The 72,089-nt window shown below is 37.5% G+C and overlaps 2 pseudogenes; both read right to left on the bottom strand.

Moving 5' to 3' along the window:
* Positions 1-3,928: 3,928 nt before the first annotated feature.
* Positions 3,929-5,605, bottom strand: LOC123815638 (annotated as a pseudogene).
* Positions 5,606-11,029: 5,424 nt separating this feature from the next.
* LOC123815721 lies at positions 11,030-44,739 on the bottom strand (annotated as a pseudogene).
* Between the last annotated feature and the right edge of the window lie 27,350 nt (positions 44,740-72,089).

The raw sequence follows: 72,089 nt of genomic DNA on the forward strand, positions 1-72,089 counted from the left end.
TATTTATTTATTTTTGGAGAGGAGAAGGGAAGGACAAAGAGAGGGAAACATCAATGTGTAGTTGCCTCTTGAACGCCCTCTAATGGGGACCAGGCCTGCAACCCAGGCATGTGCCCTGAGAGGGAATGGATCTAGCAACCCTTTGATTTGCAGGAATATAACTCATTCCACTGAACTATACCAGCCAGGGCATGTTGTCATATCTTTAATGTCTAGTTTTACAAACTAAGCATTACAACTCTCGCAACAAACTACTATTTCTTGGCCATTCCACTCTGGTCCCTGTACAATTCAATCCAGTGACTGCATCTTGAGAGCTTTTTTAAAAAAGGAAATCTGATTACATATCTGCCTTTTGTTCTGTCTTCTCCTTTTCTTTGGCTTATAAATGCTTTCATTAGATGCTTTAAAATCTTTATAATTACTTATCTTTAAGGTTTCCAGCATCATCTGCCTCCTTTTTGAGCTTCTTTCTCATACACTAAACTGGGACTTCTTGGAAATTGTCAGTGCTATTTTTCCTGCTTTACCTTTTGTGTCTTCCTCTCTCCCCATTCCTTCCTCCTGTTACTTCAGGTCTCACTTACTTGTCAATGACACAAGACACTTTCTATGATCCCTGCTGGATGTTTTCTAGCTTGGTGGTCTTTACTTATTATACTACTCTTCACACAAATTTTCTTACTTACAGTCTGTCTTTCTGAGTAGAATGACACGTATCTATAGGTAGAATTACATCTACACCATTTCTCTGTCTACCCACCACTTATCACTGAACTGTGCTAGTCATCTTAAGAATTTCCTTTTTATGAATGATTATCAACTTTATGTGCTGAGGAAGGAATGTTTTGGAAAGAGCAGTTTCCAAAGTCTCTGATACAATTATTTATTCTTTAATGTTAATATATTCAGACTCGGAATAACATGAAATATACATTTTTTTAAGTAGTTGATTTATTATTTAAAAACAGGGTCCTCCCCAGGGGTTACCTTTATTTATAACTCCATTTTTTAGCCACTCTTACCTGCAAGTTTGAGGCAAGCATTTTTTTAAGTTCATTTTTAATTTTATTTCAGTTAGTATTTATCTCCCTACACCCTCTTCAACTTACACAGCCCCCGTGCCCTGCAATCACCACACTGTTGTCCATGTCTATGAGTTCTTTATTTGTTTAGCTCAATCCCCCCAAACTCCAAGTCACTTCCCGCCACACAGAGCTGTCAGCCTCCTCTCTGTATGTGAGTCTGTGTCTATGTTGCTTGTTAGTTCAGTTTGTATATTAGAATCCATGTATGCATGAAAGTATATGGTACTTGTCCTACTGTGACTGGCTTATTTCCTTTATCATAATGTTCTCCAGGTACAACCATGCTGTCTCAAAGAGGAAAATTTGCTTCTTTTTTATAGCCAAGTACTAATCCATTTTGTCAATATACCATAACTCTGTTATCTACTCATCTACTGATAATCACTTGGGCTGCTGTTGTAAATAACACTGCAAACAATATAGTGGTGCATGTATTTTTTCAAATTAGTGTTTTGCATATCTTTAGATAAATCCCCAGTAGTGGAATCTCTGGGTCGTAAGGGAGCTTGATCTTTAATTTTGTGAGATACTCCACATTGCTTTCCACAGTGGATGCAATAATCTGCATTTCTACCAACAGTGCGCTGTGGTTCCCCTTTCTCCACATCTTCACCAGCACTTGTTTGCTGATATTGATGGTGGTCATTCTGACAGGTGTGAGGTGAGACCTCACTATGGCTTCGATTTTCATTTCTCTGAGGACTAGTGACGTTGAACATCTTTTCACATGTCTGTTGGCCATCTCTATTCCCTCTTTAGAAAAGTGTTTACTCAGGTCTCTTGCCCATATGTTAACAGGATTGTTTGTTGTTGTTTTTTTTATGTTGAATTTTGTACGTTCTTTATAAATCTTGGATATTAACCTCTCATTAGATGTATCAGCAATATGTTCTCCCATTCAGTAGGTTGTGTTATTATTTTGTTGATGGTTTCCTTGGCTCTGCAAACCTTTCAGTTTGATCTAGTACCATTTGTTTATTCTTTTGTTTTCCTTGCCTGAGGAGATAGAGCAGAAAAAATACTGCTACGAGTAATATCTGAGATTTAGCTGCCTGTGTTTTCTTCTAGGATTATGGCTTCAGGTCTAACATTTAAGTCTTTAACCCTTTCTGAATGTATTCTTGTGTGTGGCATAAAAATGTAGTCTAGTTTCATTTTCGTGCATGCATCTGCTCAAGTTTCCTACCACCATTTTATTGAATAAACTATCATTAGCCCATTATATGCACTTGCTTCCTCTGTCAAATATTAATTGACTAAGAAGGTGTGGGTTTATTTCTGGGCCCTCTGTTCTGTTACATTGATCTATGTGTCCATTTTTTTCTTGCCAGTAACTTGCTGTTTTGATGACTATGGCCTTATAGTACAGTTTGAGATTAAGCAGCATGATTCCTCCAACTTTGTTCTTCTCTCTCTAGATCACTGTTGCTATCTGAGGCCTGTGGTGGTTCCATATATTAAAAAAAAATTGGTCTAATTTTGTGAAATACATCATTGGTAATTTGATAGAAATTGCATTGAATCTATACATTGTTTTCATTAATATGGACATTTTAGTGATATTAATGCTTCCACTTGTATCTTCTTTCATTTTTGACTTCAATGTCTTATAATTTTCTGAGTACAGAATGTTTTAATTATCAGTTAAATTTATTCCTAGATATTTTATTATTTTTGAAGCAATTGTGGATGAAATTGTTTTTCTTTTTTGAATTTATTTATTTGGGTCCTCCTGCTTTTATTTTCTCACTGAGTCTGTTTAAATGGTTGTCAATCTTTATCTTTTCAAAGAAACAGCTTTTGGATTCACTGATCTTTTGTGTTGTCTTAGACTCTGTTTCATTTATTTTTATTTTAATCTTGATTCTTTCCCATGTTCCACTCAGTTTGGACTTTGTTGTTTTTTTCCTAGTTCCTTTAAGTGTATAATCAGGATGTTTACTTGAGCTCTTTCTTGTTTCTTGAGATAGGCCTTTATTGCTATGAATTTCCTTCTTAGGACTGCTTTTGTAGTCCCACAGATTTTGGGTTGTTGTATTCTTATTTTCATTTGTTTCATGGTATCTTTTGATTTTTCTTTTCTCTTATTAACCCATACATTGTTTAACATGTTGTTTAGCTTCTATGTCTCTGTATTTTTTTCAGTTTTCTTCTTGTGATTGATTTCAGTGTCTAGCATTGTTGTCAGAGAAGGCACTTGATGTGCTGTCAATGTTGTTAAATTTATTGAGACTTGTTTTGTGTCATAACATGTGGTCTATCTTAGAAAACTCCCCAAGTGAGCCTTAGAAGACTGTATATTCTGTGACTTTGAGATGAAATCCTCTGAAAATATCCATTAAATCCTTTAATCTAGTATGTCATTTAAATCCTCCATTTCCTTGTTGATTTTCTGCCTAGAAGATGTATTCTTTGACATCAGTGTGGTTTTTAAAGCCCTAGTATAAACGTATTTCTCTCAATTTCTTCTTTTATGCACATCAAGATTTGCTCTACTTATTTAGGAGCTCCTATGTTGGATGTTTGCTAAGGTTATATCCTCCTATTGCATTATTCTCTTATCATTAGGTAGTGTCCTTCTTCGTCTGTTACTATAACGTTGACTTTAAAGTGTATTTGTCAGATATAAGTATTACTAACCCTGCTTTTTTCCTTTCCTTTTCCATGAAATATTTTTTCACCCCTTTACTTGTAATCTGTGTGTATCTTTTCTTCTAAGGTGAGCTTCTTGAAGATGATGTGTACATGGGCCTTATTTTCTTTTCTAATCATCTGTCCTATATCTTTTGAATTGGGATGTTTAAACCATTTACATGAAGTGATTATTGATAGGTAAGTATTTATTGCCATTTTAGTTTTATACTATGTCCCTCTGTTGCTGTTATTATTGTCATTGTGCTTCTTCCTCTTCTCCTTCTTCTTCTCCTTTTCCTCCTCCTACTCACAAACATACCTCAGATGAGGAAAACAGCTTGCAGTAGAAGGTTGAAGAGCTTGTCAGAGTCATTTGGCTGATACCAGGGGAAGGATGAGGATTCCTCTCTGATATCTGAAAGGCCATATCAGGTACATGTTTGAAACCAAATGGTATTCACAAGTTTGCTAATCATTAATAGGCAGAGCACACAAAGAACACTGAAAGTTGACATGAAGAAACATTCCAGCCACAACTGAACATCTTTAGTAACTGTAGAATTGCTGATCAGTAGTAAGTGATCCCCAATAATTTGGGCACTTACTGAATGAAGTAACGAATAAATACTTCCTAAAGCAAGAAGAGACAGGCCCAGAATATTCTACCATTTCAAACACAGCACTGGAATATTCTAACCCTAGGTGGCTGGTTCTCCTGCTTCCTCTCTATGCTCTGGGCTCTCCTCTGCACCAGAACAGTGCTTGCCCCTTTTCAATATTGTTCCTCTCTTTTTAATGAATTTGAGCATTTAGCTTTGAGTGGTACAAATACCCAGATGGAGGGAAAGAGTGAGAGAGAAACAGAGACAGAATGTATTACCTATTCTATCAGAGTCTAGGAACTAATATCAGTTTCACTGAATGCTTTTTGTTGAGGCAACTGCAAGGCCTGCCACAGTTCAAGGGAAGAAGACAGGTTGGGAGATTGTCAAAGTATTTGTACTTATATCACTGAGTCACCACACAGGTAACCTTTCTATTTAAGTCAGTAAGTCAGTAAGAAGTCAGTAAGTTAATGTAAAATTCATAAATATTTACATTGAAAACAGTGAAGTTGTTAAGAATTGTGACTTTAGATTTTCAGGTGCATTGACATTTTAATAAACATTGTGTTAAATTATTTCTAGATATTAAAAAAATTAATTTAACCCCCATTGTCTCCCCCACCCTTGGCTGACAACCCTCCATGTGATCTTTATTTGTGTGAGTCTGTTTCTGTTCTAGTTGTTTCCTTAGTTTATTTTTGTTTTTGTGTTTTTACTTTTGGTTGTTGATAGTTTTGAGTTCATTTTCATTTTACAGTTTGTATTTTTGATCTTCTTCTTTTTCTTAGATAAGTCCTTTAATATTTCATGTAATAAGGGCTTGATGATGATGAACTCCTTTAGCTTGACCTCATCTGGAAAGCACTTTATCTGCCCTTCCATTTTAAATGATAGCTTTGTTGGATAGAGTAATCTTGAATGTAGGTCCTTGCCTTTCATGACTTTGAATACTTCTTTCCAACCCCTTTATTGCCTACAAGGTTTCTTCTGAGAAATCAGCTGATAGTCTAATGGTAATTCCTTTGTAGGTACTTGTCTCCTTTTCTCCTGCTGCTTTTAGGATTCCCTGCTTATCTTTAATCTTGGGTAATGTAATTATGATGTGCCTTGGATTGTGCTTCCTTGGATCCAACTTCTTTGGGAATCTCTGAGCTTCCTGGACTTCCTGGGGTCTATTTTCTTTGCCAGATTAAGGAAGTTCTGTTCCATTACGTTTTCAAATAAGGGTTCAATTTCTTACTCTTCCTCTTCTCTATCTGGTACTCCTATGATTTGCATGTTGTACTGGAGGTTCTTGAGTCTGTCGTGATTTTCTTGAGTTCTTGTTTCATCATTCTGTTCTGGTTCAATGTTTATTTCTTCCTTCTTCTCCAATCTGTTGATTTGAATCCTGGTTTCCTTCCTTCCCTGTTGGTTGCCTTTATTCCACTTTTCATGGCCTTCAGTTTTTCCTTTATTTTGTGACCATACACAATCCTTTCTGTGAGCTTCCTGATTACCAGAGTTTTGAACTCTGCATCTGCTAGGTTGGCTATCTCTTCATTGCTCAGTCATATTTTTTGTAGAGCTTTGACCTCCTAGATATTTTAAATGAAATAGTTTGTTTTAAATATGAAAAAAGAGCTTTAATCTGATGTAAAAGATGACATAATAGATTTTTCATCAACCCAAATATTCTGAGTAACACTAACAAACTGATAAGACAATATAAAAATCTTGGATCTTGTTATCTTGAATTAATGTATTCTCTTACTAATACATTTATTATTCCACATAATACATGTAAGGCAGGTTGTGAAATGCCAAACTATATATATGTGTGTGTGTGTATATATATGTATAAATTTCCATCTTTGGAAATTCTGTGTATTCTTTCAGAATATTTCTTCTGTGTTTACATGAATTTAAATATATATTTTTAAAGAATGGTATCATACTTACTTTGTCTCCTGGAACTTGTTTATTTACAATGTAATATGGATAACATGAAAAATATTGCTTGTAATCTCATATTCTCTGTAATTACTGTATACCTTATCTCTTTCATTGGAGGTAAGTGTGTTCATTGACTGATAGGTATTTAGGTACCTGAGGGAACACACTATATATAAATATGTGCTTATGTAAGTTTTTGTATGACAGATCACAAGTGTAGAATTACAGGGTTAAACAGTATATTTAATTTTATTTGAAAGTTTTATTGTATATTAAAGTTCCTAAAAATTGTTTCCTCGGGTTCTTTTTGGTTTAATAGAAGGAAATGTCTTTAAAACCTGAAGGGTATTTATGTGAAATAAGGCAATAATAAACAATATTGGTCCAATAGTCAAAATTTTGCACTTGAGATTGGGACTATAAGAATGTTCACTATTCTGTTTTAATCAGTATGGTCATGGATTTCTAGCCATACCATAAATCCAAAAATAAAATTAACATTGTTAATACAAAGAAAGTGCTGGAAGAGAGCAGAAGGTTGGACCTTGGACTTGATTGGGGTCCAAATCAAGCCAAACCATAGTGTAGAAAATGTATGTGTGCACATAAAGTAGAACCTAAAGCTGACATTAAGAAAAAATCAGAAATTTATTAGAGAAACTAACATACTACAAAGGTGGTTTGCCTTATCTTGCTGAACTGCAAATATCTCACTGTGATGTTACTTCAAAATATTTAACAGAATGACCACATCCCAGGAAATGAAACAAATTTACATGTTAAATACTTATTTCTGTAGAATATATGTGATCATTTGAGGTATAAATAATACCCAAAGAATGTCTTAGTATACAATAAAATGATCTCAAGTATATCATTTGTAATTAATTTGGAAGACTAAGTTTACTCTCTTTAATTCCAGACAGGATCGAACAAGTTAGAAAGCTTTAGATTGGGGGAGGTGAAAGAAAAGCTGTCACTAAATCCCGTGACTTATGTTACAGGATGCATGTTGAAGACACCCAAGTGCTGAAAACCCAAGGCCGTTCTCAGAAACACTACTTGAACCAAGTAATAGCTTCTGTCATCCACCAAATTACAAGAGAAAAGCCTCTTATAAAACAGAGTGCAGGTGTTCACAAGTATTGTAAAATCATTCTCAGGCTCTTCTCTATATTCTTGAAGAATTTTCAAAACTAATTTAGAATATGGCAATCCACATCATTTTCAGCTCAGACTTTACCAACCACCCAGTCCTTCAGAAATGTGTCATCGATTTTGCAGCCCAGGCCAGGAGGCCCCAACATGCCAGACTGTTAAAGAGTCTCACTCTTGACTGCTGGCAGGACAGCAGTACCTTCGTGCCCTTCTGGGATTGCCTGTCCTTAGAGTTTCAGGCTCCCTGCATGTCTTGGTTCCAAATGTTTTAAAGGGTTGTGAGAGTCATGTGGATGCAAAGGGCCACATGCTACACCTGAGAAGCTCAGTGGAGGCCTGTGTGGGGGCCTTACTAACTTAAAACCTGAAGTACCCACAAAAAATGGTCTGAAATGAAAAGTTATTAACTAAAATCATTTATGGCAAGTAGTCATATCTTAGGCCAGTCTCTTCCCTGGTAAATGTCAGTCGTTACCTTAATTAAGCCTGTGAATCATCTTTTTGCATCTATGATAATGTACTTTAGAATGTCAAAGTAAATTCTTTTTCCTTGATCCCTTCCAACACAGATACTGTACCACAGCACCAAAGAGGAGGCCACAAATCCCCTCATTGTTACTGAGTTAATTGTTGACTGTTAACTCCCCTGCACTCACATATGTAAAAGAAGTGCAGGTCTATCATTTTGCTTTTCATCCAGTTCCAGAGGTTTCCCAGCTTTGCTTTCTCCAGCCTCCCTAATGTATCACTGATGGATTTCATGGACCCACTACATCCTCTCTTTTGAATGTAGTGTATAAAGCGGGGTGGACTATTGATGTTTTGCTTCCCAGCAATTGTCATCAGTTTGGCTGAAATACACTCATGAAAATTCTTAAAAGGAATGAAAATAGCTCAATAAAAATTCTTACAATTTTGTATATTTCTTACATTGACAGGCATGAGGCAAACAACACACATCCACCTGCTGTTGAGGCTGATGCGGGGTGGGGTGACCCGGAATCCACAAATTGGTTATTGAGCTTTAGTTGGCGACAGGATCTCACACTTCTGGGCTCAGCCAGTGCAGGGGGTGATGACACTTATCCTTGGCTGAGGTGCCACAGAAGGCTTTGTTTGCAGATCTGCGAGTCAGTCACAGTGGATCACTCTCCCCAAGCTGCACAGTCGGGAAGGGGTTTCACACCTGAATACAGCAAAAATGTCCTCTGACAGCATCCAAGGGCAACAGGCTGCAGTTGTACCAGGGGTCCAGACCTGCAGTGATCTTCCACACTGTCAGCCCCTGCAGGCAGCCCAGGAACCCACTTGCAAATGATCACCCTGACATCCACACAGCTGGAGGCAGCTGAGGGAACACTCAGCAATGTCAAGTTGTCACAGTTGTCATAGTGGCAGATTCTGTTTTGGTTCTGGAAGCACCAAGTGCTGGTCACCAGGAGAGGCTGGTTGGACAGCACCTAGCTTTGTTAACCAGGTAGGAGTTTGCACGTTTTCAAAGCAATTAGCCAGCACATCAGGGCAGCAGCCTAGTTCTATAGCGATGGTTGATGTACGCGTTCGGTTACACTGCACGCAATCCAGGCAGAACCAAGCCATTACTGCTAGGTTAGGCAGTGATGACTCAGGCCTGTCGGACCAGTGGTCAAGGTTGCCAGTGCAGCGGTAGCTGCACACCCTGCTCAGGCATCACTAACTGCCATCTAAGCACAGAATCTCACCTTGGAATCTGGAGGCTTTAGGTCGCAGAGGTGACACAGGAACCAGCTGCCCTGGCTCCTGCTGTGCTGGAAGAGCCACTGCCAGCCTCTGCTTCCTGGAACTCAGGGGCTCCTCATGCTGGGCAGCTTGGCCCCTCCAGGTGAGTGCTTTCTGGCAGCCACTGGGTCTCTTCCCCCATAGATTCTTATGTTTGATAAATATCCTGTGAGTCACAATGTATTGACTCAATTTACATTTAACTAAAATCAGTAGCTTTGCCATCTTTTACATGTTACTGGCCAATTTTTACTTTTGTGACTTGTCTGTTCATATGCTCCATTTATTTTCATCTTGGAATGTTTGACTTTTTGTTTGTGATTTATCTGTTGTATGTGTGATAGGATAGAGTTGAGGAAAAGTAAGCCTGTATGCATGATGTAACATTAGGATCTACTATGGCACTAAGTTACTTCTGCTTTCCTTTAAAGTTGTTTTAAATCATTAGAAGAGTTATATGGAAATTTCAGTGATAACCTTGTTCAGTGATAATGCCCATCACTGAAGTTTTATTTTGTTTCTAAAATGAATGCATGCTTATCCTGGAGAATGTTTACCGGGAGATTTAGATGATGGTCTTTTTGACCAATAAAGACAGGAGTGGTGTTCTCCCTTGGACCACTTCAATCCTGTTGCTTTAGGAGGGCTTTGAAAAATCCTTGTGATTTGATTTTTCTACTTCAATAAAATTTACATGATTTTTGTATTTTTTTGCACTGGTATTGATTATGGTCTGTCATAGAGTGCCTAGGTTTAAAAGAAAGAGATGAATTTATTCTCTTTTTTTGTCATGTTAAAGGATTAAAATTTTAATATTAGGTTAATGGGAGGGATGGAATAGCAAGCTTCTGAGGAAAGAGAGAAGGAATGAGACATGCAGGTCTAGTGTGATTATGTGGAATAATAATCATTATTTCAAACTCCCTTCAACTGAAACCTTGAATTGCTCCCCATATCTGCATGTAGATGAGAGATGCTGCGCTTTGTTTTGCAGGAAGTGGGCATGTGGACACACACATTTGAGAGGACACAAATTCAGTAAGTCCCTTTAGAGTATGGGTTCTACATGATCAAATTGACAATTGGGAGTATGCACCCATTATTAAAAGTTGAAATGAGAGTGAAAGCAACCAGATGAATCTTTTTAAGAGGCTCTGAGGAAATGAGAATTAGTTACTGAAACCAGTTGGTCATAAATGGCTCTGTTTTATAACAGGAAATGGCTAGCTGTTATATTTCTAAATCCATGTACATTTTGATGGCAAATTAACTTAAACTAGTTGAAAACAAGCGTCATGCCAGTCTTGAAATCACAAGTGATGCTGAGTCTGGATATACAGCAAAACCAAAGAGCATTACAGGTCTCTCAAAATCAAATGGAAAGGTGAATCCTTGTACACAGTTCTAATTATTGAATAGTTTCTTTTTTTTAAGATTTTATTTATTTATTTTTAGAAAGGGAAGGGAGGGAGATAGAGAAAGAGAGAGAGAACCATCAATGTGCGGTTGCTGGGGGTTATGGCCTGCAACCCAGGCATGTACCCTGGCTGGGAATTGAACCTGTGAAATGGTTTCTTTAGTAAAAGATGAGACTACAGAATTTTGCAGCAAAATGTAGCTAAAATATTCTGAGTATTGTGAAATAATATTGGCATGTGGACAGAGTACTTACAGTTCTTGTGTCCTTGTGTAATGCTTGAGACAGTTAAAGTTTTCTTTCCTGCATATCTCTAAAATTGGAATAACACAGATATATATATATATATATATATATATACACACACACACACACACACACACACACATATATATATACATATATATGTTCATATATATATATATATATATATATATGGTTTTACTTGTTTTATTTTAATCAAATTTATCTTTGGCATGACAGATTTATAGACCTTAAAGAGGTAGAAATCCCTTGAAAACAAATTTTGATCTAAATCATGGGAAAACAGATTTTGAAATGAGAAGCTAATTTGTGAAAAGTCATTTTGTCCCAGGAGAAGCAACTACTCCTTACTGGAATAATAAACTGGGGGTGTCCCATCTATAAGATATGTCAGCTTCAGGCTTCAGAAACACTATTCCTTTTTCCCCTTCTTTTCTGTTTTGGCAAACTTCCGGCAACAAAACAGAACACATTTTATGACGACAAGTATAGCAGTTGCCACACAGGCCAGCAGGAACCCAATCACGTCCAAGGAGTGGTACTGGAACCAGTTGAGGTCATAGGAGGCTGGCCGCAGGTGTTTGGCTCCCTTGTGGCGCATGACAAACTCGATCCAGAAGACCGCTCGATCCAGGGGCTTTATAGGTTGATCATGGTGAATCCTTGACAATTTCATAGCATTCTCCTTATATCTGAAGGAGAAACACAAAGATACCAACATTGAAAGGAATTAATTTGCTTAAGTGAATTACTCCCATGAAAGGTTTCTGAAGTGTCATACATGTGCTTCAAATAAATGTCATAGAATTGCAGAAGAGGGATACTTTTATTTGGGTCTTCATAGATGGTTTTGCTTTAAAGTTGACATTTTCTGATGACAAATATTTTACAAAGTGAAGGTGGGAGATAAGGTGGGAGAGTCACCTTTTTGTAGCAGAGGAATCATAAGAGCCATTCTAATGGCTGTTCATAAAAGGGACTACACAGCAGGGTGGACAAGTTCAGTGACACAAGGTCACCATGCAGGATGATCTGATCATAAATTTTTCATTGGGTGGGTCCTGGTGAGTACTCTCATGCCAGGCCAATAGCTTCCTTGGTAAAAGTTTAATCTGTACTGTAAAATAGCCAGTCCTTTGTTCTTATGCATCAAGGATAAGATACCTTTGAAATGCCTGAGTAATTTCTCAAAGGCATGGCTTTGAGCAGCACAGCACAATGACCTCAAACATCTCTTACTGTCCACATACCAGCTGCATTTACTATAAATGTAAAATGTTACCTATTCTGGGCCCACCAATGTGAAAGAAGTATTCTGTAGCTACCAATTTAAAAGAAGTATGTATCTCTCCATTTCACTTTTTGTATTATCCTAGAGATTCCCCCTACCCCACCAAACCCCACTTTCTCCCACCTCCTTAATCTATCACAAATGGACTTCATATAACCTTTCTTAAATTCTCTCCTTTGACTCTAAATGCAAAAACAGAACTGCCATAATGCCATTCTCCAGAACATGTTCTCATCTGTGGAAATTGTTTGGGCCATTCCTCGCTTATTGGTTCAAATAAACTTAAAAAATGTTTTTGATAGTTTTTGATATTCTTTCCTATACATAAATCAGATGGTGAAATGCAGTGTAGGGCAATGCTGTCACATTTTTTGAAGAAAAATTGTATCATGGCAGGAGAAATATTTCATCATTAGCCCTTCAGCTTCTACTCTTCTCTTCAACCTATTGTGTGTTTCTCACCAAAAATTATATTGTTTTGAAATCCATAAAATTATGATACTCTCCTGTTCAAATTTCCACTTGGCTTCTCAATCCATTTAGAATAAATTCCAAATCTCTTTAGGACAACAAAACCCTACATGGTATTAACCAAACAAACAAAATGAAAAACAAACAAACAAATAAAACCACAGGCTGTAAATGGTGTTACTTTGCTAAATGAATATTATGCCAAACCTTGATTTAATAGCAGATTTAATTGAAATTTCAACTTCTTCCATAAATATAATGCTTATTTACCAGTCTGGAATTTTCTGCTCAGTCCAATGAGGTAATCTGTCACTTGGGTCCTGTACATCTTGCATAGGAAGAAGATGCAATCTGCATTATAAACCCTTCCTATTTAGACAGGAAGGTAAGACGCTAGGAAAATTCCTGGGCAAGTGGAATGAGGAAACTGAGACAAGGTGAAAGGTAAGATGGTGGCCTAGGTAAACAGGGCTTGCCTCCTCACATCACCACATCAAAATTACAGCTAAACTGCAGAACAACCAGTACTCAGAATTGCCAGAAATTGAGCTTAATGAAAGTCCTACATCTACGGAATTAAAGAAAAAAAACACTGAAACTCTTAGTAGGGGTGTTGATGCAGAACAGGTTGGTCTCACACCCACATGGGGCAGATAAAAATCAGGGGTGATATCTCAGAAGCAAGAGGTCCCAACCTCATACTGGATGTGCCCAGCCCACGTCTTGGTGCTATGAGTATCAGTCTGCATAACTTATGGCTTTAGAAACCAGTGGGAATTAGGGCTGTGGAAGACAGAAACTGCTAGCTTGCTATGCAGGTTCTCTCAAAGTGCCCACACACAGACCTCCACAGACTTACTGCCTCTGAGCTCTGGCTTGCGAGCAGCACATTGAAAGGCATCAGAGACATATGAGATGGAAGTGAATTGTCTCATATCAGGGTGAGGGCTGGGCATCAGTTTTCTTTTAGACAAAGGTGGTGAGAGAGCCATTGGTACTTTTCTGAACCCTTCCTTCACAGAGTTGTCTGACAGGTGTCATATATGAGACTCCATCAACCTGGCTTACACTACTTGCCCCACTCTTGTGATTTTTGAGGCTCTACCCCACCTAACTTTTGGACTCCCCCAAGCTGTTAACAGTGGCTTTTTCAACAAATGGCTTGTCTTGGCTCATGCCTCAGATTTTCCTAAATTCCCCCAAACAAGTCACATCAGGCCTCAGTGAGCTCTGTACCTCTTGCTAAGTGGCCAGAGGCCTGGCACCCACAATAACTTGTGCTTGTTCACAGCTTGGCCTTGTTTGGACACCTCCACACCAAGCACAAATGTCAGCCATCTTCAGGTTGTCTTGTAGCTTATACTGGGTGACCCTGGACAGAACATAAGTGCTGGCTGATCTTGGCCTGTACCTTCTAGGAGACCACAGAGCCAATGTACCTGGTGGACAGCTACCTAACATATTGAAGCACTACCACGCAACTGTCTACACAAGCAATACAAACAAGAGGTGGACTCAGCAGGTACCAGAGCTCTGCTGATGTAAGTGCTGCTCTGTGGAGTGGGTCTGGGCACAACTGATCTTGTACAGTGGTCAGCGGTTGGTCATCAGTGGTTACAGCCAATCTTTTCAGCTGGTTGACCTGGGTAAATCCCTCTCATTGACCTGCCTACAGCAATCAAGGCTCAACTACAAGAGGAGAGTATAAAGAGTCCATATGGTGGGTGCAACTCAGTTACCCAGCTTGGGTGATGGGGAGGCTGTGTCACTGGACCCTACAGGAAACCTACTACTTTAGGCCACTCTACCAAGCCAGGAAGTCATAGTAGCTCTACTCACTACATAAAACAAAACACAGGGAGGCTGCCAAAAGGAGGAGGCAAAGAAACATGGCCCAGATAAAACAACAAAACAAAACTCCAGAAGAACTAAACAAAATGCAAACAAGCAACCTACTAGATATAAAGTTCAAAACACTATTTGTAAACGATGCTGAATGAACTTAGGGGAAGAGCAGATGAACTCAGAGAGAACTTCAACAGTATTAAAAAGGACACAACCATAAAACGAACCAATCAGAAATGAATGGTACACTAACTGAAATGAAGAAAAAGTTATAGGGAATCAACAGTAGAGCTGATGAACCTGTGAAATAAATCAGTGATTTTGGATATAGAGAAGCAAAAACATTCAACCAGAACAGCAAAAAGAAAAAAAGAATACAAACAAATGTGGATAGTGTAAGTAGCCTCTGCTACAACTTCAAGCAAACCAATATTTGCATCATGGTGGTGCCAGAGGGAGAAGAGAGAAAGAAATTGAAAACCTGTTTGAAAAAATAATGACAGAAATCTTCCCTAAGTTGGTGAAGGAAATAAACATAAGTTCAGGAAGTGTCGGCAGTCCCAAACAAAATAAACCCAAAGAGGTCCAACCTAAGTCACATCATAATTAAAATGCCAAAGTTTAAAGGCAAGGAGAGAATCTTAAAAGCACCAAGCAAAAAAGCAGTTTGTTACAGACAAGGCAGCTTCCTTAAGACTGTCAGCTTATTTGTCAAATGAAACTTTGCAGGCTAGAATGGAATGGCAAGAAATATCCAGTGATGAAAAACAAGGACCTACAAGCAAGATTACTCCTCCAGAAAAGCTATTGCTGGAATTGAAGGACAGATAAAGAACTTCTCAGACAAGAAAAAGCCAAAGCACTTCATCATTACATAACCTGTATTATATGAAATGTTAAAGGGTCTTTTTTAAAAGAAAAAAGATAAAAAGCATGAACATTGAAAAGGCAACCAATATGTATCTATCAAAAACTGAATCTAAAAGACAAAATAAACAGAACAGAAACAGAATCATAGATACAGAGACGGTTTTGATTGATGGTTGCGAGATGGGAGGGGTGTAAGGGGGGTGGGTGAAAAGGTGAAGGGATTAAGAAGTACAAATTGATTGTTACAAATTTTCATGGAGATGTAAATGACGGCATAGTGAATATAGCAGCTAAAGAATATATATGCATGATCCATGGACATGGACAACAGTGTGGAGATTGCCTGAGGGAGTGGAGAGGGTCTGGGTGGAGGGGGGCAAAGAGGGAAAAATGAAGATAACTGTAATAGTTTGAACAATAAAGTAATTTAAAAAAGAGTATTAAACAAGGTTGAACAACTAACAGAAAGCTGTTAAAGAGCCGTTAAAAGCATTAAAGAGTTTGAACAACTTACAGAAAGCTGGTGAATTGCAAGGCCTTATCTCCCCTAACCAAGGACATTTGAGAGGAAATGGTTTATACTTCTCCTCCCTAGCCAGAGAATACTTAGATTAAAGCATCCTGGTCTGGGACTTCTTTTGATACTTCTCCTTGCAGCTGAGATATACCACAGGTGTTTAGGGAAGGGAGGAACGCTCATGAAAACAGAGAGACAGCACCTGAACAAAGGGAGTGAACTTAGGAAGAAGCTGCAGGACTCCCCTTTCAGCTCCCCCACCCTTTACTCCCACAAAAGACAGCAGGTCAGTGCCCCACAGCCATAGGAAATTACACCAGAAGGAAAAGCCTATCCCCACCCTCTCATCCCAAGAAAAAGCCTGAGCATTCAAATGTAGGTGTGACTCTGGTTCTGATTCCCAGAATTTCTACCCTCTACAAAACTGAAACAAATCTTATTTTCATTATTGTCATCCCTGAACTATATTTTTCTATTTTGTGAGAGAAGGATGCAAACTGATTCTGGATTTGGTTTGGTAACACAATCTCATTCCTGGAAAGAGATGCCCATTCTAAAAATAATCCTTCTTTTTTTTTTTTTTTGCTAATAATTCCTCCACTACAACCTTCTTCTTATACAAACCTTCCATTTTGTACAAAACCTCTTAGAACCCTTCTAGTTGCTAGTTGTTTTTTGCCCCATTCATGAATCACTTAATGCAGTCCATTCGATCTTCAAATTTACTTGGTTGAATTTTTCAGTGTGACAATGGACAGACCCTTGGTAACCACCTGTCCTATCTCTTTTTCCTATGCACACTGTCTTGCTGGCACCTGTGCCTTTGGGCTGTTCACTGAAGCTGCCAAGTGTGTTTCCACCTCAGCACTTTTGTACTTTTCCTCTCTTCTGTCCCCCTTTCACAGCAGGCTTCCCTGCAACACCCAAGGCCACATTTAACTTCTGACAGAGGCCTTGGGTCAATGTCATGTCTCAGAGAAGCTTTTACTGACCACACTAATAGCACCTAGGGCATTTCTTCTAAGGTTTTGATTTCTTTCACTTTTTGATCCATAGATCTTTAAATGATTTATGTGATTTCAAATCCACTTGTTTATGAGTTAAGTCTTTTTGAATTCACTTGTTCATTACAAAAACTAAAGTATTTGCTTTGATGTAAGAATGAACATATTTCTGTTGGGATGTCACTCTACATATGTTTGTTTATAAGCAGAGGCTCTAGCCCCCACCTGGGGGCTTACTGATGAGAAGGTGTGGTGAAGCAACTATGGCCAGGAAACATCTAGGCTATAAATCTGAGAATTTTTAGGACTATTTGAGAGATTTGGTTTGGGCAGAGTGACTCTTACTAACCAAAAATCTCTCCAGAGACCCCTGGGCATTCCTTCCTGTCTTGGCAGCATGGGTCCCTTAGACAATGGTGATAACCCTCAAAGCAGCCCTTGAAAGAGATCAGCCAGCCTTCCAATTTGTTACCTTTCTCCCTAGCATCCTGCTCCAGCAAGAAGGGTGTTGTACTTTTGTGCTGGCAGTTGGCAATCATTTCTTGGTTGGTCATTGATTCTTTATTAAATTTGACCTTATGCCTTCATCCCCTCTTGCTTGTAACAATAGTGTGATTAACCAGTCATTTGTTTGAAATATATATTATTTCATTATTTGGCTTATTAAGAAATAGTATCCTGTACTCTACTTACATGTGAAATTATAGTAATTTCCACATGAACCTGTGCTACATAGATTCCTAGAGAAGACAGAAATCAGTCTATGAGTATAACTTGCTACCTCCCCAAAACAAAACATAACAAAACACTGTATTTTGTAAAGTATACCCTCCATTTCAGTATAGACATAAGAAAAATGTACATATCCTCAGTAAGCCACTCAATATTTCATATGTTATAATTACTTGGTAAATTGTCATGAAATAAATACATCAATGTGCCTACTACCTAGATACTGATATAGGATACCATAAACTATAAAAGTTTCCCATTTTCTTGGAACTTTTAGTCACAAATCCCTTCTTCAAGTTTCTACTATACTTACCTTTAACATCATAGATTATTTTATCTTCTTTATGTATGGGGATCATATAGTAATACTTACTCGTTTTTGTCTTCATAGAAATTACTGGTTGATTCCATTGCTGTAAAGTATTCAGTATATGATGATAGCCCATTATTGCATCATAATGTTAAATGGACATTTGTATTGTTATCATATATTTTAGCTATTTCTAGTATTGCTGATTCAACTATTTTTGTGTATGTCTTTTGGTTTACATATTTATACATTTCTGTTGTGTATATACCTAGAAGTGAAATTGCTGAGAAGAAGGTGCATGTATGATAATGATTGCAGCATTGACTCTGAATTCTTTAGAAATGTGTCGTTTAATTTTAAAAATTTAGAATTTTTTAGTTTAAGCTTTTTTTTAAATTTACTTCTAGTCTGATTGGACATATTCCCTTTACAATTTGACAAATTTCAAATATGAATCTTGACTTTTGCCCAGCATGTATGTTGAATTCCTTATTTGTTTCTTGTGTTCATACTTTATGTATTCAAAATTATACATTGTCCACTATTACATATGTATCAAAAGGTTGCATTTTAAAATTGTGTTTAAAATCTTTTATTGTATTTATTTTTCCTCTTTTTACATTATATAATAAAGATCTTCTTTTAAATATATTTGAGAAAACTTTTTTATTTATTATTATTGTTATTTTATTTATTTTTTAAAATAAAGATCTTTAAAAACATCCTACTATGATTAAAAACTTGTATTTTGGACTTTTTTGTTTACTTTCACTTTTTTTATTTGGGGATTTATGAATAGGTGTTACCCATTAATAATCTGTATTGTTTTGAAACAACCTATTTATTATTAGAAAAATTCTATCTTTATTTTTAGTGGTGCTTCTGGTCCATTGTATCTGATAATAGCATATGTAAGTCTTTTTTATAGTCACTGTTGAAATAGATAATTTTTCTGGCTTTTTATAATCTTCTTGTACACTTCTATTTAAACATGCCCTCTAAGTAACATATAGAGTTATTTTGTAAAATCCAGTCTGGCTTGTGTGTAAGTGATTTAGCCTGTTTACATTTTCTGTGACTACTGACATCTTTACATATATTCACACAAAATCTTAGATAGCAATATTATAATATAGGCAAACTTAGAAACAAGCATAAATATCCACAAACTAATAAAGAGATAAGTAAAATGTGCTATATTTATATCATAGATTATTATTCAGTTCTGCAAAGCTACAACTGGGATGAAACTAAAAACCATTATGCTATATGAAAGAAGCCAGTTTCATTGTATGGTCCTATTATGCTGAAATGTCTAAAAGGACTAATTTATAGAGACAGAAAGTTGATTAATGGTTACTTGTGCAAGGGGGAGGAGAGTGACTTCTAAGGCATATGACATGTCTTTTTGGGAGGGTGAAAATATCCTAAATTTATATTATGGTAATAGATCCATAGGTCTGTAAACATACTACATATGGTTATGTACATAATATCCATAAATCTGTTTAAATGATTAGAAGAAAATAAGTTTTTGAGTGTAAAGAGATATATAATTTCAGACATGTTAGGTTTGAATTGAAAGATGCTATGGTGTATCTTCTAGTTCATGATTATTCCTTCTATGTATTCTATCATATTTTTTTAAGGAAATGTCTTTGCAATTATCTATAAAACTTTATTTTACTGGAGAAGAAAACCGTTGCACTAGTTGGCTACCCATTTAAAAATGGAGCTGAAATTCAACTCTGAAATAAATGAGTGGTGGAAAATAAAAGTAGACTTAAGATGTCTTAAATCATGTTAATAATCTCAAAATTAGCCTCTTAAAATGGAATGAAGCTCACATGCATCCTTGACAGGAGAACTTTTTATAAATATTATTAAAAAATGAGATACTTACGAAGGGTCATTAATGACTGTCTTCAATGCATTGAGCAAATCTGCACTAGACATTGTGTTGAAGTCCAATCTGACAGCTGCTCCCTTGGCCTTCATGTGGGCGATGTTATCAGGTTGATCCGCAAACAAAGGGAGGCCCACCATTGGGATCCCGTGGTAAATGGCCTCATAGATGCCGTTGGTTCCACCATGAGTTATAAAGGCTTTGGTTTTTGGATGACCTAGAATTATGAATTATAAATCTTGGAATAAAATGAGTGTTTGGAAATAAAGGCGTATTTAGTAAAAGATTAGTATGCACTTCAGATTGTATTAAAATGTCTTTCAGAATTCAAGGGAAGAGGCCCCTACATCTTCTGGAGAGAGAATGAAGGCTTACTTAGAAGATGGGTGTATTTCTGATGACTTGAAAATGAATACAAATTGCCAGTGAACAAGCTGGAAGAGAATAATCTGGATAAAAATGTAAAAAGAGCATAAATAAAAGTGGTGAGGCATGTTAGAACATGTTCTCTAAATACAATGGTGAAGTCACTGAGTCTGATATGTAGGGTGTCAAGGCGGCACGTGAAGTGATGGTGGTGGCACAGGGTCAGAGGAAGAAATGCTACACAGCATAAAGACATATGTTACTACTTAAGAAAGAGATTTTGACTTTTTTCCACAAGCAAATGGAGAGTCACTGGTATCAAAAGATGGGCTAATGTTTTTCAAGGGCACTTTTACACCTTTAAGTGGGTTAAAGGTTTGGTGTAAGGAGAAAGTTAGGAGACAGGGTGATAACCCAGAAGTTGTTGAGGCATTCTGTGTGAGAGGAAATTGCACATGAAATAAATTTTCTTTGTGGCCATAAGGAATGTGACTGTGTAAAATAAGATGCCAATTGTTATGTCTTATTCGTTTCCACTTAGGACTGTGAAAAACATATAAGAAAGTTAATTTTTTATTTCTGAGGCTTTCAATAAGAAATGTTCAAAACACTTCTTTCCTAGTGAACTGTTCATCACTCTGGATGAGCTGATGCTGATTTCAGTGTTTTCCAGAGTCTTACCAAGAAGGTCATTCTGGGGGGATCCATTTATACAGGCGAGTATTTGGTCCTAATGTGTCTGGTTTTTTGCCTTCATATCTCCATATAACCTGTAGGGTAAAGAAAATCAACTTTCCTTGAGTCAAATTTCAAAATTATGACATGGTAAATCTTAAACAGATTCAGAGACATCAAGTTCAACCCCTCCATCTTACAGATAAGCAAAAGAGGACAAGACATGTTAGATAATGGGAACCAATGAATCACTGACATAAGAGGAGTAGATACTCCTATTACATGTACTTATTTGTATATTCAGTCAGGTATGAGTGCAATCATGATTTAGCAGTTAGATAAATAAGATTATCAATGACTCATTCAAGCATATAACAAGTTTTGGGTAGTCACAATTGTAGTGCAAAACCCAGCAACTTACTAATAATTTACACACTTATATTGTTTCAACTATTTATTATATCAACTTTCATCTTCCAGATTTAATATTAACCTGTTCAATTCTCTCTGTATGATAGTGAAGTAGTTTAGTTATATTCACTAGTTCCATATTCAATTGTATTTGACTATTACATAATTTGAATTATAAAATAAATGCTGTCAGCTATTTGTGAAAATTAGATCATTCTGATGTTAAACAATTTACTATCAATAATAATAATTTCTGCTTTAGGGGTAAATTTAGCTTCTTTAAGATGTCTAATTATGAATCACTATTCCCTTTATGAAAAATTTCAAGTGACAATTTTTACATGTATTTTGTGTTATCAATCTAGCTAGGATTAGAAATTCTCTTAAAATATATGAGCTTTTGAAAGCCCATTGGCACTTCATAAATAATAGTATAGCTGTTGAAAAGATCAAATAGGATTATAAGGATAAATTTTATTCAACTGACGATTTACACCTCACAATGTGCTGCGATGCACAGCTTTGTCTAACGTGGTTAATTCATGGTAAATGGCCAAGCAACTTTTAAGTCCAGCACCTAAATCAGGTTTAGATTTTCAAGTTTCTAGGAAAGTCTCATAAGGCAGATTCTAGTTTATAAGTAGTTAACATCTATTCCTTATGTGAGTGTTAAAGTAACCTGTTTTCCAGCGACTTAGCATAAGTGATAGGGGGAAATCCCCATCAGTTAGAAATCTAAAAGTAGCTTACAAATACTCAGAGAGTTCAAGTGTATTTTATGTATTAGGTAATTTACTAACATATTTTATGGAGTTCCAAACTAGGCTTGGTTTTGGTTGACTCTTTTTGTACAAGTATATTCCCTTGTTCTTCATGCAGGAGAGGTTATTATTCTGATGGGTTGTTTTTGGGCCACAGTTTACTAAACACAGGGCTTCCTTGAGGGCTGGACTGACCTCCACCCGATCTTTTATGTCTCCTGCTTTAGAATTTATCATGGACCACCCACCTAGGAGGTTTCTCTCTTGTTTTTTTACAGGCCTGTGTTTCTGTTGCTCTAAATCAATGAGGTTGGCTTCAGAACCTTGCTGAGCCACGGACATCCTTTCTCTGAATATCACCTTGAAGAACACTTTGAATAGCTCAGTTACAAAATTCAGAGAAAGTAAGGGAAGCCTAGATTACCTGGCAAGACTAAACTGCATGATGCCTTTCAGACTGTTATCATCCCTAGTTTATGTTACTGTTAAGATGTAACTGCTCTCTGAGAACATCTGTAGTGTACACAGTTCCCTAGGATTCTTGCAAGAAAAAGGAGCAATGGACAGGGTAGAATTTGGTGATATATGGACCTGTCTACAGTGCTGTTATAATGCCAGCCTTTACCTTGTACCTCTGAAATACACTTCTCTGTGGTCACCACGTTAATGCCAACGTTATTGGCAAACAAAACACCCTCTGCATCACTTTAGCACCTGCCATGGGCACTTTATTTTTAAATTGCTATCTGAGATAAATTGGAGCTATTATTGGAGTTGACCTTTCACATAGGAATTTCTGCAATCAGACACTTTACAGAGGTTAACATATTCATTATTTTTCCACTCTAAGGTACTTTGTCTAACCTTTTGAGGAATCTGGGCCAAGGCTGATGCAATTGTATTGGTATTTTCTTCAGTCAAGTTAGTGACCATCGACCCCAGGCTAAACACCACAATACCATCTTCTCCAGAGCTCTGGACAAACTGTTCCATTTCCTGTGAAGGAAGAAATTTTCCCATCACAAAAGAGCAACAGCAGAGTGAACACTAGGTGAAAGCATTGCTGCAAATAACTAAGGAGAGGAAATTACTTATTGTAAGTAGTTGCTAGTGTAGTGCCTGTGTTTTAAGACTGTGATAAAATACACATAATACAAAGCAAACATCTTATTTATTTATTACTATGTGTTCAGTGGAGTAGCATTTGTATTCTTGTTGTTGTTCAACCCAGATCTGGAACTTTTTCATCTTGCATATGGGAACTGTCTTTCTTATACTATAATTCTCCATTTTCTTCCCATCTCACCCATCCCTGGCAAATGCTATTCTGCTTCCTGTTTCTGTGAAGTTGAGTAGTCTAGATACGTTATATAAGTGGAATACAGGATTTGTCTTCTGTGAGTGGCCTATTTCCCTCAGAAAAATGTCCTTAAGATTCAGATATGTTCCAGCATTTGTTAGAATCTCCTCCAACTTTAAGGGTTAGTAATATTCCTCTACAGATAACTCTGATCCACCAGAAAGATGAACAAGTGGGTCTTAGGGCAAATTCATCCTGAAATATCTCCGAAGGCAAAAATCACAAAACTGACACTTCCATTCTTTGGGCAGATGATGAGAATCCAGGGTTCTTCTGAAAAGCTAATGATGCTGGGAAAACAGAAGGCAGCAGGAAAGAAGAAGATGAAATGTGAGATCCATGACTCCATAAATGAAGCCATAGGCATGAGGCTACAGGAGCTGTGAGGGCTGCTCAGGCTAGGATTTTGTGGACATCACTCATTCATAAGGTCTTCAGGAGTAGGAGCTGACTCAAGGGCACACAACACACAATACTCCTGTCTGTGTAAATACCATATTTTGTTTATTGATTTATCCATCAATGGACCCTTATGTTGTTTTCACCTTTTGGTTCTTGTGAATAGTGTTGTTATGAACTTGGGTGTGGAAATATCAGGATTCTTTTGTCATCATTTTGGATATACATCCAAACCAAGTGGTTATTGTTTTTAATTTTTTGAGGCACCTCCATTTTTTTTTTCAACCAGTGGCTGTTTTTAACAAACCTAATCCCTTAGTTTCTTTGGAGGACACAGTTGATGAGTTTGAATTTTTTTGTTTCATGTATTTGTACACATGTGTGTGTGTGTGACACTGGCTGGGCCACAAGAGCCCACCCTTAGCCATGACTGCTGAAGCCCCAGACTGGAGTCTCTGAAAGCAGTTCACTCTGAATGTCCCAGCTTGATCTGAGCTGCCTACCCTGCAAGGAACTGAGCCCAGCAGGAGGGGTCAAGTGGTATTCATAAAAACAGATCTACTTAGTCTTCCATTGTGCGTGGTGCTGGCACAGGAGAGGGGACAAGATGCATGTCTTGCCCTAGCTCTGCAGTGGTGCTTGCAGAGATCCAGGTGGAGCTGCACTTTGAAGTTCCCAGCTCTAAGCTGCACCCTCTGAAGTCTTCTGTTCACAGAACAAAACCCAGTCAAATGGGGCCAGGGAGACTTGGAGGAACAGATCAAGGCAGCACTGTGCTGGGGTGGTGGCACTCCTCTGGATGGGACTGAGCTGGATGCCTCTCTCTAGCTCTGCAGCTGAATACTCAGAGACCATTAAAGGAATTTTTGAGTGCATTGTGCCACACCTCCCAGTTCTGAGCTGTGCCCTCTTCCCTGCCGTGGAACTGTGCTAGGCAGGATGGGCCCCATGGGTTTGGGGGGTACAGATAAAGGCAGCCCTTCACTGGTGTGGGCACAGGCCCATGGGAGGGGAGGAGCTGCTCCTTTTCCCTTAGTTCCACAACCATGCTGCCAGAGACCCTGACAAGTGCATGTTCTGTTGAGAGTGGAGCCTGTTTAACCTGAGGGCAGGGGGTAAGGTTCATTGGCCTTCTAAGAATTTACCAAACTCTTAGAAGAGTACACCTCATGTCCCCCTGGGTGCAGCCAACAATTCTTTCTGCTTGACTCCAGTGTGTCAGGATGGTATTGTTAGTATTTTAAGGACCAGGTTAGTGCTTACCCCTTGCCCCAGTTTGTGCTGTAAGAACAGGGGAGCCTGACCCTTTACTATGACTCCTGAGGGCGATGCAGGATGTTGACTGAGTACCTGGACCTCAGTAGTGGACCCTCTGGATCTTTCTCTGGAGGCTCGCCACCCAGATCTTCTCTTTATGGCTTGCATATGCCCTAGTTTGGCTAACACTACTAGAGCCTTGGGTGAGTACCAAAGAGTGAGCTCCTGTGTGTTGACCCTTTAGGAGAACACCTGGGATGCTAACAGATACCGTTCTCTTTCCAGCAGACAGAGTAGATAGAGTCCCTGCTGGTTGTCACTGCCTGATACTATGCAGGCTTGTCTTCCTGACTCTGGTTCCCAGGTTGGGGGGTCCCAACATGGGATTGAGACCCCCCCACACACTCCCTAGGGGAGACTTTTGCAGCCACCAATCAGTCTTTCCAGCTTCTCAGCTTCCTCACCTGTGTGAAGGGGCCAGCCCTCTCTGCCTCTCTGTCCTGATTACAAGTCCCTGTGTAAGCTTCTCCTAGAAATCCTTGGATATAATACTCCTGCTCAGCTGTCTTTCAGGGGGTCTGTTACAATTGATTGCTCTTTGATTTAGCTGTAAATCCTGTTTCACACAAGGCAGAAGTGTGTGCATCTTCTCTAGTTCTGCAGCCTACTTGGATCTCCACACTATGTATTTTTATTAGAGAATTTATTCCATTTACATGGAATGTAATAGGTGATAGGTGTACTTTTGCCATTTTGGTAATTGTTTCTTAGTAGCCTTTGTAGTTCTTGTTTCTTTCTTCCTTTATTGATTTGTCCCTTTTGGTTTGCTGGTTTGGTTCAATTTTTGTTTTTGTTTTTGTAGGGGGTTCTTTTTCTTTTCTTTGGTGGGGCATGTTTTATAGATACATGGTTTGTTGTTACCATGGGGTTCATATATATTGATCTATACCTATAGCATTCTATTGTAACCCACATGCATTTTTGTAGTATTCCAAACATGACAGAAGAGCAATATTTTACTGCCCCCTCTGTGTTTTGTTTCGACATCATATTTTACATCCTTTTATTATTGTGTATTCCCTCTACACTTATTGTTATTTTGCTACTATTGGGTTTGAACCTTTATACTAGCTTTTCAAAAAATTATTTTATTTTATATTTAAACAAATGTTGACATTCAATATTATTTTACATTAGTTTCAGGTGTGCAGTTTTGTGGTTACATAATTATATAGTTTGCAATGTGTTCCTCCACTATTTCTAGTATAATCTACCACTGTACATAGTTATTATAATTTTATTGACTATATTTCCCATGGTTAATATTTATTACTAATTTATTTATTTATTTTTACTTAGGTGTCTAATTCTTTTGTTGTTGTTATTGTTGTTCAATTACAGTTGTCCTTGTTTTTCTCCAATACTAACTTTTTAAGTGGCTGTTCTGTTGTATTATATGCTTGGCTTTACCAGTGAGATTTCATTCTTATTCTTGGTTATGGACTTTTTATTTCTCTTTAAAGAAAGCCTTTTAATATTTCTTATAAAGCTGGTTTATTGGTGATGAACATTAATTTCTATTTGTCTGCAAAATTTTTAAATTTTCTTTGATGCTCCAGACAAGCCTGTCTGGCAGAGTATTCTAGGTTGTAGGTCCTATTCTTTTAGTACCTGAAATACATTTTGCTACAACTTTCTGGCATATAACTTTTCTACTTAGAAATCAGCTGATAGTTTTATGATGTTTCCCTTATATGTAAGTAACTGTTTTTCTCTTGCTACCTTCAAGATCCTCTCTTTATCATTAGCTTCTGTCATTTTAATTATAACATAACTTAGTGAGGATATTTTTATGTTCATCTTATTTTGAACTCTGAACTTCCTGGACCTGGACATCTGTTTCCTTCTCCAGGTTAAGAAAGCTTTTAGCCATTTTTTTTCAAATAGTTTTTCTGCCCCTTTCTCTCTTTCTTGTCTTTCTGGACTCCTCTAATGTGAATGGTTGTATTTTCGAAGTTGGTCCAGAGGTCTCTTAAACTATTCTTGTTTTTTTTTTAATTCTTGTTTTTGCTCTCCTGATTTTCACATTTCTGTCTTTCATGTGGCTACCATATTCTTCGTTATTGTTTAATCTGTTGATTCCTCTTGCATATATTTTTTTCATTTTAGTTATTGTATTCTTCAGTTCAGATGGTTGTATTTTGTATTTTGTAACTGTTTGTAAATGTTCTCACTGTGATCTTCTATTCTTCTGTCATGTTTGAATACTTTATCAGACAAATTACTTATCTGTGTTTCTTTAGAGGTTTTTCTCCTGACTTTTTTATTCTTTCACTGGAACTGTATTTCTGTGTTTCCTCATTTGTTTTATTTTCTGTGTTTATTTTTAAGGGTTAGATAAAGAGCTACCTGTCCTGATGGAGTGGCTTTTGAAATGGTTGCTTAAGGCACACAGGCTAGCCACAGTGAAGGCATGCATAGGCTGAGTTTCCCAGAGTGCACAACCTGGGGGCACCCTGCTAGGCTGGCTGGCTGGGATAGGAGCCACCTGGGGCATGTGGCTGCAGCAGTGATATGGCAGTTTGGCTGTCTGAGCTTAGAGTTGGTGTGGGCTGAGCAGGCTACAGCACACTATGGTGGCCTTGCACATGAACTACAGTATTTGAATTAAATTTCTGCCCATGTTATGTGTGGAAAGGGAATGTAAACAATGGCACTTGTTGGCTCCTCCAAACCCAAAGAGTTTCCACAGAATCCAAAGAGTTCTCACAATTTGTCAACCTACTCTGTGCAATCTCCTTGCTTTTGTTGTGCTGAAGCTGCTCCATCAACCCTCAGTTATTTTTCAGGAGAATTTACTTTACATGTAGGTGTATATTCAGCGTGTTCATGCATGAATGTGAGTTCATGGTCTTTTTATGGTGACATTTTGGACCTCTCTCCCTAAATCACTCTATACACTTAGAGAATCACTATAATTCATGAGTCTGCTATTATTATCTGAAATTTCCATGAAATAGCTGTAAGATTCCTGAATTGTACTTGTATTGGTAGTTATCGGAGTGACTATTTTTCTGGCTTATTTACAAATGACACCTTTTGTTCTGAAATCATATTCAAAATGGATGATTTAGTAGAATGTGTTACATGTAACTAGCTATGAGGGGCCCTCATCATCACCTCACTGGGCCCCCCAGGGATTGCCTGCCCCATGGTGGGAGAGGTACAGCTGGGCTTTCTGCAGCAGAGATCTGATCACCTTCTTGAGTAGCTCAGTTCAATGTATATGAAGTTCCTGGTAAAGTCATGTTCACCCAAAGTTGTTTCAGAATTACTGTGTTCCCCAATCTTTATCAGTTTTCAAATTTTATTACCTTCTGTACTAGAGAAATTTCTAATTGTTCAATGTACTTACTACACCCTCACTCCAAATACGTAAAAAGTGAAAAGTTTAAAGGATATCTGATCAAAATGTCATACTAATTTCTTCAGCCCCTCTGATCATTTGTTTTAAGTTGTTGTCTCTCTCTGGAAAATAACCCCACCCTTCTAACATGAAAAGTTTAATTTTTCATTCTAATCATTATTTCATGCTTTTGTTTTAAAAATTAGTGTACAATTGACATAGAACATTCTGTAAGTTTAACATTCACAGTATGTTGAGTTGATTCATTTACATATGATAGTATGATTACCACCTTAGCATTAGTAAACACATCCGTTTGGCCACATAGTTATCTTTTAGTGTGTGTGGTGAGAACACTTAGTCTCTAGACTAAGAATATATCTAGTTTCTAGACACTTTCAAGTATATAATAGAGCACTGTTGGCTATAATCACTACATCTCCCGAACTTAATCATCTTTGAGTTGCAAGTTTGTACCCTTTGATCAACTTGTTCTTCACCTCCCATGTCCTTTTCACCACTCCATGGCAATCATCATTCTACTCTGTGTTCCTATGAGTTTGCCTTTTTAGATTCCACATGTAAGTGCATGACACATTATTTGTCTTTTTCATTGTGACTTATATCACTTAGCATATTGCCTTCATGGTCATCTGTGTTGTCCCAGATGGCAGGATTCTACTTTTTCTCAAGGGCTGGATAATATTCTGTTTTGTGTGTTATGTCTCAGTGTGTAGTTCACATCTCTTTACCCATTCATTTGTTGACAGACATTTAAGTTGTTTCCTTTTATTGGCTATGGTGAATAATGGTGCAACAAACATGGGTTCACAAATCTATTTTAATATCCTGTTTTTCTTACTTTTGGACTATAACCAGAAATGGGATTTCTGGATCATATGGCAGAACTTTTTTAATTTCTCAAAAATATCCACACAGTTTTCCATGGTGGTTGCAGTGATTTTACATTTCTACTGACAGTACACAGGGTTCTGTTTTCTTCTAGATCACTGAGTTTTCTCACACAGCTAGTTTGAATTTGTTTTGGGTAAATCATTTATTTGGTAAATTGGGTAAATTGACAATAATGTCAAATTGGGTAAATTTGACAATTTGGGTAAATTGTCAAACTTGATTATCTATTTTTTTTTATTGTTTTTTCATGTCCTTTAAAGTTTCACATTGCTGGTTTTTGCGTTTGAATTAGTAGTCACCTACTTTCCTCTTTACTGCTTTCAAGGTAGAAATACCTCTAGTCTATACTGACATAGATAAAGCTTTTTCAGACCTTGTATGAATATGCCAGCTCCCTGCTTCTGGGTCCCTCTTGTGGGTGAGTTCTTAAATCTGGATGTCCTTCCTCCACCCTATATAGCACCAGTCCAAATGCTGATAGGCTCACTATTTTCCTGAAGGTGGTGCTACAGCTCCAGTTTGTGGTGTCTCTTGTGAGCAAACCCTTGCCTGCATTCTGCTCTTGATCTGAAGCCTTTTCGCAAATCCTGTTCTTCCTGCTGAGCTTTGCAGTTTGTACATGAAGCTGAGTGTAGAGGGCAGGAAGTATGTGTTTGGAATGCAGTTCACTTTTGGTGCCCACAGCCTAGTTGGGAGATCTGTAAGAGAGGTTTTCTTCCTAGTTTGTGGTCAGGCTTCCTGATGGAGGAGGGAGTGCAGTCAAGAGGAACTGTCTCTTTAAGGCCCTCTGAGAATCTTATGTGCTGTTCTGATCTGTTCCCTATCACCTTTACTGAGCTCTTGATTTAATATTCTGGGTGCTGTGTGAGAGAAATGAGCCCTTTGGAAATGAGCATACCAGGAAAAGCTCACCCTCCACTGACTCACTTGTCCTATCCCCTGTTGGAGAAATCATGAGCTCTCTCTTAGCTTTAAATGGTGTTGTCTTGGAGGAGGAGTGATGCTGGAAAAGTCAAGCTTCTCTCTACCTCATACCAAAGCATTTAAATGTATGTGTTTTGTACTCCAATAGTGTGTTGGAACTTCTCCTCTGGAAATCTGGACTTCTCCATCAGCTCCCTAAGCCATAGGTGACTGCTCAAGTCAGGATTTGTACATGCTCCTGGACTGCAGCCACAAGGGGCTAGAACAATTGACGATACCCTGTAAGCATCACAGCCAGTACTGATGTCTCTCTGCCTATTACCTGATGTACAGGTAGGTGAGATTCTTTCCAGGTCCCTTGGCATGTAATGCTGGATCCCACCTTCCACAGAGACATTTTGTTCATGGATAAATAACACCTATTTGTTCTTGAAGGGGACAGAAAAAGGGATCTATTATGCACACTTATGCCTGATTGCTGTCATCACTCTTGATGTAGTGTGATCCATTCTCATGGGATATTCTCTAACATTATAGTAGCATTGTGTTCTTTCTTTATTATAATACTTTTCACACAATTTTTATTACTGGCTTATATGTTTTCAAGTGGAATATCTTTTGTGTGAGAGCAAAAATTGTGTCTGCTCCTCTATATACTCATCACTTATCCTTGCACTATGCTAGTGACATTAAAATTATTCTTTGAGTTATGACTTATACTTTCTTATGTACTGAATTAAGGAGGCCTCAATTTAACTGAATTGATTTCCAAAGTCTCCCAAGTATAACTCTTTATTCTGTAATGATAATGACATTCAGACTCTTGTAATAATATAGAAATATATGAGTTTCTAATTGTCATGTTATTCTCCTTATATTCCCATATCTTTCTCAGTGTGATGAGACATTCTAAATGAAGAACACAGAATCATTACTACTAAAAATGCAAAGTAAACAAAGTAAAGCAAACACGGATAGGATTACCTTAGACAGAGGTTTGGCAGGCTTGCAGTGGAGTCCTCCAACAAATTCAAAATGTGGCAAGACTGGGCGAGGAAATTCAAAATCCCAATAGGTTCGAATGAGCCACATTTCAGCTTTCCCCATCAACTCAGATAATGTTGTGGGTCTTCCTGAAAGGAAAAAGTCAAACAGAAAATCGATCATATGAGAATATTGTAATGTGAATATAACATTTAGTCTTCTGAAAAAGCTTGGAATAGTGTAGCCAAAGATCTTTAAACTGTTGGTAGTTTTATAAGCTGACATAACTATATAACATACATACTTTATATTATGGTGTTTATATATATGAACTATACTTATGATAAAGTGTAATAGTTTTTCTCCTCTAACATCACATCAGTACACTCACAATCATAGAAAATGATTAAACTTAAGCAACTATAGAGTTAAACACATATTTGTTTTCTCTGTAAAGCTGCAACTGTACCAGATGCAAATGTAAACAATGATTTCAACTCCTCAATCAATTAATTCTACCATAGCCATGGAAACACTTTTCCCTAGATTATTTTGTGTGGTTTCTACAATTTAGCAAGCAATTTACCTGCACTATAGCTGTATTTGATTTATTTTAGGAGCTTAATAATTCTTATACATTAATGAAAATATTTATAAATAACTGCTGGAATAATTGGAATATTTTCATAAAGTATAATAATAGATGTCTTCAATCTTAATTTTGGCTCATTTTGTCTTTAAAGGAAGAGTTTTCACAAAGTATGTGGGTTGGCCCATAGGATTGTTTGTTTCTTTTTTCCTTAAGATAGCTCTAGTAGTGCTTAGTTGTCTTTAACTTCATTTGTAACAATTATGTTGGATTATATTGTGACAGCTGTCATGTCAGTGTGCATTTAAAAAACTCAAAATTGGTGAATTCTTGTGTAGCCCTTTTTATATTAAAGATGGAAGACAATAGCAACATTTTCGGCGTATCATGCGTTGTTATTTCAAGAGAGGTAAAAATGCAACTGAAAGACAAAAAAATTGTGCAGTATATGGAGAAGGTGCTGTGACGATCAAATGTGTCAAAAGTGGTTTGAAAAATTTTATGCTGGAGATTTCTTCCTGGACAATGCTCCAAAGTAAGGTATACCATTTCAAGTTGATAGCAACCAAAGCAAAACATTAATTGAGAACAATTAACATTATAGCATGTGGGAGATAGATGACATACTCAAAATATCAAAGTGAAGCATTTAAAATCATTTGCACCAGCTTGGTTGTGTTAATTGCTGTTGTGAGTGGGTTCCACAACATTTATGTGAAAAAAGCCTTCTTGACCATATTTCTGCATGTGATTCCCTACTTAAATGTAATGAAAGCATTCCAATTTTAAAACAAATTGTGATGGATGGTGAAGAGTGGATACTTTCCAATAATATGTAATGGAAGAGACCGTGGGCAACCAAAATGAACCACCCACCGCACCAAAGGCCAATCTTCATCCAAAGAAGGTGATGTTATGTATATGGTGAGATTGGAAGGGAATCCTCTATTGTGAGCTCCTTCCAGAAAAACCAAATGATTAATTCCAGCAAGTACTACTCCCTGTTAGATCAACTGAAAGCAGCACTTAATGAAAAGCATCCAGAATTACTCAACAGAGAACACAATATCTTCCATCAAGATAATGCAAGAACACACGTTTCTTTGATGACCAGGCAGAAACTTTACAGTTTGGCTGGGAAGTACTGATTCATCTGCCATATTCACCAGACATTGCACTTTCAGATTTCCATTTATTTAGGTCTTCACAAAATTCTACTAATGGAAAAAAATTCAGTTACTTGGAAGACTGCACAAGGTGAATAGAACAGTTCTTTGCTCAAAAAGATAAAAAGTATTGGGGAGATGGAATTATGAAGTTGCCTGAAAATGGCAGAAGGTAGTGGAACAAAATGGTGAATACATTATTAAGTAAAGTTATGGGTGAGGAAGAGGCATGATGGTGGAAGAATGAATGGAAACCATACTGACCAATCTGGAATTAAAACTCTATTGTGGAGAAATCACCCAGAACAAATAACTAAACAGTAGTGAGAGAGAAGCCTTATAACTTTGGACTGAGAGAAGAATTATCTTCAGCATTAACTGACTGATAAGGACTGTGATGGTGACTCAATAAGGCTGACTGGGTGCCCACAGGTGGCAGTGCTAGAGGGATAATGAAGCAACTGGTTGGATTCTCTGAGAAGTGCAGGGTCTAATCCCTAAGCTGTGATCTCCAGACTAGAGCACTAGAGAAAAAAAAGTATACAGGTAACAACCAGGAGTAAAAAGCAGCAAGGTTGCTATATGGCAGAGATGGATGGATGGAGATTCAAAAGACCCATTTAAAAAGCCAACACACAAACTTTCATTTGTAGCCACTTACCCAGGGCTCTGGCAAAGGTGACGGGCAGAGTGGGCTAGAGATGTCCGAGGAGATACTTGGGACAAAAGCTTTGGGGAGAGAACTGAGAAAGTATCTGCTGGGATCCCCATGCTGAGTCATTCCCTATACTGCAGCAGCCAATGTACTCAGAGAGACCACTCCCCTCTGAGCAGCAAGAGCATGTGGAGGAACATTAGCCCCAACACCAGGAGGAATTCTGCCCTTCCTTACGGGACATAAGCCTGACTGCTGAGTGTAGAATGACTAGATTAACAATTGAAGGACATAGAAAGGGACAGTAGATCCCTGGAAATCTCAAAGAGGCTATCTAAGGTCAGATGGGGTCAATATCTTATATCACCAGAGGTGGATCCAGAAAGGAAAAACAGTGGTAAATACTAGAGGTACGAAGCGGAAATCCACTGTGGTCTTCTCCATGATTAGTGATATTTTCTTTCCTGCATAGCTTTTTAACATTCATTTCTTATCCATCAAGTTTGTACATATTAAGTCACTAGATTTTATACTGCAGTTTATTTCTCTCCTTTCTTATAATAGTCTTAATCTCTGTACTCCCTTATCAACTGGGTCATTTGGTGTTGACAGTGGGATGTCTGCGGGGGTAGATATTTTAGGGGGTGTGGTTTTGTTCCCTGTGTTGCGGTTTTGTTTGGCAGTACCTGCACAACAGCATGCAACATATGGTGGGCACAATGACCCTTAGTCAACCAGGAAGAGGGAAGGACTCACCAAAGACTGACTCAACAACAATCAATACTGAATTACATCTCAAGAGCCAACATAAATGGCATAAAGCTCATCACAAGAGCGTCAAGTTCAGGATATCAAGGAGACTGCACCATTGAATCTTGGTGGTCTCCCACTGTAGAAGTTCACCCAAACCACTCAGAGAGTCAAAACAGGTTATTTTAAGAAGCAGAGGCAAACGAAAAAAATTTCACAAATAATGGGAAAACAAAAAATACCCAAATGAAGGAAAGGAAGAATCCTCAGGAAGAGTGCTTAATGAAATAGAGGTAATGAAACTATCAGATATTGAGTTCAAAACAATGGTTATAAGGAAGCTCAATGAGCTCATTGAGAATTATCAAAACCTACAGGGAAGCTACATTTAACTTACTGAAAATCACACCATCATGGAAAAGGACATAGAAACAGTCAACAGGAGCCAAGAGGAAATGAAGAATACAATTTTTGAATTGAAGAACAGAGTAGAAAGAATCAAAATCAGGCTAGATGAAGCAGAGGATTGAATCAACAAGCTAGAGGACAAGGTAGAAAATAACTCCCGGAAAGAGCAAGAAAAGGAAAAGACTCAAAAAGGGGGTTCAAGAAAATTTAGGACAACATGAAATATAATCATATTGATATAAAAAGGATACCTGAAACAAAAGAAGAGGAGCAAGGGATGGAAAACCTGTTGAAAAGTAATGATGGAAAACTTCCTTAATTTGATGAGAGAAAAGTAACACAAATCCCAGAAGTAAAGAGGGTCTCAATCAAAAGGAACCCAAAGAGGCCCACTCTAAGACACATGATAATCAAAATGGCAAAATTCAAATACAAAGAGAAAATCTTAAAGTCAGCAGGAGAGGAAGAGGATGTAACATACAAGGGGGCCCTTATCAGGCTAGCAGCTGCCTTCTCAATGGTAATGCTCCAAGCCAGAAGGAATGGCAAGAAATATTCCAAGTAATGAAAAGCTAGGCCTGCAACAAAGACTACTCAACCCAGCAAGGCTCTGAATTAAAATGGAAGGCCAAATAAGGAGCTTCCTGGACAAAAGAAACCTCAAAGAATATACCCCCTCCAAACCAGCTCTTTAAGAGGTGCTAATGGAACTGCTTTAAGAAAAGGAATAGGAATAAAAAGAGTGAGGGAGAGGAACACAGGTACAAAGAGAGTAAAATAACAATGAATAAGTAGCTACCGATAATACCTTTAAATGTAAATAGATTAAATGCTCCAATCAAAAGACATAGGGTAGCTGAATGGACAAAAAATCATGACCCACACACATGCTGCCTACAGCAGACCCTCTTCAGAACAAAAGTCCTACACAGACTAAAAGTGAAGGGTTGGAATAAAATATTCCAAGGAAATGGACAAGAAAAAAGTTGGGGTAGCAATACTTATATCAGACAAAACAGACTTCAAAGCAAGGACCAAAAAAAAAAAAAAAAGAGAAGGACACTTCATAATACCCAAGGGAAGAATCCATGATGAAGACAAACATTATAAACATAAAGGCACCCATCATAGGAGCACCCAAAGGTATCAGGAAAATCTTGGAGATCTTCAAGAAAGATGTACATAGCAACACATATATATTACGGGATTTTAACACTCCACTGTCAACAAATGATAGATCTTTTCAAATGCCCATGAAACATTTTCAAAGATAGACTGAATTAAGACACAAAATATGCCCTAACAAATTCAAGAATATTGAAATCATTTCAAGTGTTTTCTCAGGCAACAAGGGACTGAAACTAGAAACCAACCTCAAAGAAAAAAAAAACCCAAACATTCAAATTCATGGACATTGAATAGCACACTGTTAAACAATGAATGGGTGAATAATGAGATCAAGGAAGAAACCAGAAGGTTTCTGGAGAGAGATGAAAATGATCTCACTACAGTCTAAAACTTAGGGGACACAGCAAAGGCAGTTCTGAGAAGAAAGTTCATAGCGATACAAGCCTGCCTAAAAGAGATAGAAACATTTCCAATAAACAACCTAACCCTACACCTACAAGAACTGGAGAAACAACAGACAAAGTCAGGAATGAGTAGAAGCAAGGAAATAACCAAGATCAGAGCAGACTTGAATGATATAGATTCTAAAGGAGCATTTCTAAGGATCAATAAATCCTGGAGCTTGTTCTTTGAAAAGATAAATAAAATTGAGAAGCCTTTAAGCAGACTCATCAAGAATGAAAGAAAGAGAACCCAGATAAACAAAATCAGAAGTGAAAGAGGAGAGAGTACAAGCAAAAACTCAGAGATACAAAGAATTATAAGAAATTAATATGAAGAACTATATACCAAGAAATTGGAAAACCTGGGTAAAATGGACAAATTTCTAGAAAAATAGTCTTCCAAAACTGAATGAAGAAGAAGCAGAAAGCTTTGAACAGACTGATAACAGCTGGCAAAACAGAAGCAGTAATTGAAACATTGCTGGCACACAAAAGCCCTGGACAGGATGGTTTCATGAGAGAATTTTACAAAATATTTAAGAAAGTGCTTACCCCCATCCTTCACAGACTATTACAAAAAATCCAAAAAGAGCAAAGGGTCCCAAACTGTTTTTATGAAGCCAGCATCATCCTAATCTCAAAAACAGATACAGACACAACAAAGAAGGAAAACTACAGACCAATATCACTGGTGAACATAGATGCTAGAATCCTCAACAAATTATTGGCAAACCACATCCAGCAATAAATTAAAAAGATCATACACCATGATCAAGTGGGATTCATCCCAGGGATGCAAGGATGTGCAATAGCCACAAATCAATAAAAATAATATACCACATAAACAAAGGGAAAGACAAAAATCACATGATCATATCAATAAATGCAGAAAAAAGCATTTGATAAGGTACAGCACTCATTTACATTAAGAACAATCAGCAAAGTGGGAATAGAAGGAGCATTCCTCAACATAATGAAGGCCATATATGACAGACTTACAGCCAACATCATACTCATTGGGCAAAAATGAAAAATTTTCCCACTAAGATCAGGAATGAGACAAAGATGTCTGCTTTCACCACTCCTATTTAACATTGTATTGAGTGTCCTAGCATTCAAAACAGTGATCAGAAAAGAAAAAAAAAGTCATCCAAATTTGAAAGGAGGAAGCAAAACTGTCATTATTTGGAGATGAATTTAGGGTCTATCTAGAAAATCATGTAGACACCAGAAAAAACCTATTTGACCTAATAAGTGAATTTGGCAAAACAGCGGGATACAAGATCAATATTCAGAAATCAAAGGCATTTTTGTACACCAACAATGAAATATCAGAATCAGAAATCAGGAAAAAATTTCCATTTCCTATAGCATCCAGAAAAATAAAATACATCAGAATAAACCTAACCAAGGAGGTAAAAGACCTCTACTCAGAAAACCACACAACACTGATGAAAGAAGTTAGGAAAGACAGAAACAAATGGAAGTATATACCATGTTCATGGATTGGAAGAATTAACATCATCAAAATGTCAGTACAACCGAAAACAGTTCATATATTCAATGCAATCCCTATTAAACTACCAAACATATTTCACACATATAGAACAAACATTTCAGTAATTTATATGGAACCATAAATGACCCTGAATAGCTTCAGAAATTTGGAGAAAGAAAAACAAAATGGGAGGGATCAGAATGACTGACATCAAACTATATTGCATGGCCTCAAAAATCAGAACAGTCTAGTTCTGGCCTAAGAACTGACACATAGATCAATGGAATAGAATAGAGAGCTCAGAAAAAAAACAAAGTCTTTATGGTCAATTAATAGTCAACAAAGAGGTCAGAAACATAAAATGGAGTAAAAATAGCTTCTTCAACAAATGATGTTGGGAGATCTAGATCTCTACATGTGAAAAATTAAACTTGATCACCAAGTTAAACCATATACAAAAAAAAACAAACCCTCAAGATGGATAGAAGATTTAAACATAGCTCATGATACCATAAAAGTTCTAGAGGAGAATATAGGCAGGAAAATATTAGATATTCCATGCAACAATATTTTCACCAATATGTCCCTTAGGACAAGGGACATAAATGAAAAACAACAAGTGGGACTTCATCAAAACAAAAACCTTCTGTAGAGCTAAAGAAAACCTCAGCAAAATTAAAAAGGCACCAATTGTATGAAAAAAATACATTTGCAAATGGTACCTTGGACAAGGGTTTGATATCCAAAAGTATATAAAGAACTCACACGCCATTCCAGGAAGATAAACAACCCAATTAAAAATGAGCAAAGGACCTGAATAGCACTTCTCCAAGGAGGATATAAAGAGGGGCCAGAGACATATGAAAAGATGCTCAGCATCACTAGCCATCAGAGAGATGCAAATTAAAACCACAATGAGATACTACTTCACACAGGTGAAAATGGCCATCAGAAACAAATCAAGAAAGAACAAGTGTTGGAGAGGTTGTAGAGAAAAGGGAAACCTAATGCACTGTTGGTGGGATTGCAGACTGGTGCAGCCACTGTGGAAAACAGTATAGAATTTCCTCAGACAACTAAAAATGGAACTCCCTTTTGATACAGCAATTCCACTGCTGGGATTTTACCCTAAGGGTCCTGAAACACCAATTCAAAAGAACTTATGCACCCCAATGTTCATAGCAGCACAATTTATAATAGTCAAGTGCTGGAAGCAGCATAAGTGCCCATCAGTAAATGAGTGGATCAAAAACTATTGCACATTTACACAGTGGAATACTATGCAGCAGAAAGAAAGAAGGAGCTCCTACCCTTGAGACAGCATGGATGGAACTGGAGAATATTATGCTATGTGAAATAAGCTAGATGGTGAAAGACAAATACCATATGATCTCATCTGTAAGTGGAACCTAATCAACAAAAGAAAAAGCAAGGGAAATATAACCAGAGACACTGAAATAAAGAACAAACTGACAGTAACCAGACAGAGGTGGCAGGAGATAACAAGGATGGAAGAGGGAAGGGTCATCAAAAACATGTATAAAGGACACATGGAGAAAACCAAAGGGTGATAGAAACAGTGGGAGGTGAGGGTGGCTGGCATCAGGAGGAGTGGTGTTGGGAAAATGTAAACAATGGTACTTGAAGAACAACAAAAAAGAGAGAAAAATAAAGTTATTGGTGAAAAAGAAAAATGTGTATTTTATTTGTACTTTAATAATGAGTGACTGTTTATACCAACCCAATAGTTCACTGACTTACATCAAATTTCAACAAATTTTTAAATGTTTAAATGGATGAATTATAAGTCCTTAGTGAAAGGATGTGAAATCATTAGAAACCCTAAATTATATGTTTGTGTGTCTGAGATAGAGCCACTTCATCATGAAAGAATCCTTCAGGTAATATGGCAAAATAGTTCAGTTTTTAAATCAAACTGAAGTGTATAAGGGGAGGCAATTCTTCAATGATCCTATAATTTAAGCATTTCCATAATATTTGTGAGAATGAGAGATCGATTTAGAATTTTATTTCATCATTTTACTTATATAACACTTAATGTTTATGTAAACTCACCTTACAAGGCACTAAGAAATTTAGAATTTACACAAAACATGCCCCAACAAATTAAAAAATATTGAAGTCATTTCAAATGTTTTCTTGGACTACAAGGTGCTGAAACTAGAGACCAACCTCAAGGAAAAAACTCAAAAACACTCAAATTCATGGATATTGACCATCACGCTATTCAATAATGAATGGGTTAATGAGATTAAGGAAGAAACCAAAAAGTTCTGGAAACAAATGAAAATAAACTCACAACAATCCAAAGTTTATGGGTCACAGCAAAAGCAGTCCTGAGAAGGAAGTTCATAGTGATACAGGCCTACCTAAAAGAGATAGAAACATTTCCAATAAACAACCTAAACCTACATCTAAAAGAACTGAAGAAAGAACAACAAACAAACCCCAGAATGAGTAGAAGCAAGGAAATAACAAAGATCAGAGCAGACATGAATGACATAAAGGCTAAAAGAACAATTCTAAGGATCAATAAATCCTGGAGCTTGTTTTTTGAAAAGATAAACAAAATGGAGAACACTTTAAGCAGACTCATCAAGAATAAAAGAGAATCCAAATACACACAATCAGAAATGAAAGAGGAGAGATTATAACCAATAACTGAAAGATAAAAAGGATTGTAAGAAATTATTATGAAGAACTGTATGACAAGAACTTGGAAAACCTGGGTAAAATGGACAAATTTCCAGAAAAATATAATCTTTCAAAATGCAATGAAGAAGAAGCAGAAAGCCTTGAATAGAGTTATCACAACTGGGAAAATAGAAGCAGTAATCAAAAAACTCCAGGCACACAAAAGCCCTGGACAGGATGGTTTCATGAGAGAATTTAAAAATATATATATAAGGAAGAGCTTAACCCTGTCCTTCACAGACTATTCCAAAAAATCCAAGAAGAGCAACGGCTCCCAAAGTCTTTTTATGAATCCAGCATCATCCTAATCCAAAACCTGATAAAGTCAAAATGAAGAAAGAAATCTACAGGCCAACATTGCTGATGAACATAGATACTAAAATCCTCAACCAAATATTGGGAAACCACATCCAGCAATACATCCAGGTGGGAGTCATTCCAAGGATGTGAGGATTGTACAATATTTACAAATCAATAATCTTAATACATCACATGAACCAAAAGGATAGACAAAAATCACATGATCATATCAATAGATGCAGAAAAAGCATTTGATAATCACAGCACCCATTTATGATAAAAACCATCAGCAAAGTGAGAGGAGAGGGAGCATTCCTTAATATAATTAAGGCCTTATAACTAGAGAACTACAGCCAACATCCACCATACTCCATGGGCAAAAACTGAAAGCTTTCCCACTAAGATCAGGAACAAGACAAGGATGTCTGCTTTCACCATTTCTATTCAACAAGGTATTGGAAATCCTAGTCACACTGATCAGATAAGAAAAAGAAGGAAAGGGCATCTGAATTGGAAAAGAGGAAGTAAAACGGTCACTGTTTGCAGATGATATGATTGTGTACATAGAAAACCCTTTACACTCCACAAAAAAAACCCCCACTCAAGCTTATAAACAAATTTGGCAAAACAGCAGGGTTCCAAGTCAATATTCAGAAATCAAAGGCATTTTTCTACACCAATAATGAAAGATCAGAATTAGAAATCAGGGAAAAAAAAAACATTTCCTATAGCAATAAGAAAAAAATAAAATATTTAGGAATAATCCTTAATAAGGAGGTGAAAGATCTGTACTCAGAAAACTGCACAGCATTGAAGAAAGCTATTAAGGAAGACACAACTAAATGGAAGCATATACCATGTTCATGGATTGGAATAATCAATATCAGCAAATTGTCCATATTACCCAAAAGAATTTATAGATTCAATGCAATCCCTATTAGAATACCAATGACGTATTCACACATACAGAACAAACATTTCAGAAATTTATATGGAACCATAAATGACCCCAAATAGCTGCAACAATTTTGAGAAAGAACAAAGGGGGAGGGATCAGAATACTTGACATCAAACTATATGACATGGCCTCAGAAATCAAAACACTCTGGTACTGGCATAACAACAGACACATAGATCACTGGAACACAATAGAGAGGCCAGGAATAAAATGAAATCTCTATGGTCAATTAATAATCAAGAAAACGGTCAGAAATATAAAATGGAGTAAAAATAACCTGTTCAACAAACTATGCTGGGATATCTGGATAGGTACATGCAAAAAAAAAAAAAAAGAAAGAAAGACACTTGATCACCAAGTTAACCCACATACAAAAAAAAAAAAAAAACAAAACAAAACCCAAACTCAAGATGCAGAGAAGACTTAAAAACAAGTTGTGATACCATAAGAGTCCTAGAGGAGAATGTAGGCAGAAAAAATCTGACATTCCATGCAGCAATATTTTCACCGATAAGTCCCTTAGAACATAGGACATAATGAAAGAGTTAACAAATGGAACTTCATCAAAATAAAAAGATTCTGCATGGCTACAGAAAATACCAGCAAAAGGAAAAGGGAGCCAACCATATGGGAAAATATATTTGTAAATGATACCTTGAACAAGGGTTTGATCTCCAAAAATATATAAAGAACTCACACAACTCCACTCCAGGAAGACCAACAATCTAATTAAAAATGGGCAAAGGACTTGAACAGACACTTCTCTGAGAAGGGCATACAGAGGGTCCAGAGACATATGAAAAGATGCTAAGCATTACTAGCTATCAGAGAGATGCTAATTAAAGCCACAATGAGATACCATTTCACACTGGTCAAAATGACCATCATATCCAAATCAACAAACAACAAGTGCTGGCAGGGCTATGGAGAAAAGGGAACCCTAGTACACTGTTGGTGGAAATGCAGACTGGTGCAGCCACTGTGGAAAACAGTATCGAATTTCCTCAGACAACTAAAAATGGAACTGCCTTTTGACCCTGCAATTTCACTGCTGGGATTATACCCTAGGAATCTGAAACCTGAAACACCAATTCAAAAGAATTTGAAACACCAATTCAAAAGAACTTATGCACCCCAATGTTCATAGCAGCACAATTTATAACAGCCAAGTGCTAGAAGCAGCCTAGGTGCCAGTTCATAAATGAGTGGTTCAAAAAGCTGTTGAACATTTACACGATGGGATACTACACAGCAGATAGAAAGGAGATCCTACCCTTTGTGATAGCAAGGATGGTACTGGAGAGCATTATACTAAGTGAAATAAACCACATGGTGAAATGCAAATACTGTGTGATATCATCTGTAAGTGGAGCCTAAGCAGCAAAAAACCAAGCAAGCAATATACAACCAGACACATTGCAATAAAGAACAAAATGATAGTAACCAGAAAGAGGTTTGAGGAGATAATGGTGGGGGGGGGGGAAGAGAAAGGGGAAAGTTCGTCAAAAAACCTATATAAAGGACACATGGAGAAAACCAAAGGGTGGTAGGATTGAGGGTGGGAGGTGAGGATGGCTGGTGTTGGGAAGAGTCATGTTGTGAAAGTGTAAACAGTACTAGTAAATGGTACTTGAACAGCAATTAAAAAGAGAAAAAATAAAGTTATTGGTGAAAAAGAAAAATGTGTCTTTTATTTTATTTTAATAATGAATAAACATTTCTCCCATCCCAATAGTTTACTGACTTAAATGTCCATTTTTCAACATTTTTTAAGATGTTTAATTGGATGAATTCTAAGTTCTTAGTGAAGGGATGGGAAATCATTAGAAACCCCAAATTATATGTTCCTCTGCCTGAGATAGAGTCACTATATCATGAAAGAATCCTTCAGGTAATATGGCAAAATAGTTCAGTTGTAAATAAAACTAAAGTATATAAGAGGAGACAATTCTTCACTGATCTTATAATTTAAGCATTTCCATAATATTTGTGACAATGAGAGATCAATTTATAATTTTATTCCACCATTTCACTTATATGACACTTAATATTTAGGCAAACTCACCTTCCAAGGCATTGAGAAAGTTAGAATTTCATACTACCAAATAAAAACATAACTTACCTAGTACTTCGCTATAAAATTGATCCCAGTCCTCATGAAACATTTGAAACCAGAAATCAAAATAAAGCACATACAACATATTTTTTACCCTCTCGATGAATGTCATTTGATCACTTAATTCTGACAAGATAATAGGCACGTAGGATGGAGGGATTGGAAGTCCTCCACTCTGCTTTTCAACTATAAAGCCAGGAAAGAAGCGGAGACTGTACACAAGAGGTATGTTAAGTAGCTCAGCCAGCAGTTCACCACAGGGTCCCACAGCATCTGCAAGAACGACATCAAACTTTTCTTGCTGTAGTTTTGTCATAAGTTTCTTGTTCAAAACTACACCTTTACAGAGCTTTAGAATAGAATCACCGAATTCCAAAAGTATTTCTTCAATTAGTGAAAAATAAGTCCAAAATGTATCTTTAGGTATATATGTCCATTTAGAGATCAGCTGCACAAAAAGCTTCTCAAAGTCATCTTTTTTAAAAGATGTAGGATAAATCTCAAATTTAATAGCAGATGGTTTATTGGGATCAACAAGAATTGAAGCTGCATGTGTCAGAACAGTCACTTCATGACCTCTCTGGACAAGTTCATCCAGGATGGCCTTCATATTGATCCAATGGCTGTATTCAGTGGGCCACACCAGCACCTTTCCACAACTCCCAGGGCTGAACTGACAACTCAGCGGTAGCAGCAGAAGAACTGAAATCCATTTCATAGGCATCCTGCTGGAACACATGCTTGCTTCCAAACTGCTGATCCCTTTTGTCATTGCTCGTGTTTATCTAAGGAGCTGTTTATATTTTAACTTCCTAATCAACCTGGAAGTTAAAATATAATTTCTACACCTCAAAGTAAGTATAGCATCCTCATATACATATCAGAGCACTCACAGAGAAGTTGGAAAACCTAATGTAGATGATCTTGTTTTTAAACAAGTGGATTTAATATTTGTTCTATGATTATAAGTGCTGACAACAACCTTGTATGTGTAAGTCTGTCATTTTTACTTAAAGGCTCTTATCATAAGTAGAAAAGGAAAGGGCATAACCAGAAACATGGAAATACAAAAAAAGAAAAAAAAATCACAGGTATATTTAATAAATATGGCAAATCTGATATTTAAAAATCTAGTATGAAGGTCAAAGAAATAAATGTATGTAACCCCAGTCAACATACAATAATTAGTTAGAGGATGCACAACTCAGAAATAAGAAAAAGATGATGTCAAAAAGAAAATGCGGAAGAGAAAGTAAACAATAATTCTTACAGAATGTATTTGAACTTAAATGCATACTAGCTTAAAATGGACTGCTCTAGATATAGAAGGGTATAAATAAACTTTGTGATAACTACAAAACAAAACCCTAAAAAAAGGATACAAAGAACAAAGAAAGGAATACATGCAAATCAATGCAGACAAGCATCAAACCACAAAGAGATTAAGAGAAGAAAAGAACAGAGAATTACTATAACAACAAAAATGATTAACAAAATGGCAATAGGTACATAGCTATAAATGATTAGTTTAAATTTAAATGTGACTTATAGTCCAATAAAAAGGCATAGTGTACACTGGGTGGTGTGGCTCAGTTGGTTGGAGCATTGTCCCATAGACCAAAAGTTTGTGGGTTTGATTCCCAGTCATGGCACATACCCAAGATGCAAGTTCGATTCTCAGTTGAGGCACATATGAGGAGGTAACTGGCCAATGTATCTCTCTCACATTGATGTTTCTCTTTCTCTCTCTCCCTCTTTCTCTCCCTTTCTGTTTCCCTAAAAGCAATAAAAAAGGGTCCTTGGGTGAGGATACATGTTTTTTAAAAGACATAGTGTAACTGAATGGATTAAAAACACTTGCTTTATCAATATGCTGCTTACAAGAGACACTGCAAATTCAAAGACACATAGCCAGAAAATGGAGAGATGAAAAAAGATATTCCATGCAAACAGAAATAGACACAGAGCTGAAGTAGCATTGCTTATAACAGACTAAGTAGATTGTAAAACAAAAATTTAAAATAAAGACAAAGGACAGCACATAATTATAAAGTGGTCAACTGAAGTAGAGAATGTAGCATTTGTAAATATCTATACACCCAACGTAGGAGTATCTGAATATATAAAGCAATTATTAATGAACATCAAGTGAGATATCCAAAGTAATACTATAATAGTAGGATATTTATACCAAATTACATCAATTGGTAGATCATCCAGTTAGAAAATTAATAAACAAGAATGGCTTAAAATGTCACTTTAGATCAGATTGACATAATACACGTTTATGGAACATTTCATCCACAAAATACACAGCAAATTTTTTTCAAGTGCCCAGAGAACATTGTTTATAGTAGAGCACATATTAGGCCACAAAACAAGCCTCAAAACATTTCCCTTGGCTGAAATTATATTGAGCATTTCTTCTGATTACAATGGCACAAAACTAGACATCAACGACAGGAAGGAAACTGGAATGAACACCTGAAAACTAAGCAACATGCTACTAAACAAACTAATGGATCACAAGCAAATCAGACAAGAAATCCAAAGCACCTTATAACAAATCTAAATGAAAACAATTTTTGAAAATTTATGGGATGAAGCAAAGAAGTTGTAAGAGGGCAGTTCATAGCATACAGGCCGACCTCAGGAAACAAGAAAAATCCCAAATAAAAAAATCCAGCTTTACATCTAATGGAACTAGAAAAAGAACAGATGAAATCCCGAGTAAACAGAAGGAAGGAAATAGTTATGATCAGAGCAAAAATAAATGAAAAAGAAAAAACCTACTGAAAGAACAATAAAGCTAAGGGATATTTCTTTTAAAGAAACAGAAGTGGTAAACATACAGCCAAACTCAAAAGAAAAAAATGAACAAATAAATAAAATCATCAAAGAGAGAGGAGCAGTTACAACTGACACCACAGAAATACAAAGACCCACTAACAGATATTACAATTAGATGCTAAGAAACCCAACAATCTAGAAGAAACTGGTGAATTTGTTAAAGTATGTAACATTCCAATGCTGAACAAGAACCAATACAAAATTTACATAGATTCATTACTAGCAGTGAAATTGAAGCAGCATTAGTTGGGCTTCTGGTCAAGACTGTGGCATAGGTAAATGTGGTACCTAATTCTCTGACAGCCACATGACAGTAATTTACAGAGCAACCATCATTCATCAACATCTGAAATCTAGCTGAACAGAAGAGACCTACAACTAAGGATATAAAGAAGAAACCACAACAAGACTAATAAGAGGGGCAGACACAAGGAATGGGCTGCTCTCACACTCACATGTGGCAAATAAAATTTGGGAGGGATATCTCAAGCTGCAGAAGTCTCCCCTGAGGAGCAAGTGGACTTAGTGCCGCACCAGGATCCCAGCCCAGGGTGCCAGTGCCAGGAAGACAAGTCTCCATAACCTCTGGCTGCAAAAATTAGCGAGGACTATTGCTGAGTGAGACAGAACACTCCTGGAATTCCAGGTATTCATCTTAAAGGGCCAACTCACAAACTTACTTGTATTCACTCTCTCTGAGCTCCAACACTGGGGTAGCAGCAGCTCAAAAGGCACCAGGGACATCCAGGGAGAAACGGAAGTGTCTGGCATTAGGGTGAGAGCTGGAAGAGCATCTTTCTCCTAGACAGAATTGCTGTCAAAGGCCATTGTTCCGTTTCTGTGCCTTCTCCCCAGAGCCAGCAGGCAGGTGCCATATCTGAGTCTCCATCAATCTTGCTAACTAACACTCTTAGCCTTGGCCTGGTGATTCCTTGAGACCAAGCCCATCCCAAGCCCTTTTCAATAGCTTTTCCATACTAACAGCCTGTCCTGATTCATGCTTCTGACTATCCTAAAATTTCTCAGATGAGCAGCATCTGTCCTTGGTGTGTTTTATATAACTTGTTAAGTGGCCCCATGCTGGGCACTAGCAGCAGCTGGTCTTGGTTCACAGCTTGGCCTCTCTGGGCCACCTCCAAGCCCAGCATCAGTTCCAGCCATCTACATAGTCCTTTGTAGCTCATGCCAGGTGGCTCCAGCCAGAACACAGGCAGTGATGACCTTGGCCTGCATCTCCTAGGAGGACCCAGAGCCAGTGCACCTGGTGGAGAGCTTCAGGCCACAATGAAGCATTGCCAAACCATCTCCACAAGTGAGACACTGAAGGGGTGGCCTCAGCAGACACCAGAGCCCTACTGAAGTAATTCCTGCTTCATGAGTGGGCCCCCTGCACAGCTAATCCTTAATGGTGGTAGTAACCAGTCCTTGTAGTCAATCAGCCTTGGGGTAAATATCTTCAATTAGCATGACATCAGCAATCAAATATCAACTTCAATAGGAGGGTGTACACGTCTCACACAGGAGGGTGCACCTGGAGTGCCCAACCCAGGTAAATGTAGAGGCTGTGTCACTGGACCTCAAAGGATACCTACTATATAAGACCACTTTATCAAGCCTGGGAGATAGAGCAGTTCTACATAAGATCTGGAAACAAAGACAGGGATGCCACAATTAGGAGAGAAAGAAGCATGTACCAATAAAAGAAATTGAAAAAAATTCCAGAAAATGTACTAAACAAAATGGGGACAAATAATTTACCAGATGCAAAGTTTAAACTTTGTTCATATGGATGCTTAGGAAACTTAGGAAAACAGAGTACAAACTTAGTTGGAACTTCAGCAAAGAGTAGTAAACATAAAAATAGAACTAGAAAACATAAAAAATAATCAGTTAGAGATAAAGAATATACTAACTACAATGAAGAATACATTATAAAGAATGAAGAGTAAAGAAGATTAAGAAGAAGATCAAATCAGAGATTTGGAAAACAAAAAGAAGAAAACACTCAATCAGAAGAGCAAAAAAGAAAAAGAATTTCAAAAAGTGAGAATAGTATAAAGAACTCTGGGAAAATATCAAGCACACATTTACATGATGTGGGTGCCAGAGGAGAAAAGAGAGAGCAACAAATTGAAAGCTTGTGTGAAAAAATGACAGAAATCTTCCCTAAAGTGATGAAGGAAGGAGAAAACATGTAAGTCCAGGAAGTGCAGAAATTTCCAAACAAGATGAATCCAAAGAAGCCCACCCCAAACACATCATAATTAAAATCCCAAAGTTGAAAGACAGAGATAATCTCAAAGGTAGAAGTACAAAAGCAGGTATTTATATGCAGGGGAGCTCACATAAGATTTTGAACTGATTTCTCAACAGAAATGTGTGGTTGCTGGGGGTCATGGCCTGCAACCTTGGCATGTACCCTGAGTGGGAATCAAACCTGCAACACTTTGGTTCGTAACCCATGCTCAATCCACTGAGCTACGCCACACAGGAGAAATGTTGTGTTTTAAGAATATAGATAGTACTCATTCTGGTGATATATGAAGTATCTCAGGGGATTTTGGAAATAAAGGACAAATGATAGATGTTTTGAAACAAAATGTTTTGTGTTCTATTAGATGCATTTATGTTGTGGGCAATGTGAGTTGCTGAGAGTTCAAAAAATGTAGTGGTGTTTTTCTGTCTCATCTTAGAGAAAAGCACTGTAACGACAGTGAGAGACAGATCTGAGAGAGAAGAGCATGGATAGAAGGAGACAAACCAAGAAGCTACAGAACACTTGCACCTGAGAAATAATTAGTGCTTGGAGTTGATGTTTTCAAAAGCAAATATTATATTACATTACTGTTCCACTATGTTTCCTCAGACTTTCTCTTAGTTAGAATTTTATTATTTGTTTGACACAATCTTACAAAGATTATTCTGTGAGAACTACTTAAAGAGTTGCATAATGGGTTCTAAAATATCAGGGCGCTTTCTATTTAATCTCTATAGAACCTATAAAGATAAAAGGAATGTTTCTTTCCATGAAGAACATTAAAAAAAACAAACAAACCTCAAGAAGTCACCTTGCCCAGCTTCCTCCAATTAACAGATTGGGCATTTCTGCCAAGAAATGTTAAATGAGTGATATTGAATAGTTTAAAAAAATTTAAGTACCAAAAGTGTAGGTACCTATTTGTCAACTGTCTTTTATAGAGTATATTACAACAGGTTATTATTAGTTCTAAAGAGTTGAGAAAAATTAGTTTGTAAATGACATATTTAATAGTTAAAAGCTTCACAAGCCCATCAGAACTAGTGTAAACACAAAGTTAACAGAAATTTTTGCAATTTTATTTCATGCTGCTATCCCATATAATGAACATGTAGATTTAATCTAGAAATGGTTTTGTTTGCTTAATATTTTCTGAGAAGAATAGGTGAGAATTTGGTTGTTCACTTTCTCCATAAAACATTTTTTTAAAGATTTTATTTATTTATTTTTAGAGAGGGAAGGGAGGGAGATAGAGAGAGAGAGAGAGAGAAACATCAATGAGTGGTTGCTGGTGGTTATGGCCTGAAACCCAGGCATGTACCTTGGCTGGGAATCGAACCTGGGACACTTCGGTTCCCAGCCTGCACTCAATCCACTGAGCTATGCCAGCCAGGGCTATTTTTTTTTTTTTTTAAGATTTTATAATACCATCCAGGCATAAAACATTTTGATAAAAATTGATATTTATGTTATTTTGTTGGAAATATTATACTTCTACTTGGACTAAAGAGATTAAGTTTCTTCTCATAGGGGACTAGAAATTGTTTTAAATTACATATAATCTTAAAAATATTTAATAAAGTACTATTGATCTACAATATTATATTAGCTTCAAATATACAGAATAACAATTGAACATTTATATCCTTACCATGTAGTTCACCGTAAGTCTAGTAACACTCTGTCCCTTTGCAAAGTTCTTATATTATTATTGACTATGTTCCCTGTTTTCTATACTATACCCCTGCGACTTGTTTTTTTTATAACTGGAAGTTTGTACCTACTCTTACCCTTCACCTTTTTTACCCATTTATCCATCCTCCTTCCCTCTGGCAAACAAAGGTTGTTCTCTGATTCTATGAGTCAGTTTTTGTTCTATTTCCTTTGTTGTTTGTTTTTTTTTAATTCTTAATTCCACATATAAGTGAAGTCATATGTTATATATCTTCCGCTGTCTGACTTATTTCACTTAGCATGATGCCGTCTAGGTCTATGTTGCAAATCTCGATATTTCATTCTTTATTAAATGCTGAATACCTGAAAAATTTTAAGTAAAAATTTTCTAAGGTATTATCTCAGTATTTTCCCCCAAAGGAATTAATGTTCATGCACAGTTTTACATATGCTTGTACAAAGCTAGGATTGCAGAAATGATAATATTATAAGTAATACATTGTTTTAAAGTCATGATCAGGGTTTCTTTTTTTCTCTTTTTTTAATGACTTTTTTGAAAATGATTTTATTTATTTTATTTCTTAGACAGAAGGGAAGGGAGGGAGAAAGAGAGGGAGAGAAACAACAATGTGTGTTTGCCTCTCTGGAGTCCCTTACTGAGGATCTGGCCTGCAACCCAGGCATGTGCTGTGACTGGGAATTGAACTGGTGACCCTTGAGTTCACAGGCCTGTGCTCAACCCACTGAGCTGTGCAAGCCAGGGCAACAAGTTGGAAAATTTTTAAAAATTAAGAATGCCATATTAATTTTTATTGACCAAAAGTATGCTAAAATAGGAAAATTACCAGTTTGTGCTGTTAAAAGATCTAACTTCATTTTATTAAGTAGAAAATACTAAATTTTGGAATGCCTCATGTATTAGAGATGCTACATCCGGCCCTAAGTAGTGACTGATGTTAAAATTTTCACTTCTTAATGGGATGAAATCCCAAGGAATCCTAGGTTAGTGGAATAATATTTTTTAAATGGCAAGTGGCTGTCTATAGCCTGTCAGTGCTAGCCAGATCCCAGGCTTTCAGAGATAAAAGTAGTGGGGGTTGTTTGAGGGGAGTTTCAATCATGCCTAAAACTAGTAAGTAGTTCACAACTAGTGAAAGAGCTCAGATTGATGTTATAATTTCATAAAAATAACTAAGCTTTTTGGAAGGGAAAGCTTCCCAACATTTTTCTGCTAAATCTGACTCACCCACAGCTTTCAGTTTTTGTCTTTTCCCTTCTTCACCATCCCTGAGAAAGTCATATTTAACCCAATTGGTCAGAATAGTATATAGATCTGGCCAGGTTACTAAATGGCTAGGACTAGGTGACCTAAAATTCGAAGCTTGTTGTGTCCCTTCCTTCCTATCACCATTTCTGCAGTAACAGGAAATAAAGCCTGGCACATTTGGGTCTGCTCCTCTTCAAGTATCAAGTATCTCTCCTCTTCAAGTTACAGGAAGTTGGACAGCTATAACTCAACAAGGAATTCCCTGCTCAACACACAAACATGTGTGAAATATTGTGCAGAGAGATATCTCAAGGTGGGAATATTGGTCTGAAGAAGGAGACAAGCGGGGAGAAGGACAGTGAAAGAAGCCTCATGCAGCCCTGTGCTGACTACAGCCTCAGTGGACATGGTAGCAGTGAAGGACTGGTGTGCACCCCCCACTGGACAGACCAGACTGGAGGGCAGAGACAGCAAATGGGCCTGGGTGGCTGGCACACATGGAGGCTGGGCCCAGCACCAGGGGCAGAGAAACTGCAAAAAACACACAGTGTTTCCAAGCTGCCAGCACTGGACCAAGGATTCCACAGTTGGGGAATCTGCCCTACACATCTCTTTGGCTCATCAGGGCCATAAAATCCTCACTCAGCAGATGGCAAAAGGGCAGAAAAAGAGCTTTTCAGCCTAAGTGGCCTGAACTCATTGTGGCTAAACCCACAAGTAAGTGTAGAACCGTGGATGTGTGAACTCACTTCCCCCTGTCCACTCTGCAGGCACAGCTGTGTAGAAGCAGCTGGGTCAACGAGGAACAGCCCTGACTTCTGGCCATAGGAAAGAAGGCGGCACTAGGGACATATGGGAGAACAATAGTGTGCCCCTTCCAAACCACAGGAGTGGTGCCCTTAGACCAAAGTAACCAGCTTGTAAAGGGGGCACCAACCTCTTGGAGAATAAGGAGGATTTTCTATTGCCAAGGCAACAAAGCCCGCCCCCCTACCTAGAAATCCAGAAGTTCCAGCACCACAATGAATATAACAAGGGACTTCAGAAGGAAAACCAAAAAAAAATATCCAAAAATAAAAGAAATAGTAATATGTGATTTAAATGATGGAGAATTCTAGATTGCATTTTTGAAAAACTTGATGAGATATAAGAAAACTCAGAAGGACAATTCAACAATCTCAGAAGTAAAAGTCAATGAACAAAAGAAGTACCTCACTAAAGAGACTGAAACTATAAAATAGAGCCAGACAGAAATTCTGGAGCTGAAGAACTCAATAAAAGAGGTGAAGCGTGAGCTAGCAGGCTTAGAAAGCAGAGCAGACCAGATAGATGAAAGAATTAGTGACATCTTAGAAGACAGAAATTTAGAAATGACTCAGGTGGAACAACAGAGACAACTGAGAGTGAAAAAAATAAGTGAAAGAACTCTGTGCAGACTGTCTGTCTCTAATGAAAAGAGCAAAATAAGAATAATGGATACACGAGAAGAAACAGAGGGAAAGAGGAACAGAGAACACAGAAGGCAAATAATCAGTGAGATTTTCCCATATCTATTCAAAGACCTGGATCCTCAAATCCAAGAAACTAATAGGAAACGTAATCAACTCAATGCACAAAGGCCCTCCCAGGCACATTACATTCCAACTGTCAGAAGTATAAAGGACACATGGGCAAAACCAAAGAGGGGTAAGATCAAGGGTGGAAAGAGGATGGCTGAGGTAGGAGGAGTTGTGGGAGGAAAATGGAGACAACTGTACTGGAAGAAAAATAAAAAATGAAAAAAAGAAAAAAATAACAACAAAGAAAGAATTCTCAAGGCAGACTGAGAAAAGATGATGGTAACCTATAAAGCAAACCCCATTAGAATATCATTGGATTTTTTGGGCAGAAACCCTACAAGTTAGAAAAGAGTGGAATTAAATACTCAAACTATTGAAAGAGAGAGATCACAAACCATGAATAATGTATCCAACAAATTATCCTTTATATGAAAGAGAAAGAAAGGCTGTTCCAGACATACAGACATTTAGGGACTATACCAACACAAGACCTGAATGATAAAAACTGCTTGACAAAAGGTGAAGCCCCTTTTTGTTTCTGCTACGTGAAACAAAAAAAAAAAGACACAAAACTATGAGTAAGATGAATAACAGACAAGTAGAAACAAGAAGATGCCACTCTCATTCAGGATAGGTTATTAAATACTTACATATTACATAAAGATTAAACACAATAAGAATACTTTTTTAAAAAGAAGACCATAGCCACAGCAGTTTGGAAATGAGCACAGCATAAAAAGGGATAAAATGCGACAACAAAACCATGAAAGGGGTGGGGCATAGGTCTGAATTTGCACAGAGGAAGAAAGATGCATTCAAAAGACAAAAATATTACTGCATATATTTAACTTTCTTTTGTATAAACCTAATGGTGACCACACAAAAATAATTGAAAACTGGGATATATAACAAGAAAGAGAAAATAAGGGGAAAAATCACAAAATACCACCAAATTAAAAGGTGGAAACACAGAGGTAAGAGAAACAGTGGAGACACAAGACTACTAGAAAAGGAAATACTCACCTATCAATATTCATCCTAAATGAAAATAGACGGAACTCGCTTATAAAAAGCACAGGGTAGTGGTCTGCATCAAAAAACAAAACCCAAGTACTTATTGCTTCAGGGGACTCCTCTCACAAAGGACAAACATAGACTCAAAATGAAAGGGTGGAAAATGGCACTCAAAACAAATGGCATCCAGAGAAAAGCAAGTGTGGTCATACTACACATATGAGGGGAGACCCCCCAAAAATGCAATTATCTTCTGGAAGGCAGGCCCTTTATAGTCCAGGTGAGGGTTCTAGGACCCCATCTGCATCAGTATACCAGCTGGTGTTGTGTGATGCTGTGTTCCGCTTCAGTGATTTTTTTTCTTTAAGACTCTTTCAGCATGGTTACCCATTTCATGATCGGTGGTTTAGGAACACACTCTTTCACACCTCACTAAGTGTTCAGCTTTTTTTTTGACCAAAAACTGCCTGACCCCTGTGTCCCACCGAACATATTCACCCAATCTCATCCTAATCGATTTTTTTTTTGTTTCCTTGGATGAAAAAGTCCTCAAAGGGATGTATTTTGCTGATGAGGAAGAGATGAAAGGAAAAATGCAGAAACTCTAACAGGCATCAAAGTAATGAGTTCAAAAACTGTTCTGAACAGTGGAAAAAAAAACTCTCAATAAGTGTATTGCATCAAATTAAGAATACTTTGAAGGTGACTGAAGTTTAAACATGTAAGAATAAATATACAATTTTTAGAAATAAATTCTGTTTATTTGGGCATCCCTCCTTACATGACAAAATAGATTTTAAGACAAAAGTGATAATGGGTCAAAGAGAGACATTTTCTAAAGATAAAGGAAACAGTACATCCAGAGGGCATAATAGTTATTAATACATATGTACCCAGCCTGGAAGTATCAAAAAATATATAGCAATCACTAACAAACTAAAGGGAAAAACTGACAAAAACACAATTGTAGTAGGGGACCTAAGTACCCCATTGATATCTATGGATACGTCATTCAAACAGAAAACATGGTGGATTTATCATCTGTTTTACCTAATAAATCATACTCTCATGGAGTAGAATCCACCTAAGATACAGAGTTTAGAGGCAAAATGTGTCACATTTATTTTTAATCATGACTTTAGCTTCCTTAAAATATCTGGGCAAAGATCAGATTTGGAATCAAATACTCAAGATTTAAGCACGCTATGTAAAAATAATGGTAATACATGTTATGGCAATTTTATTGGGACTTTTTTTTTCTTTGAAAATTGGAAGAAATAAACTACAGAAAAGTTTGAAAAGCTATTTCAGTAATAGAGGTGAGATTCATATACATGCCCAATATTATCAGAGCATGTGGCACAAAGAAAAAGGATATAAGATTTTAAGAAAAGTAAAGTTATTTTAATGTCTTTGTTTGATACTTTTGTCTCAGTTAATTAATGTTATGTCACCAGAAAAAAGTTAACTGAACAGAGTCATACTTTAAGGTTAAGGTTAGGAAGCCTGTCAGTTCTAGGAATTAGAAACACCAGGAAAGTGGTAGATTATGCATTGAGGGCTCTCATATATATATAAAAATAAGAGTTTTGGAGAGGATGGTGTTGTAATATTTACTTTAGGATCAATAGTTCAAAACATTCTGGAAGAAAAGAATAACATGATTATATCAGACTCTTGCCCAGATTCCACAGGTCTGATGAGTGGCATTTTGCTTAACAAGTACTGGAGTGAGTCTCCCTAAAGTTTTTAGCGGGTCCATTAAAACTGATTCAATAAAGGGGAGAAAGTTTAACAATGGGCAGAGTGGGTTAAGAGAAGCTGGCTCCTGTGTTTGTGCCTTTGTTCTCCTCCCAGTAATGGCAGCTGCCAGACCTCAGCTAACATTCCTCTGAATGCCCACCCCTGTTAAAGGGATTAGCTGCAGTGTGAGTGCCTGTGGCTGAGGAAGGACTGCTTCTGCCTCTGCAGTTCTCAGGGCTGCAGATAGTGTGCTCTGTGATGTGACACTCATTGCTACAGCTTCTCTGGGGCCAGAGAAAGACATGTTAGCATTTTACAAAGATTTTTATTTATGTATTTTCACAGAGAGGGGAAGAGAGGGAGAAAGAGAGGTATAGGACCATCAATGTGTGGTTGCCTCTTACACTGCCTCCTACTGGGGACATGACCCCCAACCCACACGTGAGACCTGACTGAGAATAGAATCAGCAACCCTTTGGTTTGCAGGTCAGTACGAAATCCACTGAGTCACACTGGCCAGGGCATAATATCTCTTTACCACCATCTCCATGTCACTTTTTTTTTGTCCTAGTAAATTTGAAACATTCTGAAACATTGACTATGACAATAGAATGTAAAAGAAAGGCAGCTTGATTAACTGAATGAGAAGAATGGGGACATGAGGAACCATACCATAATTCAGTCCCTCAAGTATTTCCCCATACTTAAATTTGTGTATCTGGTCTCCAAAATGTTATAAATATTAGAAGCACTAAGCTATTCCAAAACATGTGGGAAATGGTGGTAAGGGAGATTTACTAGCAAAAGCTGAAAATTCTCTATAAATTGGCCAAAGGAGCTTCTTTGTCAGTTTATCTCTAGGATAAAGCAGCAATGCTGTGATGAGTAACTTGGAGAAAGTCAGGATGGAAAATGGACTTTGTTATAAAAGTCTATTTGCATTCATCTCTTGCACCTCTGTTGCATTCTTTACGTAAAATGGATCCTAAGCTTCTTTGTGACTTTGGATGATTTGTTTAGTTTTGCATTTCCACAGACCCACCAACCCACCCACCTACCCCATTGTCTGTCTGACTTTCTACTTTGTTTGCCATTTCATGCATTTTTTTTTTACATCACAGTGCATGTGCTTACTGTGTTATCTCATCTAAGGCCTTATTTTTATGACCTATCATTCTTGATCAATTTTAGCAGATTCACTAAAAACTTTGTTCTTAGATTACTGGTTTAGTCTTTCATTTGCCACAGACCTATGCACCATCCACCCCTACCTGCTCTCCAGCTCTCTGCTCTGATCGTTTGCCATTTGATGCCTTGTTTTCTTCATGTTACCTTTCATATTCTTTGTGATGCCATCTCATCTAAGAGCTTATTTTCTATGAGCTATGACTGCTGATTAATTATTAACATTATTATCTTAGAAACATTGGTCTTTGGATTATATACCTGATCTTATTCTGGAAAGACCTACTCACTGTCCCACTTCACTCACCAACCAGCTTTGTACTTTTCCTATTTGCCATTTGATGTCCCATTTACCTTCACATTGTATCTTGAATGCCTCAATTAAGAGGTTATTTTTATTAGATTAATTTTTAACAGATTTATTTTTGAGACTTAGGTCTTGGTTCTATTTTTTAAGTTACTCTCTCCTATATGACCTTGTCTATGTGTATAAAATATGTACACATTATATATATAAATCTTTATATATAATGTATGTGTATATATCAAATTTACTTAAAGATTAATGTCTGTAACTCAATTATTTCTTTTCTCTATAATCTTCAATTAACCTTATAAACTTAGCCATTGAGAGAAATTCTGGCATTTCTTCTAAGAATGGTTAATTTCCATTTGAAAGGACTAGAAAACTTTCCATTTGAAAAGTTTCATTTATTTGAAAATGACATGATCATTTATATAAGGAACCCTAAAGTTTCCAACATTAAACTACTAGAACTGATAAATGAACTCAGTAAAATAGCAGGATATAAAATAAATATTCATAAGTTGGTTGCATTTTAATACACCAATAATGAACTATCAGAAAGAGAAACTAAGAAAACAATCCCATTTACAAGTGCATTAAAAAAATTCTTAGAATACATATAACCAAGGATGTAAAAGACCTGCACTTAGAAAATTATGACAGTGGAGAAAGGCACTGAAGAAAACACGAAAACATGGAAGCATTTAGTGGGCTCATGGATAAGAAGAATTAACATGGTTAAAATATCCATACTTTCCAAAGTAACCAATAGATTCAACACAATTCTTATCAAAATACCAATGGCATATTTAAGAGAACTCGAATGAATATGCAAAATTTATATGGAGTCACAAAACCCTTCAAATAGCCCAGCAATATTGAGAAAAAAGAACAAAGTTGGAGGAATCACTCTACCTGATATCAAATTGTACTACAAAGTCATAGTAATTAAAACAGCATGGTAGTGGCACAAACAATGGTGTATAGATCAATGAAGCAGAATAGAGAGGCCAGAAATAAACCCACAACTTTAAGGTCAATTAATATTTAACAAATGAGTCAGGAACATACAATGGAGTAAAGAAACTCTATTTAATGAAGTGTATTGGCAAACTGGACAGATACATGCAAAAAGTGAAACTAGATCATAGTTATATCATATACAAAAATAAAGTAAAAATGTATTAAGACTTAAGAATTGTAAGGTGCAAAATGATTAATCTGCTAAATGGAAATATAAGTAGTAAAATCTCAAATATTTTAGTTAGTAATATCATGTCTGATATATCTCCTTGGGCAAGGGAAACAACAAAAATAACATACAAATGTGTCCATATGAAGCTAAAATATTTCTGCAAATAGACTATAAACAAAATAAAAAGAAAACCCACTTAATGGAGAATATATTCAGCAAGTATGTATCTGATAAGGGGTTAATATCCACAATGTATGAAGAACTCATAGAATTCCACACCAAATATTAAATAATCCACATTATTAAACATAATAATAAATTGGAAAAGGACCTGGGTAGACATGTCTCTAAAGAGGATATACAGATGGCTAATAGATGAAAAAATGCTTAATGTCACAAATCATCGAAGAAATGCAAACTAAAACCACAATGAGATATCACCTCACACCTGTCAGAATGGTTCTCATTAAAGAAACAATAAATGACAAGTGCTGGCAAGGATGTGGAGAAAAGGGAATGCTGGTGCGCTGTTGGTGGGAATGCAGATTGCTGTAGCCACTTTGAAATCAGTATGGAGTTATTAAAAAAATAAAAATGAACGAATTGCCTTATGACTCAGTGATTCCACTTTTGACTATATATGCAAAGAAACACAAAACATTAATTTGAAAAATATATGCTCGTCTATGTACACTGTAGCATTATTTAAAATAGCCAAGATCTGGAAACAACTTTTGTACCCACCAACAGAAGAGTGGATATAAAGTATTGGCACATATGAACAATCAAATATTATTTGGCTATCAAAGATATGGATTCTTCTGATTTGCAACAGCATGGATGGTCCTAGAGGGTATTACGCTAAGTAAATTAAATCATCAGAGAAAGACAAACACCATGTGATTTCACTTATATGTGAATCTAAAGAATACAATAAGTGAATAAACAAATCAAAACAGACTGGAAGATACAAAGCATAGACTCGTGGTTACTAGAAAGGAAGCTGGTTAGGTGAGGGGGTGCAAAGCATAAGGAGGTGAAAAACAGAAGATTGGTAGTTACAAAATAGTCATTGGTATATAAAAGAAGGCATAGGGAATATAGTCAATAATTTTGTAATAAGTATGCATGGTGCCAATTGAATATTGCAAGTATCAGAGGCAACACTTGGTAAATCATATGATTATCTAGCCACTATGCTGTACACCTGAAACTTATACAAAGCATTATTTAATTTAAATCATAAATGAAAACATGTTAATAATAAAAAGATGACATTTGGGAAAAATATTGTTAGAATGTCCATACTACCCAAAGCCATCTATATTAAATACAAACCAAATACATATTTAAAGGCCTGTTACAGAAATAGGATAAACAGCCCTAAAATTTGTATGGAGGTACAATAACCTTGAATAGCCAAAACAATCTTTTAAAAAAGAATAAAGCTGAAGGGATCACACTTCCTGATTTCAATCTATATCACAAAACTGTCATGATCGAAATTATAATATTGACATAAAAATGGTCACATAGACCAATGAATCAGAATAGAGAATTCAGGAAAAAAGCCTCAAATATTCAGTCAAATTGACAGAGGAGGTAAGAATACTCAATGGAGAAGGGATAGTATATCTTCAATGAATGGGGTTGGAACACTGGATAACCACATGAAGAAGAATCAAACCTGACCCTTATACTGCAGCACTCATAAAAATGAACAGAAAATTGAAAAGGCCTACACATAACACCAAATCCATAACATTTCTAGAGAAAACATAGTGAAAGCTTCTTGGTATTGGTCTTGCTGGTAATATTTTTGGAAATGACACCAGAAGTACAGGTAACAGAACTAAAAATAAACAAAAACCATATCGAACTAATAAATTCTGTCAGCAAAGGAAAGAACCAACAAACTGAAAAGGCAATCTACAGTATGAGAGAAACTATTTGCAAATTTTATATGTGATAAGGTGTTAATGTCCAAAACATATAAAGAACTAATACATGTCAATAGCAAGAAAACCATCAAATTCAAAATGGGCAGAGAAATTGAATAGATTTTTTCAAAGAATACATAAAGTGACCAGCAGGGATATTAAATTGTGCTTGACCATCAGCTGATTTGTCAAAAGAAATGTTGCAGCATGAAGGGGCTGGAAAGCAGTATTGCAAGTCATGAAAGGCAAGGACCTACATCCAAGATTGCTCTATCCAGCGAAGTCATCATTCAGAATGGAAGGGCAGATAAAGTGCTTCCCAGATAAGGTCATGTTAAAGGAGTTCATCTTACAATTCTTTGTATATACAAAGAATTTGGTGTCAGGTGTTAATTCTGCTCTTTCATTTCTGATTTTATTGAATTGTGTCCTCTCTTTTTTGTCTTGATGACTCTGATTAAAGGTTTGCCAATCTTGTTCATCTTTTCAAAGAGTTAACTGGATTTCATCTATCATTCGTATTTTTTGTTTAGATTGGTTAGTTTATTTCTGCTCTGATCTATATTATGTCCTTCCTTCTATACACTTTGGGTTTGGATTTTTGCTTGTATTTTTTTCAAGTTACTTTAAGTGTAAAGTTAGGCTGTTTATTTCAGCTTTTTGTTGCTGCCATTGTTATTGTTTCTTCACATAGGCTAGTAATGCCATGGATTTTCCTTCTGGGATTACTTTTGCTCTGTGCCACTGATTTTAGGGTGTTGTGGTCTCATTTTCATTTGTTGCAAGGTGTCTTTTGATTTCTTCCTTGACCTCATTGTTAATCCATTCATTGTTTAGTAACATGTTATTTAGCATCCATGTCTTTCTGTGTTCCTCAGTCTTATCTCTTGTAATTTATTTCTGGTATTATAGCATTATAGTCAGAGAAGATGCTTTGTATGGTTTCAATCTTATTAAATTTATCCAGACCTGTGTTGTGACCTAACACGTGGTCTTTCCTTGAAAAAATGCCAAGTTTACATCAAGAGAATGAATATTAGGCTGCTTTGGGTGAAATGCTCTGAAGAGATCAGTTAAATCCATTAGATCTAGCATGTCATTTAAGGCCATGTCCCCTTGTTGCTTTTCTGTTTGGAAGAGCTATCCATTTACATCAATGGAGTGTTAAAATTGCCTACTATGACTGTATTACTGTTATTTTCTCTTTATATGTTCATCAAGATTTGACTTACATATTAGGTGCTTTAATGCTGGTTGCATAAATATTTATAAGTGTTATATTGTTTTTTGGATTGTTCTCTTTATCATTATGTGGTGTTTTTGTCTCTTACTATAGCATTGCTTTTAATACCCTTTTGTCAGATACAAAGGTATTGCTACTACAGCTTTTTCTTTCCATTTTCATGACATACCGTCTTTCATCTCTTTACTTTTAGTCTGTGTGTATCTTTTATTCTAAGGTGGGCTTCTTAAAGACAATATATACATGGGTCTTGTTTTCTTATCCATTCAGCAACCATATGTCTTTTGATTGGAGCACTTAACTATGATATGCCTTTGTGTTGCCTCTTTGTTTGGACTCTCTGTATTTCTTTGACTGGTGTGTCAATTTCTTTACCAGGTTAGGGAAGTTTTTGGTCTGTATTTGTTCAACAGTTTCCTAATTGCATGCTATCTGGCTTTTCCTTTTGATACCCATATGATGTGGATGTTGTTATGCTTCATGTTGTCCCAATGGTCCCTTAAACTATACTCATTTTTTAAATTCTTTTTTCAACTTTCTGCTTTGATTGGTTGGGTTTTTTTCTACTTTGTCTTCCAAATTTCTGATTTTTCCTTCTGCTACATTTAACCTTCCAATGCATTCTTTATTTCAGATATTGCATTCTTCATTGCTGACTTGTCTTTTTTTCCTCTCCTTGTCCTCTTATCATGCTGTTTCACATCCTTATAATCATTACTTTGAAATTGATATCTGATGAAATATTGCCTCCATTTCATTTAGCACTTTTTTTGGAGGATTCTCTTGTTTTATTCATCTGGGGCCTCTTTCTTTGTCTCTCCATATTGGCCACCTCTTTGTGTTTGTTTCTATGTATTAGGTAGACCTTCTATGACTCCCAGTTCTGGTAGGATTGTCTGATGTAGTAGGCATCATGTGGGATGTCATGTGGGTGCTGCAGTCTCCCTGATCATCTGAGGTGGGCGTCCTAGGAATGTCCCTTGTGCATGTTATGTGGGCTGTGTTTTTTTAATTGAATCTTGATTGCTATTGGCCCTTCTGTGCATGGGATTAATCCTCAGGCTGGCTATGAGGCTCAAGTCCCAACACAGTGTGCAAGCTGCTGTGCAGATGCTGACCACATGAGCAGAGTGAGCCTCAGCAGGATTTGGTGCCTGCTGAGATCCCCCTGTGGACATGCTGCCTGTGAAGCTTTTTGGAGTTTGCTCTGCTGTTATCTGAAGCTGACCCCTAGGTCTCTTTGTTCTGGCCTCTTTGGAGAGACAGTGATGCAAACCTATGTCAGATGTTGCTTTGAATGGCAGTGGGCAACTATCACTTGGTGTGTCACATCAAGATACAGAAAGAAATCAGCTGATAGTCCAGTACATTTTAATACCAGTAGGCAGTTTAGAGTTGCCTGTGATCCACAGTTTGAGTCTCCCATGTTGGGCCTGGGTGTATGAGGAAAGGTGTTATGTATTTCAAAAAGAGAGATTTTGTATATAGAAATTTTGTATGTATACAGATAAGAAATACATGTACTACAAAAGACCCCCAGTTTGATGAAATAGCACACCAAAGAGAAGTAGTGGTGTCTTCTCATGTCATCTTAGAAAAAAAGCACTATGACAGAAGTAGGGAAGATAGTCTGATATAAAAGAGCATAGTTAAAGAAATCCACATTCATTATTGGATTCTGGGCCTAACTTTATTGACCACTGGGAAAGAAACTACTTGCAAAGTTGCTTAAACACCACTCTGGCCTGAAAACAAGTGTGATGAACTTAACACTGTGGTTGTGTCTGAAACGTGCACTCTCTTACTTGGAGCAGGCACAGTGAGGGCAGTGCTCAGGTAATTAAAAGTTGTGCAGTTTTTGAGATGCACAGTCACCTATAATTTATGTAGTACATTCTAAAACTTAAAAACACTAACAAAGGCATTTTCTCAGTCTACAGGTGGTTCACTAATTAATATCTGTAACATGAAAATTGTTTTTTTTGAATTTAGGAACTGCCCTTGTTATTAAGGATTCTGTTGTAAACACACAGTTAAAAATGTCAATATACTTTCCACTAAACCCTGACATAAATATGTAAAAAGAGTATAGAAAATTATTCATTTAAAGATATACAATATATAAGCTCTTTTAACCCCCAATATTTTTTTAATGTTCCAGGACATATATCCAATACATATATCAGATGAAGAAAATAAACTGAAGGAATATATTGCAACATCCTACATAGTACTGTTAACTCTATTATGTTGCCAACATTTTGTAACAGAAATGTTTTTTTGTTTCATCCCAACATAAACAGAGGTTTCCTTATGGACATCAATAGCTATTTGTGAGCAGAACTCATTCTTTTGGATTTAAACATGGCCATGCCATGTGTCCACATGTGAGTATTTAGGAAGATTCATCTACAAAACTTTTTCTACATATTTTGCACTTTCCATCTGACACCATAGCATCAGATGTTCTGTCCTTGTGCCTGGGTTTGTTTTCCTGTTGGTTATCTTTCCCAGGCATGTTCTTCTTGGACACTGGCTGAGATTGTTCCTTCAATTTTTATACAGGGAAGAGGTGCCCAACCAGAGAGACAGGACATGTAACAGAGGCCACATTTGGGCACTGGTAGGAACAACCATTAGATGTGTTCATAGAACAGCAAGAGATTCCCAGAGTGAAGCTGCACATGGCCCTTCCACGAACCTTCAAGACAATTGTATTTAGCCTTGCCATTGGTTGAGTCATAGCTCCTCTGGGAGATCTGAACTCTAAAACTGGTTCTTCCAACTTCCCCTTTGGGCTGAAAAATTGATGTCTTCTTTTGTTCCTGCTCTTTCTCATTTGTTGCTTCTGTTGGTGATTATTTTTTAGAGTATCTTGTTGTTAGCTTTTAGAGTATTTCTCAAAACTTATAATTATTTATTTCCAAATCTTGATATTATTTTAATTACTGGTGATATTATATAATACACTCTTCACTGTGGTGATAGAACACAAGTCACGAAGGCATTCTCTCTTTGAGTTTACTGTCTCAAGGAGGAGATAAAAAGAGTAAACAAGCAAAACCCAAAGCAAAAATGATCACAAGTGCCTTCAACACACAGAGTTGGAAAGTGGGAGAAGTTTAGATAAAAACCATTGAAATGGGAATTTAACATCTGTCATCCCCTCCCGAGAATTCATAGTTTCCATGAAAAAAAGCATTGTTACCTACCACACTGCCTACCCCAGTGTAAGTGCATGATAAATTAGTTGAATGAATACATGAATTAATGAATGGTTTGCAAAAATACAATATTTATATATTTCAGTGAATTGATTTCTTTGTGTACTCAGAGAACTCATTGTCTCATTTTATCCTCATAGTAATCCTAAGCCATTCATATTTTATAAGTGCTATTAAGGATCCTGCCTAAAATCAGAGAACTTGACACAAGTTGGATCATCTGATTCCAAAACGGGTATGTGTGACCAAGATAATTAGTCATTAGAGGTAATAGTTTTTTAAAATTAGACTTATTCAGCATATACTGTTCTTGTTCTATTTATTCTGCACAGTAGCTTCTGTTCACTTAAATTTTACATTCAAATGTATATAAATAGTTGTCTTTCTGCAGGCATGAATTCCCCAAAATAAACATTTAAAAAGCACCCTTCAATTGCAGTCACAAACCCACTCAAAATTAGTCATAATCTCAATAAATATTCTGTTATCCAAACATTAGATTGTGATTTAAGCTCTAAGTACTTCTGCCTGAAATAAAATGGAAGGAGAAAGAAGAAGAAAATGATCAGTGTATACAAATAACACATGCATATGATGAGCAAAGAGAAAATATCAAAGGCAATGGAGTTCTCATTTCTGTAAATCGGCCACCTCATAGTTGACACCTATGGTATCCTTTGTTAGACCCATCATACTTCCCTTGCTTTCAACCAGTTACTTCTATGGGTTCTTCACCTGGTGGAATGATCCAAGTCTCCAATCCTGAGAGGTCTGTCTTTAGTCATCTTGCATTTTTCTGGTTGTTGTTAGTATTCCATTAACATTTACAATGTGGCATGAAAGTAAAAGAGGCATTCCAGAGAATCCCTTGGGTTCTAGACATAGTTCTATCAGCTTCATTGTGTAGTAACAACTAAACTCGATGATCAGAATGATCACTCCATACAGTAGATTAACCCAGATATGCCGTGACCGGTGTGGCTAGATTGGTCAGCTCTGGAGCGAAGGTGACAGGGGACTGAGAAATAAAGAGACAGAGTCAAAGCAGGGTAAGGTGGAGTCCCTTCTCTGGGATGCAGAGGAGGGAACTGTTTGTTGGTGAAGTCAGGTTGTATATTTTGAGCCAGCTTTGAAGCAAAGCTTGATAAAGACAAACCACAAGGCTAGGTACATTGTATTTTTTAAGAACATTTGCTGCTCCTTCTTGGTACAGTGATATAGCCAGCAGCCAAGTCATTGTTTTCCTACAACAATCTATCAGGCAGCTGTCCATGGCCTGGGGCATCTGTCCTGAACCCAATGCCTGCTTCTCACTCCCTTGGCACGCATTATCCTGCTTGGCTCTCCACATCTCCCTCTTTTCTTTTTTCTAATTGCACATGATATAGCTTTACTCTTGTACAGAATAGTTGGACTCGTAGTTTTTGGCAGACTAGGGAAGCAAGGACAGCTAACATGGTTACAAACAGGGTAGAGGTATCATGGGGAGCAGCTTTCTGATTGACCAAGCCTTGTGCTTGCTCGGTCAGTTTCTTCATTTGTCCCTATGTCTGAGGTTCAGCCCGACCAGAGCTATGGGCCAGCAGCCTCGGCACCCTCTCCCTGGGTCATCTGGGGCTTACTATGAGCCGTTCATCTTTCTCTCCAGGGTATCCAGGAGTGCAGGCTTGTAGGGTTCCATCACAGATGCAGACCAGTCTCTCCAGGACCCAAACAGGTCAAGATGCAGATCTAAGGAGTAAACACACATATATCCTTCCCCTTGTTAAAATAGGGTCAGGACCCTGCCATTGGCCTGTGGCAAGATCCTTCCACCTGGTGGAAACCAGATCCTTGGTAACTGGAAATGACTGGTGTTTTTCTGCAGGAGTAATCCCTTGCTCATCACAATTTAAAAATTAAGAGTATATAAGGCTAGTCCTAGCTGTCTTTGGTGGGTATTGGTATAGTCTCTCCCTTTTTGTTTTTCAATATAGGTTTTAAGGGACATGCTGTCTCTCTCTACAATGGCTTGTCCCTCAGAATTGTAAGGGATGCCAGTGACATGAGTGATTTGAGATTATATTCAAAACTGTTGAAACATCCTGTTGCAGTATGCAGGCGCATTATCAGTTTTGAGCTGTTAGGGCATCCCATAACAGAGAATGTCTGGAGACAGTGAGATGACATTTTTAACTCTTTCTCCAGTGTGACAGGAAGCCCATGTGAAATGAGAAAAGGTATCGATGCTTACGTGAACCCATGCCAATTGGCCAAATGCAGGGATTCATGTAACATCCATTTGCCATAGATGGTTGGGTTGAAGTCTTAGAGGATTGACCCTGACGACAGGTGAGGGGGGGCGGCGCACAATGAAGCGAGGGCACTTTTTGACAATCTGTTGAGCCTAGTTCCCTAGTAATAGGGAATATTTTTCGAAGGGTTGCAATATTGACATGAAATTGGGCATGCATGTCTGTGGCTTTTTGCAAAGGTATATGCACAAGAGCAGAGACTAGCAGGTCAGCATTATGATTGCCCTCTGCTAAGGGTCCAGGTAATTGTCTATGAGAGCGAATATGTTCAATAAAAAAAGGAAAGGCTCTCTTGTGGACTAAAGATTGTAATTTGGTAAAGAGGTGGAACAATTCCTCAGAGGAAATGTGTCCAAGGACTGCTGACTCAATATGTCATGCAGTATGGACGTCATAATGACTGTCACTATAAATATTGACAGGCTCTGCAACAAAATGAGTTAAGGCCATACAGAGAGCATAAAGTTCAACAGGCTGAACAGATGAATAGGGGGTGGTTTCAACCCAAGTTTGCTGAGGGGTATAAACCCCAGCTTTTCCTGAACTTGACCCATCAGTGAATAATACTGCTGCCCCTGAAATGGGAGTCCTTGGAAAGATAGAGGGATGTCTCTGAGAAAACTGAAGGGGTTTATCATCAGGGTAGTGATTATCTATTTGACCAGGATAAGCAGCTAGTGCTATTTGCCAATAATCTACAGTTTCCCACAGCTATAGTTGTTGGGCAGCAGAATAGGGGATTTACCCTTTGGCCTGCGTTTGCAGTGCCTTTTCCCATTTTTTGAGGACACTCACAGGCAAAGTATCCACTTTGCTTGCAGTTAAAGCAAGCACTTTTTGTCTCCAAAGTTCCTTTGAAAGCAGCTACAAGAGCAACTCCTTGGATATAGGAGGGGCCAATATCTGCACAGATTCTAATAAAATCAGTAAGATTCCCCTTCTTATATGGCCTTAGGGTGGCTTGGCACACCTTAGTTGCATTTTCAAAAGCTAGCTGTTTGACTAATATCTTACCAACTTCGGCATCCCTTATCAACCATCCAGTAGCCTGGAGGAGATGGGAAGCAAAATCCTGAAAAGGTTCTACTGGCCCCTGTAGGATTTTGGTGAGGTCTTGAGATTTTTTCTCCTTTGGAAGGAAGGTGGCGTCAAGCTTTGGTGGCACATGTCTTAATTTGTTGGTAAGCTTGAAAGGTATACCCTAGCTGATTCTGTAAATTCTCATATAATCCAGACCCAGTAAGCATTTCAAATGTAATAGGTACGTTATGATTTCCATTCCTGTCTGCCTGTTGTGAGCTCTCTTCATACCAATCAAACTTCCACACCAGGTAATCCCCCACCCCGCCCTGGATAAGCATGCTTTGGCTAGTACAATCCAGTCTTTTGGTGCCATGGCTTCAGAGCCAATGGTATCAAGAACAGCAAAGGAAAAAGGGATGTTGGCCCATACATACTGCAAGCAGCTTTTAAGTCTTTTAAAGTTTTAAAGGAGAGGACCTCATGGAATCTTTGTCTGTTGTTAGGATTTTGTGGATCAGGCCTCTCAAACACAGGGAATAGCATAAATCCCTGTATGTCCTCTCCCAGATGCATAGCCTTTAGTAAACCCTTTCATGAGGGAATAGTTTCTGGCAGTCCTGGAGGAGCTTTTGAAGATGAGGTGTTAGTGGGAGAATGTACTTCAGTGAGTTTAGCTTGATCTTGAGAGGATAGTTGAGACATTTGCTTTACTAATCCTACTACTGAGTCCTCATTATCAGAATTATTAGGTGGTTCATCCTCTTGCATTCTCTGCTGCTGGTCCCTTGCAGCTCTTTGCTCCAGTTCTTGTGCAAACTCTGGCGGCAGCAGCTCACCACTGGGCTCTAGCCAGGGAACTGTTGCCTTCAAAGTAGTAGATCCCTCCACAGTAGTAGTGAGGGTTTCAGCTGCTGTTTTTGGAACCCTACGTTCCTCCTTTTCAGGATCTAGAGCTCCCCTAATCAGGGTCCATAAAGTGAAAGCAAAGATTGAAATGTGTGTGGGCCCTTCTGCTGTATATCTCTCTCTAATTTTCAGGCCTACCTGAGCCCACGTATGTTCATTTCTGTGCCTTCTTCAGGAAACCAAGGACAAGTTTGGTGTACAAAGGTTAAGAATTGCTCCAGCTATGTGGTGGGGACTTTAGTGCCCTGTGCAAATAACATGAAGCACAGCATTTGTATATACAGCCTCTGCTCAGTGGACCCAGAATGCCCCATTTTACACCTGATTGCTATAAATCCTTTTCTTCTCCCTTACTGTATCGTGGCCACTATGGAGTGTTCCCTCATCTTCTGGCTGAGGAGTTCCTTCATACTCGGGTCCCTGTTTGGGTGTCACCTGCTGCAACCAGCGTGACTATATAGATTGGTCAGGTCTTGAGGGAAGGTGACGGGAGATTGAGAAATAAAGAGACTGAGTCAAAGCAGGGTAAGGTGGAGTCCCTTCTCTGGGATGCAGAGGAGGGAACTGTTTATTGGTGAAGTCAGGTTGTATATTTTGAGCCAGCTTTGAAGCAAAGCTTGATAAAGACAAACCACAAGGCTAGGTACATTGTATTTTTTAAGAACATTTGCTGCTCCTTCTTGGTACAGTGATATAGCAAGCAGCCAAGTCATTGTTTTCCTACAACAATCTATCAGGCATCTGTCCATGGCCTGGGGCATCTGTGCTGAACCTGAGGCCTGTTTCCAACTCCCTTGGTACACATTATTCTGCTTGGCTCTCCACATGGATACCTAGATAACTTTTTTTTTCTTGCCTGTTGGTTAACTGATATACAAAGCTCAAAATGGCAAGGTGGTAGTTTCATCATCCAGTCCCATGGAACCATTATAGTGTCCCCGATGGAAGCATTTCCACTGAGGATTAAGATAAATTTCCAAATGGGAAGCAAACATTCTATACATATAATAGTGTAATTATACTTCTACACCTTGATCCTACACCCATGTATTCTGGCTATGGGGACCTAGCATCATATACCCCATCCTTTCAGGATCTTGACTCCCAGGTGTTGTTGTAACTTAGTCATCAGTAAGCCATTCTGCCTTTCAACTAGGAAGCTACTTCTGAGTGAAAAACCCATTGCAAATTTCTGTGCTCCCCTATGTCTCATCTACTCACTCTTTTCATGGTGTCTTTAATGAGTAGAAGTTCTGCATTATAACATGCTTAAATTATTATTTTTTATGATTAGTGCTGTGACTGTCTTGTTTTTAAAGTTTTTTCTTATGTTTGAGATTATGAAAATATTGATCTATAATGTATTTTAAAAATAGTCAGTAGTTTTTCATTTCTTATTTTTATCTTTAGTACCTGGGGAGTTGATTCTTGTGTATGACGCGAGGCAAGAGGCCAGGCTGTTTTTTCCTCTGTACATAGGTAAACAATAGTTCCAGTGACTTCTCCCTTTGATGTCTCCAACCAGCTTTACCAGAGAGAAAATATCTAGAGATGCATAAGTATTTTTCTGAGTCCTGCATTTGGTTCTGTTGCTTAATCTGCCTGTAGTTGCTGTGATATCATATTGTCCTAAATGTTATAGTTTTATAACATGTCACAGTTGGGTCCACAGACTGGTTTTCAGGTCTTGCATGAGCATGTCTTTCCCCAGGTCCCTGGGAGGACTCCCACTGGGTCACTGGTGGGTCCTTGGGCAGGTGGGACTAGTCCTAGAGCACAGCTTAGTGGCTAGAATCAAGTCCTAGCACTGCTGAAGGTCCAGAGACAGGTCCCAGGTCTGCAAGCCTGCCTCTGGGACATGATAGATGTCTTTCAGCCAGATCTCTTGGAAGGCAGGCCAGCTCCTGGACTGTGGCTAGGAAGGGGTGGATCAAAATCAAAGGGTTGCTTTAGGGCCTGCAGTCATACTGAGGTCATTGAACCTGCCTCCAGGGGTACAAATGGGCATGTTTCCCTCTGGATTCCTGTGTTGGCAGGAGTGCTCTTGGACCATAGCAGAGAGGGTTGGAGCTAAGTTATAGGGCTGCTTCTGGATCCATTTCAGAGACCAAGGTCAGCAGGTCTGTTTCCCAAGGCATGGGCAGGTGTGGTTCCTCTGAGGTCCCTTTGTAACTGATTCTGGAGGCAGGACCAGGGCCAGTCAGGGCTCTAGTCACATCCACTGGTATATGAGATCTGTAGTTAGGATCATGGTTGGTCAGTCTTGGTGCAGGCCTGCCTTTTAAAAATGGCCCTCCTCAGTCTTGGGCTCCATCCAAGTTTCACAGGCTTCATATTGGTTCCCAAAACTTGCAAAACACAAAACCAAACCAAACCAAACCAAACCAAACAAAACCTCAAAAGTGTTTGTCCTTGATTA

Source organism: Phyllostomus hastatus, unplaced genomic scaffold (genome assembly GCF_019186645.2).
Source record: "Phyllostomus hastatus isolate PE091 unplaced genomic scaffold, TTU_PhHast_1.1 phas_contig_196, whole genome shotgun sequence".
Taxonomy (NCBI): Eukaryota; Metazoa; Chordata; class Mammalia; order Chiroptera; family Phyllostomidae; genus Phyllostomus; species Phyllostomus hastatus.